Genomic DNA, 55,993 nt, shown 5'->3' on the forward strand with positions numbered 1-55,993 from the left:
GTGCATGTGCTCCTCTCCTTGTTTCTACACACTCCTACCCATGGCAATGCAGATAAAGGCGCCCTATCTGCCTGTTTCCTCGCAGAGGTGCATGGCAGTCACCGTCACCCGTGGGTTTTTTACTGCCTTGTGCCAGACAAGACGGTGCTGGTGTCTCCTCCTGCCAGCCACTTGTTGTATTCGTCCTTCCAGTGACACTTCAGCCCAGCCGCCCCGGTCTGCCCCGGCCCGGGCCGTGCGGTGGCGGGGGGGTGTGTGCGTGGGGGGTGTGCGTGTGTGTGCGCGCAGCCGACAACCGCGGGAGGCGGCGGGGCCGGTGTGCGGGGCGGCGTGCGCGGGTGTGCCATTGCACACTTCCTGCGGTCTGTGTGACCAGGCACCGGTTTCCGGTAGCTGACAGGAGCCGGAGCCCGTCGCTGCCTCCTCCGGCGCGGAGTACCACCGCGCAGGGCAGCGCACACAGACGCACCGGGGGTGAGGGGGAGGAGGGACTGGAGCAGCCCCCCCCCCCCCCCCCCAGCCCCCGAGCAATATCACAGTAATCCCCCCCATGCAATACAGGCGATATTGCACAGTCTCCCCGCCCCACGCTCCCACGGACAGGCACCTGCAGGTACGTGACCCGCCCGGCTGCACCGTGTGTGTGCATGCGTGTGCGTGTGTGTGTGCGTGTGCGCGTGTGTGTGCATCCAGCGCTGCCCGCCGAGGGGGCGGGCGATATTCCCCGTATCTCTCTTTGTGCGCAGCGGAGGGCTCTCCGGGAAGCTTCCCCGGGCAGATGCGCAGCCCGCCCGAGCCGCCCACCCCCGTCCTTTCTGCGGGGCAGTTGTGCAGTGGCAGGGGTAGGTGTGCCCCCTGCGCAGCACAGGAGGTGCCAGTGCAAGGGGAGGGGGGGAGGGCAGGAGTGCCGGGGGGGACGGTTGGGGTTTGGCACAACATAGGGAGCGGGGTGACCCCCCCCCCATTGCATCCTCTTCCAAAATGAAAAGCGACCCTTTATGTCCCGTCCCGTTCGTCCCACCCCCGCCCCACGGGTGGGAGGGGGGCAGCCGGGGGGGCTGCGGTTTGGGGACTCGGGTCTGGGGGCGGCACCGGGCGGGGGGCGGAGGAGCAGTGCCTGGCGGTGTGGTTTGGGCCCCCCCACCCCGAGGGGTTCAGCCCCCCCCCCCCCCCCAGGCATGTCCTGCAGGAGGGCAGGGGAACGCCGAGGGGTCCCCCTTGCCCCCAGCCTGTGCAGGCAGTGGGGCGCACGCTGGGAAAGGCAAACTTGGCTTGTCACTGAGACGAGGCAGGAGCGATAAGGGAAACCAGAAAACTGTGAAACAAGCTTCGAAAAGATGGTGAAGTGCAAAGGAAAATAGTGAAAACGGTGGAGAGATATATTGAGCCTTCTGCAATTTAATTCCGGCTGTCAGAAACTGAGCCACTTTCCAGGCAAAGGAATAACTGTGACACATATGTTAAAACTCACCTTCCATCTAGAGTGTTAATGGCTATAAATATCCCCTGAACACAGCTGGTTGTTCAGTAGTACTCGATCTAGAGTAAGGCTGTTTCCATTCAAGTGAATGAAGATCTGTCACTGAAACAAAACAATACATGGGGTGAAAATGAAGTCCTCGTATATGCCTGACTTTCAACATCTGAATTGTTAATCCATGAAGTTCACTTGCACCTGCCTACTCCACCATTCCCCCACTATCCCTCTCAGAAATACAGTGACAAATAGTGCTGCAGTGCTAAAGCTTGACTGTGGACTGCTGGAGATAGTAATGGTTTTCTTTTTTCTCTGTTGATTTGAAGAGAAATGGGACCAAGCCCTTATTGTGCTTGTTAGCAGCAGTGAGAATTTGCATAAACCAAATTACTTCATCTCTTTCCTACATTCTGGATGACAACTTTTCAGGTTAGGGACTAGGCTTGTTTTTCTTAACTTTTTTTCTTCTTTCAACAGAGTAATCCCAAAAGGTCTTTTCAGGTCAGGAGTGACCAGTTCCTGTTTTCCCCCCCGGGGCTGCTTCTGTTCCCCTCTGTATATCAGAGAGCTCAGACCGACAGGGCTGTACTCATGTGGTACTGCAATTAACCTAACAACCCCGGCCAGCACCACGCTGGGGCTGCACGCCTGCCCCATGGCACATGTGCATCTGTGCAGCCTGCTTCCAACTGCCTGGCATTACCAGGAGCCGAGCAAAATCGCCTTGGGGGTCAGATCTCCCAGTTGTCTCAGGCTGATTTTTCAAACATCATTTCAGGCTTGGCTAAACCTAATTTTGCCCACTTCTAAAACCACACAAAAGTCAAAGTCGGCAGTCACACAGTTGACACACTCGCCTGCTGTCCTGTACTGAGCCTGGCACGCAACCTGGCTAAGCACTACCCACAGCCCCTCTTCCCCCTCCGCCTGCGGCTTTCAGCAAAAAGCTGTTTTTCAGCCTTGTGCTCCAGTTTATCAGCTCTTTGAAATCCTTTACAGGTAAACTAACAAACCAACCTGATAGTTTAGAAACCTTGCATTCAAATGAGTAATAAAGAGATAAGAATTGGCAAAAAGATACTGTGTGAAATAAGTATTAACAGAAAGTGTTCAGGGGATAATACATGGTCTTACATGCAGTGTAAGGCTTGTTGTGAGAGAGATACGCAGTGGAGTTATTCTTTCTGGTGTTGCCAGTAACTCACCTGAAGAGTGTAACACAGGTCGTCTTTGTATTCCACTAAAATAGCTGGGTTTCCTGGAGGTAACATAAAACTTGTGGAAAAACTGTGTCAACTCAAGTACTTCTCCAGCCATTGTTAGCAAGCTGGTGTTTTGTTTTTTAAGCAAATACATATTGATGTTGTTCCTGTACTGATGCATCTATGCATGGGTAGTCTCTGGGCTACATCAGCAAGTTTTCTGTAACTGAACCTACTGAAAGTTTCAAAAGCACAGTGTAATTCTGTTTCTTTCACACAATGATAATGAGTTTATAGTCACCTAGTTCCCAAAGCAGTACCAGTTTGCTTTGTTAGCTGTTCACACCTGGCAGTCACCAGGTACACCTTTGTTAAGTGGCCACCAAACCTCACCTTGGTGCCAGTTTGACTGGGCTGTTGGGCATCCAGCTCAACGGAGACTCTCGGAGTTTCAGCAGTGCCATCTTTCAGTATTTTCAGTCTCCTGACTTTACGCCTCTCTGCCTCCCTTCCCTGTTATAAAATACAGACATAAGAGGTCTGAAGGTCTTAAGTGTGGGCAGACCTGTAATCCCAGCCTTGGGATTTCCTCAGTCCCACTGTTTTTCCACATCTGCACTCGGGGAGTGATAACCCATCCACACGCAGCCCACAGAGGTGGTGTGAAAATTAACTACTGTTTGTAAGGCGCTTCACAGAAACGTATATGGCAATTAGTCCTCTCGAGGATTGTTATGCATCTGGTAATTCAAGAGTAACTAGCTGAACATAAGGCTCCGCTTTCAAAAGTTATTGCTGCACACCTTTCTGGAAAGTAAAACAGGGTGAGTTGAAGGTTAGTGACTTAAAAGTAGTGCAGATTTTTATCAGCTTTTCTGGTTCCTTTTCTGTGAAAAATATTCAAAAAGGAGTGTTAGCTTGAGTCAAATGTTTCTATGATGGATCTGCATAGTAGCTCAAAGGAACTTGAAAGACTTATACCTTAGTGCTATTAATAAGGAAGACGACCTGTGGAGCACAACTGTTTCATCTTCAGTTACTTGACCTTGTCTGTGATTTGTTGATTTATGAACTTTATTTACTGGCAGGGTTGGTGAATTCTCTTGCAAGACAGAAATTACAGCCTGCCAGCCCTCTCGTTTCCGTGGTAACGAGTACCCTGCACAGATTCCCTAATGAGACCCTTGGCTGGCCACTGATTGTCTGCATTTTTTTGGTTTGGTAATTCTGGGCCCTGAAGTAAATAAAAGGGCTTGTTCATATTACTGTCTGAACTCAGGCAGTCAAAATGGAAACAGAAATAAAAGAATAGATGGCTTCAGCATGGTGAGAATGTACTGTAATTTAGCCTCAGTCTAAATCCCCTCTCAGGATGGGATATAAGCAGATAACGTTCAGTATTGTGATTTTTTTTCTGGGAAGGGTATGGTGAAAAGGACCCGTCCTAGATCTTGGGTTTAGTTTGAGCTTTGTGTACATCTTCTGAGGCTGACTGATAAGTGGGCAAAGAAGTAAGTTATTTTGGATCATCTGGGGGTTATTCTCAATTACAGGTATTTTCCACATTTTCTGGTCTGCCAGTTTTTATCACAGTCCTTGTATTGCTGAAGACTTCCTTCATATTACTCCATTCCCTTTTCTTATTTATTGTTTAGCAACAGGCAAGATCTGCAAACTTTTACTCAAGTACTTGACTGATGTTAGCTCAGAGACATCACATGAGTCCTGTTGGACCCAGGCATCTGAGGGTTTTAGTCCTCTGAAAAGTTACAGGAACAAAAGTTTTCCTGTAAGTGCAGAATCACAGGATTAGATTCATGGTATTCACAGAGTAAGCACTGTGACTTTCTGCAAGTTTTTATTTCCACTGCAAGAGTTCAAAGTATTTTCTAAAAACAGTCACTGTACCTAAAATATTTTACATGGTGATTTGTAAATAATACCTAAGATAACTGGAAGAGATAAAGAGAGGGAAGAGATACCTCTCCCTTTTTCTCTCCAGCTTTGTTTATTTCATTAATTTTCCCACCCTTTTTTGTATGGTCTGCCCTATTATTTTCCACTGTGATCTTCAGTAAAGTGAGTGTCTTTGGTCAGCATAGACAATCAGGCAAAAAAACCCCAAAATGTTTTTTAAAAACAGGAACATAAACATATGGCAGTGGGCAAACATCCAAATGCACGTGTTGCTTGGCTTTGGCAACTGGAGTAGATAAGAAGTAGGTTTTTTTTCTTGAATCTCCGGTAGTTTGAAAGCTTTATTGTTTAGTCCCTTCACCTATGAACACCTGCATCTTAACGTAAGAAATAGACAAGAAAGGTATCCATGCTATAATAATCTTCTACAGCACTTTTATTCAAAATATGTGTAAAGCTGTCAGCAACTGAATTTAGTTATTTCGAATTTCAGCAGCTATCCTGTCATGGGTGAAGGCTGGAGGAAAGAAAAACCGCTGATGGTTTAGTAGTTTACATTGAAATTCTTTCTTTGCCCTGCCAGAAGCAGCCTCTAAATGACCTGTGGTACTTAACTGCATATTAACCCATCTTGCCTTAAAAGATTGCTGACTGGTGTGACAAACAGAATAAAACTAACTGGAAAAAGTGGTGGCTTAGAAATCCATCTTAGAGGGGAAGCTCCACTGGAAAGCTGTGAAATGGCTAAAAGCCAGGCACCACGCCGTGTTTAGGCTCCTGATCGCTGAACAACTTCTTTAGTTTTAGAGGTAGCAGCATTTTGAAGCAGTGTTTTCCCCTGTGTGGAGGTGTGCTGGCCTGCAAACAGGGGAGCTGTGGTTGTTAAAAGCTGTTGTTGGGTTCTGCTGTTCCAGCTGCCAGTGTCAAATGCCATCCCCTGCCGTGCCCTGCACGCACACCCCCAGCAAAAAAATCAGAGTTTGTAACATGCCTCTGCTGAACCCAACCATTTATTTTGTGGGTGTAAATTTGCATGTGGTCAAGGGTTGTGGTTTACAAGCTGTTTTGGGAAATCAGTTGGATGCCCAGTAGTGTCCCAGAATAACTGCTGTTACAGTTTATAAATATGTAAAGACATATCAGCTATAAATATGAATAATATGCATATATACAATGATGCTTGTTAATACACATATATTTTTACTAAACATAAATAATATAATTTATTTTGATGTATTAAATATTCTATAGTAATATAATATATTAACATGATATACATTATTCATTATTATACTACATATTCTATTCTGTAGTCAGATGAGAGAGAAAAGATAGGTCTCACAGAGAAGGTGTCTGACTTACGGGGTGAGGGAGCAGTGGTTCTGGTGGGATCTGTCCTGCTCCCAGTCCTATCCAGTGTTTTCCCAAATGATGCAGTGGAAGGAATAATGCACCTCCCTCTGTATTGCACCTGCACGGAGGATGAGGCTGGAAGGTACCGCAAAGATGTGGGAGCACAGAATCAGATTTCAAAATCATCTGGACAGGTTGGAGATCTGGGCTGGAGACAACAGAGTGTGCACTGTAAAACGCAGGGTTCTGCTCTGTGGTAGGATTAGGGAAATGCTGAGATTGCAAGCTAAGTAGCAATTTTTTGGCTGAAATTTAGTAAGTAAACTTAGCTCCATGACCAAGGTGGATAGGACAGGAAACAATAATTTTCAGTAGAAGGGAAGGTCAGGGCTAGGCATCGAAGCATTCTGTCTAAGAAAAAGTCTCACAAAGCTGTGGAATGACCTGCGAGGATGCTGCCATGGGAAGTCCTCGGTCCCAGGTTACATGAGTGTCTGTCCGCAGGCAGAGAGGAGCTCTGAGTCTGCTTGGGAGGAGCCCTGCTTTTTAGTGATTTTTCTTTGATGATTAAACGCTTTGTCTGCAGGAAGTTTTTCTCTAGAACAAGACTATAATGGACATTTCCCAACAGGGAAGAAAGACAACCAGAAACTCAGGTTTTTTAATGGGAAATAGAGTGAGGGGGAAGAAGGGGCAGCTATCTGAAGTTGTGAGTGACTGCAAAGCACATCCTCGTAACGTAGAGCAGTGTCGTGTGAACGGGTCTGTGGAGGGATGTCAATGCCATGAAGAGGAAAACACCATGATGAAATGAAAACACTTTCAATCGGCGTATCTTCAGCTTTGTCCTTGTCACGGTACTAATAGCTCCCTAGAAGCAGTCCTGGTGCAGGAAAGTCCTTGAACAATTATAAACCTCCTCCCTTTCTTGAACAGCACGCTAGAATGGTATTTATACCTAGCTGGGCTGCAGTCACGCGCTTCCGTGTGGTTGTGCACAGAATGACAGGCGAAATTAGGGAAAGGTGAGCTTTTGGTATGCGCTTGGTGTTGCAGTGTTCTCTTAACTTTTCTGTTTGTCTCCTCTCCTTAAACCTGAAGCTACAGACCTTAATTTCTATACTTCTGCTGTCTCTGCAGTCTAAGTACAGAGGGGATGATGTATTTATGTTCTCTGATAAGCGTTCTCCTGAAGCTGTAGAGAAAACCCTCATCGCCCTGTGACAGTTTGTAAAATCCGCTGCAACACACCATAAGGACCCAGCATATTTTAGCTGGTAACACTCCAAATGTCATAGCTTAAAATTTGCAAAATATTGCAGGATGGAACAACATTAATGAACTATTCTCAAAATGTAGAAGCTGATACTTTTTTTTTAATCTTTAAGATTTTGATCCTTGCTTTTGAGCCAGTTTTGCACAGAGGACGCCAATGTACTCATTCAGTGGAACTTTTTCTTTTCTCCATCACGTGGATTGTCCCCCTGCAGCGGTCCGTAGTCATATCAGGTCGTGCCACTTTACTCTGTGAGGTTAAATATCTGCTCAGATTTTATTGTAACTGAAAGCTTTTTATAGGGTCTTTTTTGTGTGTGTGTTTAACTAGGAAAGTGAGTGTTTTCCGTCTGAAATTTAGATTTCATACTGTCTTTTTTAGCTCTGTTAGGGGGGAAGAATCATGTCTGGCTTTTTTTCTTTTTTAGTTAAAGCATATTTTAACCTTCTTATCTGTAGCTATAAAATCAAGGATGCCTTTTTAAAAACTGAGCTCTTACAGACTCAGCATCTGTAAGATGCTCAGACTGATGGACTGATGGACTCAGACTCCAGACTGATGGAGATTTTTTGGCTGGGGAGCGCTGGGTCAGATATTTTGATTTTACAAATCTGCCTTGATTTGAGGAAAAGAAGATATTTATTGTGGGGGTGAGTGAAGGAAGTTAGAAAATTGTATAAGCAATATGTATAAATCCACAGTATGTAGATTTCCCCCCCTTTGTCTTACCATAAATAGTCTAAGGGCTCAGTCCTATAACATATTAGATGTTATGGTGCAATCCAGCAAAACACAGGTGAATGATCCTCCCAGAAACAGAAGTACTTGTCAATATTTGCAAATTTTAGTAGATAATTAAGTTCCGTGCATTTTTTTCCTGTATTTTTCCCACATTGTCTCTGAATATGTTTCCCCTTCAGCTAGCTTTTTTGTCTGGTTAGATAATCTATTCCAAAACAATGAGACTGATTTCAGTATGGAAATGTACAGCAGCCCTTCTTAGTTATGCATTCCCATGTATAAAAAAAAAGGCTGTCTGGCAGAGAAAAAACTTAAAAATTTGTAAATTTGGATCTACAATTTCTTTTGGACTGCAAGGGAATACATTATACCGAGCATCACAAATAAGTCCTGTTTTGGAACAGCTCCACAAGACAGTGGAGAATTACTGGAATACAGCATCAGGCAATTTATATGGAGGGTGGTTATTCACCTGGCCCTTTATTTGCAAAAAACATTACACACTTTAATTGAGCTCTCGTCAATATGCTGCATCTGCTTTAATGTACTGTGTTTGCTGTATGCATATGAACAGTCTCATAAAGATGGTTAAAATTTGTTTTGGTCTAGCCAGGAGTCGAGAAATAGCAGCTTGCAGCCATATAAGAAAGATATGCACTATTAACCATTGCAATTTAATTTTTTGTGCATGTGCGTTAACATTCAATACTTTCTTGTTGGATAGTTAACTCTGTAAAGCTAAGTGACCTCTTTCCAATCAGGCATCTCTAAAACTGTCCTCACCTCTACTGACCTCCTAGATACTGATTAAACTGTTTGGCTGTGTTTGATTAGCTTAGTTTACAGACCATTTAACTGGTGCAGAAGTATTTACATGGGATAATACTGTGAAGATTAAGATGGGGGAAGTAAAAACCTGGAACCACTTTAGCAGGTTTTATGAAACAGAGAGGTATGAATCCAGCATGCATGTGTGGATTTTAAAATCCCAGGACTTGCCCTTTGGGCTCAATGATTGTTTTTTCTTCTGGAGGAGGAGTCGCTCTTGCTCCTTCAGTGGAAGGCAGGGATTTCCCTCATTGCAGTAGTTCCTCTCGTGGCCCTACCCTGATGTCAGTGCCCAGCCCACGGATGAAATTCACACTGGGCATGAGGAATATGCTTTGTAACAAGATAAGAGCAGAGCAAATTGCTCAGTGATTTACTTCATTAGTATCGATGCACTACCACTGTCCTAGCACAATTAAAAAGCGGAAAGTCTGTGAGTGAACACATCTAGGTATCATCTGTTCAATGTCTTTCCTTGGCTGCCTCCACCTGTGGATTTCACTACTTGCCTACAGTATGCAGTGTTGGAAGACAGGTTTTCTTGTTATGGCATAGCTGGGGTAAATTTGGAATATTATGTTATATCCATCCTTTTCATCAAATGCCCTTTTTTCCACTACTGATGGTCACTGGGCAGTGATCTTCATTGACATGTTCCAAGGGAGTTGCCAGTCTTTTTTTTTCCTCTCTTGTCTTTTTTGGCAGACTGTAGCTCTTCAGAAGAAATAGGGATGACCAGTGCATATTCTCTCTCCTACCCAGGTCATTCATCAGGAGGGACTTCATTGTGCCTCTCATTCAGGAGATGGAGGAGCATCTGCCTGTGGCTGTTGAGTCTCCTGTGCGGAGGAGGGAACTGGAGTGTTTTGCTCAAATGCAGCTTTGCCTTGGCCCTCACAGATGTCATTGTGAGGGTTTTGGGACTAGGCTGGCAAGTCTGTAGGAGGGCTTGAAGGACACACCTGGTTGCCTTGACAGTACTACACAAATATTCCTGTGAAATTAATGCAGCCTTTGGTAGCCTTGTGTAGGGACATCCTGGCTGTGCAGAGTGACCAGGGCTTTTGTGTGGATGAACCCACTGTTCCGCTGGGTTATGTGTGGGTTGTCCGTCTTGCACAGTACACAGTTTGGAGGTACAATGAGTGTCCTGCAGTCTTGCATGGACTTCTCGTCCAGGGCTGATGTCCCAGGAGATGTGCTGGGTTAAGCAGAGGTTTGCAGTGCTGTCTGCTGCGGAAGCCTCCTCCCAGCCAACTGGGGACTGGGAGAGTTGGACCCAGGCCGCCGAGACTAACGTCGAGTCCTCTGTCAGCAAAGTCCTTCTCACACGGTGGGAAGGTCCACTGTGCCCATTGCATGCCGTTTTCACGTGAATTTATACCTGCTCTCTAAGGCATGCCCTATCTTGTTGAAGCCTTATTGAAGGTCAAGTAAATTAAGTCGTATAGGCCATTTTCATCTTCTTGATTCACCTTTCCTCTGTATTTAATGACAACTTTGAAAGACTCACAGCCATCAGCAGTCTAGCAGTTTTCCTTCATGACTGTTGTACGAGTGTGATCCTATCTGGTTGCATTTGATTTAAGTGCTGCACTACTTTTAATTATGTTCTGCCTTTGCAAGACACTTTCTCAAAAATAATAGACGTGTATAGGTTTTGCTGTATTTATAATTATACTATGAGGAATTCAGAAGGATGTCAAAGTAAAATTTCTGCTGATATGACATGCTATTTGAGAAACAATGTCTTGTTTTTGTTGTGTGTGTGGGTTTTTTGCTGGTTTCAGGCGACTCACAAAGGAAAACAGCATTATCATTTTTCACATGGTTTGACCCATTAGATTGTTTCTTAGAAAGTATTTGAGTAGGCAGCAAATTGAATTCCTTTTACATTTTCAAGACACTTAAGATAGAAAATAGAAAAGACAGCACTAGATAAACATGCTGCATATATAATAACATTACTGCCAAGGAAATTTAATTCAGTCTTCAGTGATGGGTTTGGGCAGATGTGTTGCATTCAGCTAGAGATAAGGTAATGCATGCAGTGCAGTCTCAAGTAAGTAGGAACAGAATTAAATTGATATTTTGCATTAGTTGTGTATTATTTATTGTATCTGATGTAAGCGTACAACAGACACCTGATAATACCACCATCTGCCTGGTATCGGATGCTGTGTCTGCGGGTGTAAAGGCTAGGGTGGTGCTGTCTGGACTTTCTGTATGAGAGTTGCCTTAGAAAAGCTTTTATTTTGTAAACAACTACTTTGCAAGTGCTTTTCTGGGTAATTCACTTTCTTTGCTAAGGCTGTAGTTATGTCATTAAAAAAAGAAAATTGAGAGTGTGTGATGGTCCCAGTACTTTATCTCAAGACAGTGAAAAGCAGCAGTTATGATCAACTGTTATAAGAAACAAATACTCCTGTGCTCTGAGGGTAGGAGACTGCAGGAAGACAGTTTTGGGGTAGTTCAGTAATCAGAATATTCTGTGAAGGGGAAGAAAGTCTCAAGTGTTCGAAAAGTACTTTGCCTGAGTGCTTTGAGGAGGCAGATGTCAGTAATATCCTTGACGGAGAATGAGAGAAGCAAGAAAGCAGCATAGAAAATTCAGGGAAGTTTCCAGCTGTTTGAGTAAGAAATAAACTGTTGCAAGAAGCGATGTGGTGCACCAGATAACCTGATGGTTACATGCCTCAGTGCTGTTGAGTTGAGAGATGAGGTGGAACTCTCCAACTCGAGTTTGCCTCAAAAGCCACATAACTCAGGACTGGTGCTTCCAGAAAGAGCTTACTCTATTTTGCTATAAAACTCTCAAGGGAAAACCAAGTTTGGAATCAGGTTCTCTAAGCAGGTGACTACAATTTTCTCCAAAATGGTACAGTCAGCAGTGGTCTGCCTTTGTCCTGTACAATCTCCATCCAGCTGCCCCTGAAGACCCTGCTACCCTTTGCACTACAGAAACATGGCTCCCATTTTACCAAAGGAGAAACTTGAGTCAGAGAGACCTGGGCTAAAGGATGTTCTCTTGCTAAAGGACATTATGTGCAGCCAGAGACCACTGAGCTCCTGACTGCACTCCCGGATGAGAAACACCTCTGGAGCAATGAGCTGGGGCTGCCTTGCTCTGCCCAAGAGTGCTGACAGCTACAGTGATTTTCCTTCCTTCCTGTGAAGCGATGAGCTCCAGAGGGTGAAAAAAAGATGTCGCAGCGTTGGGCTTGAGCTGTGCAATCCTGCTGCATGTATCTGCCCCAGAGTTTGGAAAGGTTTGTGTTTGAACAGACTACCTTCCCTCAAGGCTGGATGCAAGGACAAGATCTCTGTTTCTTAGGCTTTTTTCCTAATCATATGGCTGGATTTTTCAGCTTGCCCAGTAGTGTCAGGTTTATAATTAAAGGAAGACAGCCTGTTCGCCACTGCCACTTCACCAATCCAAACCCAGGGTTGTTACCAGAGCACAAAACCACAATCACCCAGTCCTTGAGGAACAGTGACCACAGGTCTGGCGGTCTACAGTCACAGAGGCACAAAATGGGAAGAATAACCTCTGCCCTCCCACCTGCACCACTGAGAGCAGCTAGGTCCTTCTCCAAAGTCACATGAAAATGATTTCTTTGGAGGGGGAGGTGCGTACGAGAGGGTCACTCAGCTGCAGAGCTGGGCAGAAATAACAATATGAGTTGGTAAATGCACAGCTCTGCTGGGGAATGTCATGTGCTGCAACCTGGATGAAATCTGTACTTCTCCAGGTGGAGGGGAAAAGTGCTCAAGAAGGAAGGTGCAGGAATGGTTTGTGATCTTAACGAGTGCCTGAGCCACTGCGGTTGGCGATGCCCACAGTCAGGAGCAGGCTGAGCCCCGCTGGGTTGATGCTCTTGAGCTGTATGGTGGAGGACACACATGCAATAACAAGGATAAAGGAGGGGGAACATGAATGAACAGTTGCAAACCAAACCACACCTGGACAGCACCATGTCCTGTGAGTTTAGCAGTGAACTGCTCCTGTTGCTTTCTTGACTCTCACATCAGCAAGTGTGGAGTGTGGGAGTGTGGTAGAAGTGAGACACAAAATACCCTTCCCCACAGACAGGGTCAAAGCAATAGGTTTTTCTGGTAAGAGAAGGGAACAGTAGTCAACAGTGTCTTTTGGGGGATGATACCTTAGCCAGTGATACCTTGAGGAGAAAGGGACTACAGGTAGGCAGCAAAAAGTTAAAAAATTGGCAATGGAAGAGCTATCCGGCACTGCCTGATGCTCGTCAGGAAATGCAGCTTGCTGTCTGTAGTGCACATGGACATCACGCGCTGCACTACACCTGCAGCGTGCAAGCTACCAGGCCTCACTCTGCAAAGCAATATGCCTGCATTTTGCTGAGAGAAACAGAAAGGTTTTTTGCTGTTCCTTATGGGATGTATTTGCTTGTTATGCTAGGGGAGCACAGAGTAACCTGGGCAGACAGATAGAATGCCTGTGTATACCCTGGGGCAAGACACAGTGTTTGTTCTGACAAAATCCTATCTTATTTTGGTTTGGTTTGTGTTCATAAAGGCCCCTGCAGTGCATGCTGGGGACTGAGTGGGCTGGGAGTAGGAAGTTGCAGACTGCTGGTAGAGCAGTTTTTCAGGAACTTTTGCTGCTGTAAATGAAACCTGTGGCCTGTCTGGTTGCCAGCTTCTTCTTCACAGTTAGCAGAGAAGGTTGTCTAGAAACTGCCATGAAGGGCAATCCTGATTTTCTGTGGTAAGGGTGGTTTAAGAAAATTTACAAGCATTGTGAATTTAATTTTAGAGGTGTCTGTGCATGCACTGCTCGTGGAGAGTGCTCCCAACTGCTCCCTATCTACTGTGTGACACGGAGAGCACACGCTGCCCCAGCTCTTGCACTTGGCCAAAATCCACCCCTAATTTCAAGACTGTGCAATCAGACTAGTGAGATACATCTTGCTTATGTTAACCTCAGTGAGTAAGGAGTATAGCATGGAGTGAATGGGGAGGTGCAAGGAGGATCAAGTGTGCGCCCTCATTGTGCATCACTTGGGATCTAGCATATGACTGGCAACTGGGAATCCCACTCGGCTCTGACAAGCATGGCAGCAGTATGTGCCATGAAGGTGCAGGGCCTGGATGGGGCTGATGAAGTTGAGCCAGGCATGAAACCTTCACCTTACCTCGCACCAGTCCCTCTGGACGAGCCTAGACATCTCACACATTTCTCTTGCCTTTATGCCTCATGGTAGAACTGCTAGCATTGCTGGGGCAGTCAGATGCTGTGAGGAAGCATTGAGAAAGTTACAGGCAGATGTAAGCCTTGCTGAAACTGGCACTAAGTGTTTGGGTTACACAGTTGGGTAAAGAGTGAATTTCTTAATAGTAATTATTATAGTCAATCTTTAACTTTCTGTGGAAGCACTTGTTAAAGCAGAGGCAGGTGACAGCGTTGCTCTGATTCACTGAACAGTTTAGTCCAGTGATAATATTACCACTTGGGTTCTTCATGGAGATTTGTTTAAAATGTATGCGTGTTCTGTTTTTTGGGGGGCTTTTTGCTGACGTTCATTTATTAAGTCAGTCTTTTCCTATGTTAACTGCTGGTGTCACAGACATTGTACATTACTAGCATCAAAATTATTCCATGCATAGCAGAAGTGGGCTGGTTGTTTTTAAAGTGTGAAACTAATAAATACAGAAGGACACCAAAACAGGGAGCCCTGAATGATACTACTCTAGCCGAGCCCGACATTGGCTATTGCACAGCTGTGGCTGTGGTTCAGATGCCCACCGTCTTGCAGTGATAAACACCCTACATGTGCAGCCACCTGCGTGAGCAGGTCAGCCTCACCAAGCACTGCCTGCCCAGCAGCGAGGTAGTCTCTGGTGCTGTCTCCCTTTCCCACTCCTTGCTGCTCGCCTGAATGGTCTCCATGCATTGGAAGGCAATGGGAGAGAGCGTTTCTTCTGCATTTCTTGTATCTTCACAGGATTGGCCCAAGTATTAGTTCTAGTTGCTGGCACAGAACCGATGCTGCCTGCCGAATGATGTATTTGTCCCAGATACTGCTCTCCTACCCACCACCCCACCCCACCTTTCTTGTTCTATCCACTGGACTCCAGATGTGAACAACCAGAACCTTTACCTTTAAATAATGTTTTTTTAATGTCTAGTTACTCAACACAGTGTTGTTAGCTATGAAATGTTTAAGTTGCACAGCTGTGCTGCGGAGAGAGAAATCTTTTGACTGCTCTTTCCCTATCTATCATCTTTCAAAGGTGTACAGCCAAGAGATTTTAATTTCTTGCCTTTTTGTCTTTGGCAGATTTATTCTCGTGCTGCACAGCTATTCTAAACAGAAGCCTTTTAAAATGCTCTGTGAGGCTTTATTTTTGTTCCTATCTGTTTCAGAAGTATTCCTACGTCTGTTTGTTCCAATCTGGCAGACAGTAAGTAAGTTAAATTTAGAATCATAGAATAGTTTGGGTTAGAAGGGACCTTTAAAGGTCATCTAGTCCACCTCCCCTGCAATAAGCAGTGACATCTTCAACTAGATCAGGTTGCTCAGAACCCTGTCCAATTTGACCTTCGATGTTTCTGGGGGTGGAGCATCTCTGGGCAACCTGGTCCAGTGTTTCACCACCCTCATCATAAAAAATTTCTTCCTTATATCTAGTATGAATCTACCCACTTTTAGTTAATACCCATTACCCCTTGTCCTATCACTACAGGCTCTGCTAAAAAGTTTGCATCTTTCTTATAGGTCCTCTTTAGGTACTGGAAGGCTGCTATAAGGTCTCACCAGAGCCTTCTCTTCTCCAGGCTGAACAATCCCAATTCTCTCAGCCTGTCCTCATAGGAGAGGTGCTCCAGCCCTCTGATCAGCTTCGTGGCCTCCTCTGGACTCGCTCCAACAGCTCCATGTCTCTCCTGTACTGGGGCCCCCAGAGCTGGATGCAGTACTGCAGGTGTGGTCTCACAAGAGCAGAGTAGAGGGGCAGAATCCCTTCCCTCAACCTGCTGGTCACACTGCTTTTGATGCAGCCCAGAACATGGTTGGTTTTCTGGGGTGTGAGCGCACAACGCCAGCTCATGTCCAGCTTTTCATCTACCAGCACCCCAAGTCCTTCTCCTCAGGGCTGCTCTCAATCCCTTCATCCCTCAGACTGTATGGATACTGCGGGTTGCCCTGACCCACGTGCAGGCCTTGTTGAACTTCATGACGTTCACATGGGCTCACTTCTCAATCTTGTCCAGGTCCCTCTGGATAGCATCCTGTCCGTCAGGTGGTGTAATCCGCAGACTTGCTGAGGGTGCACTCAATCCCACTGTCTATGTCACTGATGAAGATATTAAACAGTACTGCTCCCAGTACAAACGCCTGAGGGACACCTCTTGTTACCGATCTCCATCCGGACATTGAGCCTCTGGATGTGACCATCCAACCAATTCCTCATCCACCAAACAGTCCATCCATCAAATCCATATGTGTGCAATTTGGAGAGGATGTTGTGGGGACCATGTCAAAGGCCTTTACAGAAGTCCAGGTAGATAACATCCATAGCTGCTCCCTTGTCCACTGACGTAGTCAGTTCATCATAGAAGGCCATTAACGGTCAGGCATGAAGCCATCCTGGCTGTTTTGAATCACTTCCCTGTCCTCCCTGTGCCGTAGCATAGCTTCTAAGAGGATCTGTTCCATGATCTTCCCAGGCACAGAGATGAGGCTGACACTTCATTAGTTCCTACCTGCTGAATCTGCATGAACAGTTACGTGTAAGAGGCCTGACTGGCTTCAAATGTGAATAGACTCCATGACACAGTTGGATGAACAAATATCTAATGTGTGCATGTCCTTGCTGAAAATAGTTACAAAAATTAGATTATGTTATAAAGCTCTGTGTTACCTAGAGTCTGTGAGCTTCAGTTATTCTTGGCATGTTTTCCAGTGTTTGTAAGTAATTGCTAATAAGTTATTCATATCTGAAGAGAGTTACAAGAAATTAGATATCGATATCAATGTCCCTGGAATGACTGTATGGTATGACACTTCAGCTCATATTTATGGGATAAAGGTTTCTTTTTCCTTTTTTTTTTCATTTGTTTTTGAATGAGCAATGATGGTGTATTTTCTACTAACTCTATTCCAAGACCAAAATAAATGCAACCACAAGAAAGAATTGGTTGGAAACCAAGTTGATATAGTAAAATATCTTCTGGTATATTTGAAACTTACTGTGTTTTAAGAAATATTTTGGTTTATTGTCTGTCTTTTAATTGGCAAGAGAAGAGAAAGTCTGGAGTACCACAGATGGAAAGATTTATAATTTTTAAGGTTTTCTTCTGTTATCTTTGGAGAGACTAAGAAGTTTATCTGGATGCATTTCCTGAAGGAGGTTAGTGGTGTGATATTGACATATGTACCTTAAAACACATTACTGTCGTGCTTGCAATTACTTCTATTCAGCTGTTCTTACTAGCATGCATTTTGTCTAGGGCCATTTCTCACTCTCATCATTAAATGAACCGGTATGAGCAGAAATGGGTAATTTTGGAAGGAATTTCCTCATCTATATGGTGCAATAGATCCAGTACTGATGAAGCACAGACTGTAATGAAGAAGTGCAATACACCAATGTAACAATATATGCAACAATATATTCATGTTTTTTCTTATACACCCCCTTCCATTTTACTGGGCGCATGATATATAGTCTTTATTTGCTCTGCCAAACATTCAGCAGTGTAAGTAGCATGTTGTTCTGAACTCCAGTTCTCCAAAGACTACATTTCTGGTTTTGAATCTCCAAGATTCAAATAAGTAAGGGCTCTTGAGAGTCCTCCATGATAGGCAGGGTAGGTAGAGCTCTTATTCCAAAGTCGTCTTTTGTGTACCAGCCACCAGTGCCTCTATATGTAAAACATTAATATTCGGGCCATTCTCTGTTTGTTAATCATGCACCATCCCTAAATCTCCATGTTGTACACGCCAAATCTTGCACTGATGTTAATAAGAACTGTACTTGCTTGAGAACACAAATTTAGCTCTATAAGGCAAGGCTTTGGAACTTGCCTGTCTAAAGCTTTGAAAAGGTTTTTAGACACTCAGGGTCAGATTTTATACATGTTTACAAGCCTGCAGAGACCTCTGGAAATCCCACTCAGTACTGTCTGTCCTTTTGATTGCATAAATGCCTCTAAGAACTGGGACCTGGGTTAACTGAGCCAGCCAAGGTCAAAGGGACCTTTTCCACGTACATACATTTAAGCCCCTGTAGCTCAGACCTGCAGGCTTTCAAAACGCGGTGCAGAACAGCCCACGTGGGCTCTGTCTCCGAGGTCTCCACGTTGTACTGTGGCCTGCTCCCTGCTTTCTCCATCACAAGCAACAGCAGCAGGTCGGGCTGCTCGCACTGTGGAGTTGCCACCAAGTCCTCGCCTGTATGTAGGTACACCATCATGGGTCTTCGATCTCTTTGGGCACTCTCAGGGAACCCATCTCAGTAGTCTTAAAATGTAATCTGTTTTAAACCTTGGTTTAAATTTTAGGAGAGTCTGAATTGACCAATTATATTATGTTAGAGGCACACAGCTGGATATGTTTCCAGGGATAACAGAAAAATTGGAGCATAGTTGGGTGGAGTATTTATAATTTTTTTTATCTACTGGCTGTTGACTACAGGATATTATGCAGTATTTCTGATTGGCTTACATTTGAATGCAAGTCCTCGCTTTCACTGGCTCATTTCTAGGGCAGATTTCATACTACCGCTTTTTCTCCATCACGTCAAATCTTGTCTAGGAAATTTATTAGGGACTCAGCTGCATGTGATCTGATATATACAGTTGGATACAAGCCTGTTCATGGAATAATCTGTTGTCTTTATGTTTCTTGTATTTTTTCAAGTCTGCTCTTTCTTGCAACTCTTTTCTCCAAGTTGATTTGTTTGTGTTTGGGGGTTTTTGTTTTTGTTTGTTTGTTTAAGGTTTTGAAAGGAAAATGCAGGGCAGGACCTCAATCTGATGCCAGTAGTTTAATGGTAAGGGTAATTGTTGATACGTCAAAAAGTGCACTGTAAAGACAGTTTCAGAATGTTTTTCTTGCTGGGAATTAAGTCCTTGGAAATTCATTTAACATCCAAAGCCATCTCTGTGTTAAAAAAAGAAAAAAAAAGAGAAAACCTAACCTGAAATTCTAGCATAGAAAGTATATAGTATAGTATAGAATTTCATCCTCACACAGAAATGCTGAGTTGCTGTGATTGTTCTAATTTACAAAAAACAACCCCTCTGTTTTGTGTAGATGCTTAATAATGTGGTTTCTCTGGCACTATTTAGCCAAAATATGTTGCCATAGTTGCACTATTCCAATTTCTCTTAGTTTAGAAAAGCCCTGAAGGGAGAGGAATCCTACAAATGAAAAATACAAACCAAATCTGGCACAGTAAAATCTTTCATCGACAGAAGCTGCTTGCATTTGCTCCTGAGGAATAGCATGGTATAGTTAAGTTGTCTGGACTGGAACTGAAGGCATGGGTTTTCCACTATGAAAATGGGAGTTTGGTCTTCATAACTTGTGTGCAAGTCAGTGGTAATATTCCTGTTTTTTTAGTGAATTAACATGCAGACTTTCTCTTAATACAATTTCTAGGAAAATGAAAGACCAGGAAAAACATCTTGCCTGCAGGCTGTGTGTGCTTCATTCTTCTCCTTGTAATTCTAAAATTAGAGAGGGTTGCACACACTTCATTGTAAACTCGGGAAATTATATACTTTAAAGATTTTTGAAACCTGTGGTGTGATTAGAGAGTGTGAACTGCAAGCTGAGGCAAATACTGGTGTCTTTGATATAGTGCGGTTTTATATTCAGATAATCTTGAGTAATGGTGTGAAGAAAGATGCAATTTTGGAAGAAATTTTATTGAATAACACAAAATAACCAAGCCATGATACATAAGCCTCCTGGTAGCTAAGTAAAAGCAAGGCTTTTTTTCAAACACTCAGCACTTGAAAATCTTATTGTTGATATACTTTTCAGAAATGCTTTACTAGAAAATATGTTCTTTCTTTAAAAATGTCCTTTGTTGAATACAGAACAAGTAAAATATGAGAGATGGCTAAGATTGACTTGAGGCTACAGTAAATCTCCTCACCACATTTTACTAATCCTAATGCTCAGGCATCTTCTCAAGTACTCCCCTGAGCTGTCCCATTGGTAATGTGGTATCGCAGCGTACATTGGTGTCACCATCGTATTTACCCCAATATTGCTGTTGACAGTCCTATTGACAAAGCTCATGGATGTTCTGTGAATACTGGGTCTTTGCCCCAGCACCATTTCAGCAGAGATGTTTAACCATTCAGATGTTGGCTGGATGCAGAGTTCCCGGTCACTGACGTTTCTGCCTTCTCCCCAGAGCAGCTTTTATCCCAGAGGCTCCACACTGAGTGCTACAGGTACCTAAGCTTGGTTATTGTCCAATAACTTGGGTATTTTTTTGTCTAATAGCTTGGGTATTATCCCTGCTTGGTTCAAGACACAGTTCTGGTAAATGCAAACCAGGGACACATTGCATTCGCTCTGGAAAGCTGTGTTGCTGTTGTCTCCCCCCCATAACTTGCCCCGAGTGAGAACACCAGCTCCTGTATGAAGCACAGCTTGCAGTCATTAAAAGTGGAGGTAAGAGTTTCTAGCACTTACAAGAGATGCTGAATTGAGAGAAATGGAGCAAGAGGTCTTATCTTTGTTTCCTGGAGGCTTGACTCTCTTTGCCAGGCTTCAATCCCACTCTGAGGGCTACAGGGGTGGCTTTGAGTTCTGATGAACAGTTTGAAATTCCTGGGGAAAATCCGAGTGTGGACCAGAAACCAAACAGCTCCAAAGGCTGTTTTCCAGAGCTGTAACACACCTCTGTGTTTCAGCACAGCCTGTATACTTACACATGACTTCCAAAGCCCTGAAAAGAACTTCAGAGAAAAACCCAGGAGCAGTGGGGTTACCCACTCATGCTGAATTCCTCAGCAAATGTTGTTGGAGCCAGAGCATGGTAAATCACTTGTCCTGCTGGTTTTTATTTTGATTTGGTTTTTCTATATTAACTTTTGGTAGACAAAATACGAACTCAAAGCAATCTGTCTTACAGGGATCAAAGGACTGATGACTCAGCTAAAAACGCCATCTATCAAAGATAAAGATGCAAGAATTATCTGAGTGTAGAGGCATATTTGAATCAGTTCTGGCTCCACAAAGAACAGAGATCAAAATTCACCCATCCAGGGAAGTCACTGCAGCAACATTATTCCCTGGGCAAGTCCAAACTCATAAAACAGATGTTTAGGTCTGGTTCAATGACCACTGAGCTCAATGGAGTCTTCACTTCGGTGGGTGTTAGATCAAGGTCTCCTAAGCAAATTTGACAGTGGATAGTTTGGCTGCATCACAACAGCTGTTTCTTTCTGTGCAACAGTGGTCCTGCCTGTATTCAAGTAATGAGCAACAGTACGGTGATAAAAATGTCAGAGCTGGAAACCTTCATTTTGGCTTTGCTGTAGAAAGACACTACGAAAAGGATAGACTGGGTTTGAAGGTGTGGAAGAGTACAGTGTCAGACCCATTACACCCTCAAAGGAAGGTAGAGCCAAATTCAAACAAGTGGTAGTTGCACAGCTCCATGGGCTTATATGATGGATTTTGTTCTGATCTTCATTCTTCCTACATCTTCTCCACTGTTGCTAGTGGAGAAAGCCACAAGTGCAACTGAAAATGTTTGCTCTCTCCACACTTTCACTCTGGAGGACTTTCTACCATTGTAGGAATAAATGCTGAAGTGAACACTGAGTAAATCATTCTTAATAATATTTTTAAAAGGAGGATTTGAGCTGGTCCAGCTGGTGTATTTTTATTTTGGAAGTTCTGTTTTATACAGAAGCATTCCTAACATATGTGTTGGATCATATATATATTTGGTTATTTCTGGCCACTGCAGCAGTCAGCATTCTGAAATGTAAATGTAAATTTGATAGTAGTGCAAAGAGAGCTGAGGCAGGGCTAGATTCATTCTAGCTGCAGGAGGGGTCTGATGCTTTAGCATTTCAGTAATGCAGGACTTGGTTTGTGGGTTCAGTTCAAGGCCATTTAAAACCAACTGTGTTTTCCCTACATCAAAGCTTACATTTTTAAAAGTGCATCGAAAATTATTACATGGGAACAAATTTCTGAAAAGTGCTTGGTGACATGATGAAGACTTAAAAGTTCATTTCTACTCCTTTTCCTTCTCCAGTCTTGGAATTTAAGGTACAGCCAGAAACAAATCCACATATGTGCACTGAGCACACAGTTGTGTTCATTCAGTGGTACTTACATATGCGCACCCCCACACCCCCCCAAAAAAAATCCCAACAAGCCACAAACAGTTTTGTGAGGGGGTGCTTATTCATTAAATTCTGACATGGGGATGCCACTTGAACTAGAGTGCTGAGGCAGAGATAGTGAGGCAGGCAAGCTAGATTTCACCGGTGAAGCGAGTGGGTACAAATGCTGCCCAGCATTGCATGTTGGTGAGATGGAACACCGAATCATTGCAGCTCATGGAGTGTAAGTAGAGAGGGAAATTATTTTGATGTTAGGTCCCTGCAGTTCCCCTCAGCCTGTGTCACTAACCTGGGGGCACACAGTGATCACCGAATATTTCATCTAAAAGTGTGTAAGTCCACAGAACTGTTAGTGCTAAAAATTTGCTTTCATTTGTCAGCCTGAAAAAACACAGCTTTCAAGCCAAGGTACAGAGTCCATCTCATCTCTCAGGTCTTTGCTGCAGACCATAGTAAGAAGTGTCTGCGTTAAGAAAATGAATTATGTTTCATGGAGGCTTTAAGAGAAAGTTTTGGGGATGCACTTGCTAAATAGTGAATTGAACAAGCAGGATTCCTCTGTCTTCCATGTTTACACTATTCAAGCACTGTAACTATGTTTACACTGTTCAGTGCTTTCAGAATCCTAAAATCTTCTCTGGGTTCAGCTGTACACTGCTCAGTTGTAAGCAGTGTGGAGGGTTAATTTCATACAGGTTTGTACCTTAGTGCTACAGAGCTTCTGGGAAGAGCATGGCACAACATGTCCTTTATGGGATATGCAAGGAAAACGCAAGGTAAAAAAAAAGAAGCGTAGCACTGCCAAGTGCTTTGACTTCTCTGGAGCTGGAGATGCTCAGCAACTTTGCAGATACATCTGTGAACTGTAGAAAGCTCACGTTCCTTTCTGACATGTTCCTGGGAAGGAAGATCCTTCCTCAGCAAGACGAAGCAGCCCCATGCATTTCTATACCATTCTTTGATGATCCTGCTTACTGCAAATGAGGAGAACCAAATCAGGCCTATATTCCTGAGGACTGAAGCTCAGGACTGGGAAGCACCAGCACAGGGGTTGGCTTGGAAGGAATTAATGTGTCTGAGCGGTTATCAAGAGAGTCACAGTGAGCTGTGGCAGAATGGATTGAGGAACAGGTCAGTCTGAGGAAGTTTAAACTGAAATGTTGTCATCTGGATGAGAGCAGAGGTTCTTAGGTGACAAGATCCTGCTGAGATCGCTGAGATTCGCTGCACCATCTGTTCTGCTCCCTTTACAGCTGCTTCTCCTCTTGGTGCTCTTTTGGTCCCTTTCTGACCCTTCAGCCATGCTGTGCAGGAACAAGGCTCATGTAGCTCCTGTTCAGTGACTGCTTAGGAAAAATACAAAAATAGAAGCAGTGGTGCTCATAGCATTACATTTGGAGTAAGGATCAAACCCCCAAACTGTTCCTCTGTCCATTCTGCTGTCAATGGATGGATCATTTCATTTTGTGAATGAGGCTCAGAATTCTGTGGTAGTCTTCCATGTGAAAAAGCAAGGAAACCCCCAAACGCTATCCCAGCCAAATCTTTCTCTTAGCCAACTGAAGGAGTTTCACCAGCAAACAGGTTTTGCTGCTTTCCTCAGGCTTGCTGTGATGACAGCTGTAGTTGAAGGCATGCCACATTTGGCAAGGAGAGCATCTTCCCTGAAGACTAACCATCAGCTGAGGAGGAGCTGCGGTCTCGAGGAGCAAGTGTGACAGACAACCATGCAATTATTCTGAATGGAGAACAGCACTGCTTGCCCAGAAAGATGTGTGGGTATTTCTTCTTCTACTTCCCCCTGCACCCCCATCTCAGGAAAGCATTCTTGGTGCTGCTCATTGGTGATAAGAATGGTAATTGTGGTTCATCGTGGGTGAAACCCTGCCCTACTTATTCAATTGCAGAGATCCTACGGACTTCAGAAAGACCAAGATAGAAGCACAGAAGCTGTGAGACACACAAAAGGGAAGGCACTTGCTACACATAAATGACTGAATCAATATAAAATTTGGGATGTGCCTAGAATTGTGAAGGTGGAAAATTAGCGTGATTTGTTTTGTACCTACTGTACATCCCTATTTACTTCTAAATCAGTTCTTACAGAGCTACAAACATGAATAAATAGTATAAGCTCACATAATTTGGACATAGTAATTTTGTTCAAGGTGAGAGTTTGCTTTTCCCTTGAAGACACCAGCTGGAGATTGTACAAAAGTGTTAAGGGAACAGTGAAAAATGAGCATAGCTGGAGGACTTATTCTCTAGTTTAAGGATACGTGACATTGCCAAACTATTTCACAGGCTTGCAGAACTGCCAGAATTTGTGAGCCTTTCCTCTGTAATTGATGCCCTTTTGTTTCCTGGAGAGACATTCAATTAAAACCGTGTTTTCCTAACTAAAGGGAACCATGTGCAATTTGTGTCAGAGATGGAGGTCTGCCCCTCTCCCCCATGGTAAAGTGGGAGACCTAGTTGATTAATACCTTGCCTATAAGATGTCATTATTTTCTGCATGCTTTCTTTCTCTGCATGTCTGCTTCTTCTTGCTTCATAGTCTTTCTTTCAAGCAGAAAGTAATTTCAATAATATTTGAGTTGACATAGAAGTTTTGTACTCTTGAAGTCTAAAATTAGAGAAAATGCACTGACCTATTCCTAGCCCTTCCAGTTTGCTGGCCTGTTTTGAATGAGTGATTGTCCATCCCAGTCCTTTGACAAGTTGATGACATCCTTAGCAATATCAGTGAAGAAATCAAAACAAAGCAAAAGAGGCTGAGCTTTAACTCCACTGTTAGTAGCAGTTCCCTCATAGGGGATAGTGGGGAAGGTAATTAATGGTGCATGATTTTGAGTGCTCTTTTGCATGTCTGGGACCTCATCTGGGGGAGGCAGCAGCTCCTGCTGAGTTTGCTTCAGCCTCTTAATTTGGGAAGGAGAAATATTGCCTGCAATCCTGGCTTGACTGCTAATGGGGCCTATGAGACCGCAGCAGGACACTGGGGACCTCAGTGCTGCTGTGCCTTCTCTGACAAATGGCCACTTGGATTTCTGCTGTTGCTGACTTCAGTCCTTTAGCAATGTTAAGCATTTGGCTTAAGAAGTGCTAATAATAAAAGAAGCCCTAATATTGTCCATTGGCTAAAATCTTGAATGAGATAGATACTTACACCATGGTGGCCAAACCTTTAATTCACAGTGCCCTCAACCTGTTAGCTAGCAATTGTGTTTCCTTACTTCTAAGCATGAAAACAAAGATCTGTCAAAATGAAGCAGTGCTTCCTCTTCAGATGGCGATGGAGTTAACAGCCAGTTTGGCCAGGGCAGAGAGGCTAAAAACAGAGAATTTAAAACATTCTGAGCTTCTTTTGCTAGTATGAAAGAGCAGACCCCAACACACAAATGTTTGGGACCTCTGGATGTAGAAGCTGATAAAACATTACTTCCCCATAAAAAAAAGTCAGGTTTCAGCTGTTATAAGATTGGTTTGAAATCCATGCTATCTAAAATGAGTAAATGCAGGAGTTTTTACACCTTTTAATATTTTAGGATTCAGGTTTCAGAGGTTTTATACACCTGTGAGATTAGAAAGATTATTTTTTATCATTAAAAAAAGTAATTTTTGCATCGTAGTCTTACTTGAGAATCTTGGGCTTTTAGAAAATTCTCAGTATTATCAACCTTGGGATCAAGTCCCAAGAGCTGGTTAATGTGGCCATGGCTATACTGTTCCCTTGAACAAAAATCAGCATGTAATAGAATTTCAAACACACATATGTGTGATGCAAGTTAGTCTGTGTTGATTTGTCTAAAGTTACCCTGGGAAGTAAATCCATTGCTAACTGCCTGTAAGTCTGTGAGAGGACAGGATCCCAACAATTTCTTGCCTTCTTTACAACAAAATGCACCCATCACCCTCCCTGAGCTGTAGGTCCACCAAATACATGTTCCAGTATGCAGATGCTGCTGGAGGACACCTGCTTCCCACTGCACACCTCTGCTTCATCTGATTTTTTTGTATTCAGCTCCTTCACTGCATCCTCACCGCTGCTGCCCCCTTTCCGAGGGAGCTACATCACAGATTTCCCCATTTGTCCTGAAGAACCTCCCATGAGGTCCTAACCAAAACTCCACTGCAACACTCATGTGCAAGGAGGCAAAGGAGGATGGGTAGTTGAGGTAGCCAGGTCTTTGTTTCCCACTGGTGTTCGTTCATTCTCTGCATGGGATGAAGGAAAGCTGGTGGCCACAGCTACAAACTCCTGTTGCTCCTGGGACTTGCCTGGTGTCAGTGCATCTTCTCTGGGTCATAACAGAGGTCCTGTTCCTACTGCTGTGTGTAAAATCAGGAAGAATTTTGTCTGCATTAAACTAGCTAAGCCAAGACCCATCCTAGAACATGCAAGAGAGATGCTTTTTAGAGGTTGCTATTTTTCATTACCCTTTGATCACCAAGTATGTCTCCTATAGCAAAACCCTGGTTCTGGGTACAGAAAATATTCCATTTACCAAATCAAATCATATTCCAGTTAATGCATTAACGGATCTCAAGGAGTGGTTTTGCAACAATAACACTTTCTGGCATAGCACTTATTCTGTACACATTAGTCTCTACAGTGACATGTAAAGGTCATAAAAGCTAAACAAGCCATAAAATCAGATTCTTAATTTAGAGTCCAGATAGCCGCAGCAAATTTCCAGCACCTAGATATGCTTCACTCTGAATTAGATATTGCTAGGCTCTGAACTGCAGAAGAGTGCTGAGGAAGGTTAAGGCTTCGCCATCTGTAATGCAGTTAAAATACCAGTGTTATGCACACTGAAACTATACTTTGTTTTTGCCAGCTACTGTATGATTTCAGAGTATCCATCTTAGCAGGTTATTAAGCATGAGTCATCTTATCTAATCTTGCCAGTCTGAATGAAGGACTTATATAATCTTTGAAATGTGATTTAGCAAACGAGAGCAGACTGTCAGCGTGCTGTCTGACTGAGCAGACAAGGTTCCTCTTCAGGAAACTGGGTAGATAATGATGGATTTGCTGTGCTTTCTACAGGGTGAGTCCCTCCCTGCCAAATGGCCGTTGTCAACTTCTGCTGCAGCTGGCGAACCGAAGACACATTGCTTCTGAATAACTGATGTTTCTGCATTTTCAGCCCTGCACAAGCAATCTAGACCATGACAGTTGACCTGATCTCATTTCCCTATGGGGAAAATGGTTCTTCAGCCAACCTGGGCTTTCTGTCTTCCCAAGATCACCCCTGGTCATGCAGCAACTGAGCAGCTCCATGCTTTCCCACGGGTTTGCACTGATGTAGCTCCTGACTATTGCCCTGACCAAAGCTCTCCCTCCTTTCCCCTCTTTACTTTCCAGATTGTCCTCTTTGGCTTGTGTGAATATGGTGTTACTCCTCCCATCTTTTGGTGTTTCTTCTATTGTAAGTCCATATATTTGAATATACCAGTCAGCAGAAATGTGGATGCTCTGCGGGTTTTGACCCCATGAAGATTGACAGTGTATCTTCAAAAGGTTTAAAACAAATAACAAAATATAACAAACAACTTTTAGATGTTTAAAATTTATATGTTTGAAAAGGGGAGCCTTCTGCAGTGCCTAAAAGGCTTGCAAGGTGGGGACCTACTGCATTTATTATACTGCACAGTGGTCATGCAAGGAGCTTTGTGTTACAGGTGATGCTAGGAGATCTGTACAATTGCTGGGGTTTCATGTGGGCAATAATAGAAGCTGCAATTTGAGTTACTGTAGCAGTTGTTCTCTGTTCATGCACCATGGCTTGAGCTGCTGCAAAATCAAGCTTGAATCTTACACCGGTTTTATGCTATTTCCTAATGATGTGCTTCTTCCTCTTCATACATTATCCAGGACTTCCCTCCATGTCATGCTTAATTTCAAAGATGTTGGAAAAATACCTAGAACTTTGCAAAATACCTAGAAATTCCCATGCTGGCTCCATTCTTGACCCCACCAGTGAGGCACAGCACCTGGGTGGGGAGGAAAGACCCATGGTGAGCCTCATGGAGGGAATCGTAGGCAGTCCTTGTCCATTCTGTTTCCAGTTTTGGTTTGCACAGGCCACGCTTTGCCTGGTGAATGAGAGTGGGTGGGCAGGGATATGCGGGCTGCAAAACCAATGAAACACAGCCGCCTCACCTCTCTTGGCAGAGAGCAAACACAGTTATCTGCAGCTAGCCAGCAGGTGACTTTGTGAAGAACAGGTGAGTAGGCAGCTAGTAATTTGTGTTGATTTTAGGGAAAGCATTCTCCAGAGGCATTTAGTCACCGTATAGCTGTCTTTTCAAGCCATGACACAGTTCATTTTGCATCTAAAAATTTTGTGTAGAAGAGGATGGGGAACAAAATGAGGTGTAACATTGGCATGAATGCTGCATTTCAGTTGGGAAAAATGTAAAGGCCTTTTCTGCCTATATGAAAATATAAGTGAGATGAGAACAACAGGAGCTCTTGCAGGTCTTGCTCACAAGGCACAGGAGGGAAAAAGTTAGGGAGAGTCCCCAAACAGGCTTGCAGAAATGAGCAGAACTTCCCAGTTACTTTTAGCTGACTGAGAAAGTCACCGGAGGTGAATGCTCTGTCATCAGGCGTATACAAAGAGAGACACTCAGACTTTGCTATCATCTGACAGTGCTGCAGTTTCTTTGGTATCCCTTGATTACTTTAATGAAAAAAGTTCCACTTAGGTGATTAATAATTTTAAATATATATTTACCAAATTGAAATTGTATTGAGATGTGATCCCTTGTTTGAAAAAGTGACCTCTAGTAGGAAACAGCTGGCGAGATAGGAAACATGGATATCGTTAGAGGAATATAAACGTACTTTTAATCTCTATTAATTTAGCTGAGCAGTAACCTCAAAACATTCTCACCCCAGCCTGTGCCCAGCAACCATGAAATTTTTAATTGTTTGAGCTCTTTTACTACTGATCTTCTCCAGCAACACAAATAACCTTCATTTTTAAAAGAAAGACAACAGTGTAAAGAAAGAGAGACTGTCCAGTTCTGAATTAACAACAGTGAGAACCCTGGGTGAGGGCTGTGTGTTGGGGTCCATCTGTGAAGTGCTGACTTTCTTACAGACCTCTGGAGTCTGAGCTACCTGGACCTGTTGAAGTCAGCTAGAGATTCACCATTGACTTTGATCTATTTCAGCCACGGTTCTTGAGGAACTTTACAGTAGGAGGTAATAAATTCCCAACTCAGAAATGGACTACTGAGGGGTCCTGTATCCCAGTAGTGGGATCTGTGTGAAAACTGGTTTGTGCCATCTTTCTCAATGTGAGTATCGCTCTAGAATTGTACAGATAGTTGACTAACTGTATCTCATTTGGTTGTGGTAAAAAAAAAAAAAAAGATTGTTGTTGCAGTAATTAAGTATTAAAATACCTGGATAACAGGAAAATGGGCAATGACTGCAGCTTAAATCTGGAAGTGTGTGGAATACAGAATGCTATAAGCAAAATAAAAGTTAAAAGATAATTATTAACAGCAAATGTTGCTGTGAACAACCTCCTACAGTTGATTTAAACAGATGGTTTAGAGCAGATGCAAGAAGCCAACAGATATATACAAACTGAGCATTCTCACTGCACCTTAATTTTTTGTCAGGGCCCTGAGGGTACCCATGGGCCTTAATAGCTCTACCCATCCTGCCCTGGGACCCCCACCTACCCCCTGCCCGTGGCCCAGGAGTCCCATTTCAGCTCAGCCTGGGTCTGTCAGCCCAGTGCCCAGGCCTGGGGCTGTCCCAGCTGCCTGGCCCCCAGCCACCAGTGCCCTGGTGTTCGTCAAGCAGTGACCAAGCCCTGTGCCATTAATTCTAGACATACCTTATAGCCATGCTTATATACTATCAGAAGCTTACTACTCAGATTGTTGACTTTTGATACCAGATACCTTGGTAAACTACTCGGGGGAAAAAAAAGCTACAGACCAGGAAGTTACCTGCAAACAATTTCAGTATTTTTAGCTGAGTTATGTTATAGTTCCTTGCTCTTCTTTGTTTACTGAAAGAGCTTCTCTTAAGCCTTTGCACAACAGATGACTCTCAGTATAGCACAGCAAAGGGTTTTCCTTGTATCGAAAACTAAATTTTCTTGCCTTCATTTTGAATGCCTCTCCAATTCAGTTGAAAAGGAAATATTTGATACATTTGAGAAATGTGCATAAATTTTTGGAAAATATCATGAAGTTTCATCAGGTGCAGAGGAGTGTCTATGTTGGTGCTTGATTGCTGCCCTGATGTTCAAGATTAATTGTATCTTTTAAGATTTTATTTATTTTTCATTTCCCAAGTGTGAAGACACAGTCACCATCTTTTGGGCTGCATTTGCATTTTGTCAGAGGTTTAGGCTTCAAATCATATTGCCACCGATACTGAACTGGCTTGTTTAAAAAGCCATTTTATCTTATTTTAGTTGTGTATTGCAGGGATATTTCTTCCCTTGGATTTTAAGGCAGATTTTTTGCAGGCAGAATGAGGAATGAGTGCTGTTTTGAGAAACGTGCCTTGGAGCGCATGCAATGAGAGTGAAATGGCTTTAGCTGAGCTCACAAATGTTTCACTTGCCCATGCAAACATGGTCTTGCTTTGGGAGTGCTGAAGAGCGGGGTTTTGCTCTCTGTTTGCAGGTGAGCAGCAAGCATGAGCTTGGCAACCTGTGACCGTGAGTGTCAGGACCCTGTGATCTGAACTGCATCTCCAGCTGACTTCCCAGTGGCAAAGTGCTGTTGATCCTGTACCATGGAGGATTGCCTTCACACCTCCTCTGAAAACCTCTCCAAGCTGGTGAGCTGGGCCCACAGCCACGGGACCATCTGCAGCCTCATCCCCAACCTCAAGCACTTGCTCTCCGAGGGGTCCCATGGCAACCTGACAGCCATGTGGGGCTGTAGCGCCGGCCATGCCTACCACTGGCCCCTGGCTGCCACTTGCCGAGCCGGCTCCCAGGAGCGCGTCTGCTTCCAGGACAGCCGCAGCTTCAACTCGGACAGCCCCAGCATGCTGGGGGTGCCCTCGGAGGCACAGGCCAGCCCCCTGGAGCGTTACCCGGGTCGCACAGGGAAGGCCAAGCTGGACTGCACCCGCACCCGTGACTCCTGTGACTTCTCCTACTGCAGTGAGCCATCAGAGCTGGGCGAGCCCGTGGAGGAGTACGAGGATGAGGCCACCCTCTTTGACATGGTCTGTGAGTCCTCTGTCACCGATGAGGACAGCGACTTTGAGCCGCACTCCCACCGGGGCCCCACTGGCCCCCGCAAGCGGCCGGCTGCCAGCCTGCCCACCGCTGCCCAGGCCCAGCCTGCTGACGAGGGCGGCGGTGAGGTGCTCCTCAAAAAGATCAAGCAGGAGCTCCCTGAGGACTACTACATAGTGGCCAACGCTGAGCTGACGGCCGGTGCCGACGGGCCGGCCCTGGCCCTGATGCAGATGTCCAAGCCCAAACCTCCGGCCCAGGCCGGGCCCTCCGGCCTGGGCCCTTCCAGGGCCCTGCCCCAGCCAGCTGTGGGCCCCGATGCTGACCCACAGCGCCTCTCTGCCTCCCCCCCTGGCCCGCTCCGGCTGGCCACACAGAGGCCACCCCGGGGCCCCCTGGCCTCCCCAGCACGGGGGGCAGGTGGTGGCCCTGTGGCTGCCCTGCAAGTGCCAGCCACCAGCTCCAACGCCACTGTTGCCGCTGGGAAACCCATTAGCATCCCCCTGTCAGCCCTGCAGCTGCCTGGTCAGGAGGAGCCGCCGACCGCTGAGGAGACCCTCCCACCCCCGCCACAGCTGGCCCTGAGCAGTGAGGCAGCTGGCTCGCCTTCGGTGAGCACCGAGCCCGAGGTCAGCTCCAGCCAGCAGCAGCCCCCCGCTGTCCCTGCCGCCACGCCCGAGGTGACGGCGCAGTCAGTGCCAGGTAGGACGCTGGGTGGGAGTCAAAGGGTGGCAGCGTTTTGGGGGTGGCCCCCCAGGCATGGCTTGGTGAGGGGGCAGCCAGGGAGGAGGTGCTGCATTGCGCCAGGGTGCCCTGGTCCCACCAGCTTGTAAGTCAGTAGATAGGGAAACCCTCCCCACTTGGAAGAGGATTTGGGAGACCTCAATTAGGCAAAGGCCAGGAGCACACCCTGTGAGAAAGTGTACCACTGCCATAGGGAAAGAGCTTTTTTAGGACAGATTTATAGGTCTGTTTTGGGTGCAGTTGTGTCACAGGAGAGGGTATGCAGCCACCTTGCTGTGTGCACAGGGTGGAGAGGACATGAAACCTGGCTGTGCACTCTTTTAGTGAACCAGAAAGAAGTCTTAGTGGAGCCTAGAGCTGGGGATCAGGTGTTGCCTTCACCCTGTCAGAAGAGTGATGTCTGACATGGAGGGGCAAAGGAGGGCACAAGGAGAGTACCTGGAGAGGGGTTTGCACTTCTATAAATCTTTATTAAATGGTTTCCCTGACCATAAATCAGAGCAGCCTGCAAAGTCAAGAAGGACGACCACAACCTTAACTGTGAAACTCATAACAAACTTTAAAACAAGAGAAAAAATTATTTTTTTCCCTGTTCTCAGTGGAAGTTCTCATATCCTTTGTCCTTCATTTTTTTCATCTGCTGCTGCTGCCAAAGCACTGAGAATTGGCACAAACAGATCAACATTATCGGATAAAGAGCATGTTGAAACAGCATACTTCTCCTGAATGATTATCCCATGTGCAGAATGCCTACAGTGTTGGCTGTAGGTCTTCTGGAGGGGGAGGAAATCTGTTTCTTGAGCAAACTCACCACTTCCCTTAGGACCAGAGAGTAGACAGTGCTGACTTTGCTCTTCCAGCTGCTGAGTGGTGCCATCCCGGGAGGAGGCGAGTGCAGGAGTGAGTCCTCCATCTGCTCACTCGCTGGTTCAGCCTAGGAGCCTGGTGAGACAGAGCAGAGCCAAACAGCAGAGGGGGAAAAATTGCCTGTATGCAGTCCATGTGGCAGCTTCTGTAAGCACTAAAAACAATGACTTTAACAACCTGGATGATACTTTAACCTGGACACCCTGAAACCTGATTTAACACTAGGAAATCTGTTAATTGGCAAGAGCCTGCAGATCTTGTTGCCAAATAAAAGAATGGGCAAAGTTAAATACTCAGTTTTGCTGTGTAAAACCCCACTAAGCATTAGAAATTAGAAAGGATGATAGTTGTCTTAGTTACAGCAAAGAAAATTCTTCTTTGGAACCCATTTCTGCCTGGCTGCATCTTTGAGATGTTATTTTGTAGCAGTCCTGTGATGTAACATCCCTCCTGGAAATTCCCTGACAAACTCCATCTGGTTTAGAACTGACTCTGCTCAGTTAAATATAAGAGATATGGGATGCCTGATGTTAATCCAAATTGTGTGGTTTGCATTCCTCAGTTTATAGCATATCACTGCTGTATATACTAGAGCTGGTTTCTACCAACCTGCACCTGCAACTTGCTCAGTCTCAAACTTGCAAGCTGAGACAATGGAATAGAAACCTAGGCAGAATTTCTGCATGTAGGTGTGTCTTATCTGGGAGAGTGATTTGCTTTCAACAGATTCATGAAAAAGACCAAAATGTTTCAAACTGCTTTTGCCAGGTCCTCAGAAGCCAAACAAGGTCAGCAGTTGATACTGCTTAGGGTTAAACCTTACAAGAATGAACACAGTGCCACATTTTCACTTTTATATAGTTTCCAGAGCAGGGTTGGTCCCTGCCTAGTGTCTCACTGTGAGGACAAAGTGTGATTGCATATGAATTTACACCCACTGCGTAAATCAACCCTCAAAACATCCTAGTGTTTCTTGAATAGACAGCAGTGTTATCTCAGAGTGCTGTCCAAATTCCAGTTCAGTCAGTCAGTTCTCAATACTTCAGTTTCTTGTGATGTTATCAAAAGTGTTATGCAGTTCCTCTCCTCAGTGTTGTTCCTTAGGGTTGTTGTAGTATGCTGTTACTGTACTCAGAGGTAGCTGCATTTTAACTAGGGCAAAATGATTGACATACAACTAAAACTTGATACTCACGTCAGTTAAGTCTCCAATTTCCGTAGAGCCTGCTCCTTTGGGAAAGAAGTGCTGGCATTAATAAATCTTCAAGTTGCAGAGAAATGGGCAATGTTGGCAAGTGAATTTATTACAGATGTGTAGTTCTGCGCAGCAGATTCTTGCAGATAGAATGTGGAGGTCTGATTAAAGACTAGACTAGGGTGATTGCTCACGTACAGTGATTTCATTAGGTTGTCTCTTAACAACGAGCGATGTACTGGAAGTGGTGCATGATATATAAAATTTAAACAGTATTGAACTACAAGAGGATGTTTATCTATCCTATGTAAAAATGTTTCTCTCCTAAACAGACAGAAACAAGAATGAGTATAATCCTTATGTGAAAAAAAGGCAGGAAATCATTATACCAAGGAGCCAAGAGCTTTTGTTAGTTTATAGACTCAGTGGATGCTTCACAAACAAAGGTACAGTTCCAAGTGAGCAGGGAATTTAAATTCTGCCTTGTCCCCTACAAAATGTTGCTTAATTTTAAAATAATATATGAAACCCTGCTCCTGGTCCCATTTGAACTGGTTGTATGTTTATGAGGTCTTTGCAGGACTAAGGCCTTAAATGCTAAGGGTACGATCCAACCAGCAAGAAATATTACTTTGAGTTTTAGCTTAAGTCACATATCCTTCCATTTGTATCAGAAGACACAGCTGATAGTTTCCATGCATGGTAATCTCATAGGTCATGAAAGTTTGAGTGAGATTCTCCATGAAATCAAAAATATTGATTATATATGTGAGCTTAGGCCAGTTTAAGCCACATTATACTTTTGAATTAGTTTCTCTTCCAAACATTTTTTTTTTCTCTTTTACCCTCTTAAATTAAACCATGGCAACTAAATGTGTAAGCTGGGACTTCTCAAAGGTATTTTTGTGTCTTAAAAGTGAAGTGACATCCCAATGAAGATTCAGTAGGGTTAGACACCGATTTCTCTTGGGTTCAGGTCTCCATCTAAGCATTGTGGAATTTACGGAATTATTTTTGTTAAACTTCAGCCCTAATAAGTGGACATTCATCTGTGAATTTTCAGATTGTTCTTTACCACTTTATTAACAAAGCTTTCAAGAATACATGTGGATATTATTTAGTCCTTTTTTTCTTCTGGAAAAAATTAGAGGACATAGATCTGATAGGAGAGAGATTTTTGCAATACTGAAGAGCAGGGAATTTATGCAATTTCTACTTCCCAAAAAGCCTCTTTTGTGTTTTCCTTTTGCTAATACTTGGTCTACTTTTTATGTCCAAGACCCAGCAAGGGCAAGGTAGGTCACAGCAGTGAAGATGGGAGGTGAGTAAGAAACATGATGCTTTAGGTTGCAGTACATGCAGCCTAGAGAAATTAGTGGCATTTGGATATCTGAAACAATGAGTGGAAAAGATTTGGTGGTATTGCAGAGGGATATGGAGGAAGACTATGGTTCAGAGGAGGATAGAGTTTATTGTGTACGAAGGCAAGTTTTGATCCTCAGCGAGGTAGGACTTACTTCATAAGCAGAATTACTGAAGTATTTATGAAGAATATTCACTTTCCACCTGAAGACTGAGGGTGAAGTTGTGCTTTGGATTAACAAGGCAGTGCAGCAAGACTTCTCTGGTCGAACACTAGTCCAACACTACGAATACAGGAGCAAAGAGTTCCATGAGGATACACTAAAAAGACGTCAAATACTTATGTACAAGATGTGCAGAACGCAAAGAGTAGTGAGTAGACGTGCAGAATAAAAGATCCTGTAAATGAAGTGACTAGGGTTGTTGCTTCTGTCAGAGACGTGGCAAATCATATTCTGTGGGTACCATCACAATGCCATCATGCATATGCATTGCTGAACTCGCCAGGCTGCCAACTAATGTTTTACATGTACAGGTGTTTGCAGAGTTTGGAAGGGAAACAGGTTGTCCACAAGCACCACTGCTTTCTTAGCATGCTGCACACTGTCCCTCTGCCGTGGTTATTGAACGGTATCGACAGTTGAATGTGTGCCATGATCAGTGGTGCCCTGGTCTGAACTGAGGGCATACTTAGCCTTGCTGACTCTGAAGTCTCCACTCTGAACTCCTCCCCGTCCTTTTCTTTTCCGTAGCTGTCATGTCAGGATCCCAGATCAGTGCCTGGTGATCAACTTATCCTGGTGACTTGGGCAAGGATCTAGTTCTGGTCCTGTGCTCTCATCACGGGAAAGTGCAAGCAGGGATTGCAGCCTTTCATGACTGACACCTAACGTGGGTTGATTCTCGCTCTGCTCTCAGTGTGGACATCCCTGTCAGGTCCAGGTGTTCATGTAATGTTTCTGTCTGAACGTGATCATTATAAAATGCAGTGCATCTGGGCATTGTCTGATATTGATGTAGAGCTTTTAAGTGGAATATTTTAAAGTATTTTTCTGCAATCAAAAGAATTAGAACCTCTCCCTTTCCCTCTTTGCAATTGTGTGGGTTTAAATTAAGTGGGAGCTGAGATCTTCATGTGTTTGTAAGACTTATGGATTATGAGCTGTTAGATGAGCACCTAAATGTTACAAGACTTAGGACAAAGAAGTCCCCCACACCTCATGAATTGCCAATTTTGACTAGGTTTAGCTTAAACTCCTAAATCACTGTTTACAATGCAAAGAAAAAAAAGTGTGTCAGCTGACACATTCCAAAGCAGTGCAAACAGAAAAAAAAAATGCCTTTTTTTACAGGTATGTAAAGCATCAGCCATACATACAGAAAGGCCAAATTAATCCCTGCTGTAATTCTTCCAAGTCCAGTGGAACTGTGCCAAGAATTAATGTCACACAAGGCAAATTATAACATCAAAGAAAATTACAAAACTTTATTTAAGCTCTTCCAAGAACACTCAAATAATTGCTGATCGGTCTCTGTATTTGCAGTTTCCATACAAAGATTGATGACTTTCGGCTAAAGTGACTGCTGAAGCCTCCCTCCAGGGAAATACGCTGCTGAATGTGGTCAAGCGAACAATTAAACATATGTAGGAGTGAGACAGTCTCTTCCTCTTTGTGTTGGACTAAAGAGTTCAAAGTACACTGGTGACTCTTTAGGTCCTGTAATTGATATCCATTCTTGCTCTAGTCACTGATCTAAAGATAGTAAGTGCTGAGATACATAATCACAAAAAACATAGGACTTTAAGTTAGAAGAATAAAATTAGATTATTATGGTTTTAATCATCAGAAAAAGGAAACTAGTGAGTTGATTAATCCTGCACTGCCACTGCCTTCTGATGGATTTGCCAGCCCGGTCCCACCCTTAATTATCTGTGTCCAAATGCGGTTAAATTAGAAACTAATGTTTTGGGGGCTGTATTCTAGAAGTTCTGCTAATGAGGCTTATATTATTTATATTTATAATAACTGTAAGGGAGTTCTGTTTAAAAGCAGGACAGTATCATAGAAAGGACAAATTCAACCCTGGCAAAGTAGTCATCTATTTGCTTTTATCATCTAGTTACACAGCATGACAAATTAAAAAAAATGAAACCATAGTACTGATAATTCTAATACAAGATTATGTTTTATGAAGCTGCTCCTACAAGAAGCATTTATCCAGTTATTAATTCTTGCAGAAGAACACTGAAATGAAGACTCATCAAGTATTACAGCATCTTTAGATTTTCACTGTACTTAAGAAATATATTTATCACCATTTGAGGATCCCACATGTATTTTCTTTAGTGGAAATTCCTTCCAGACACAGAAGGCTCCTGCCAGCTTCTTTGCAGACTTGAAGACCAGCTGTGGATTTGTCATGTAGAAGGTGATCTTCTTGCTGTCCTAAATATTATTTATCAAAGCAGCTATGCACACAAGAGATTAGGCTGCTGCTTTTCTTCGTGTCAGGGCTTGTTTCCCCTGTTCACCATGGACTTCTTGTGCATGGAACTGCCTGCAGCACACAGAGACATCTCCTGGAAGTGACGTTGCTGGATATATATGTACATTTTGGAGGAAACCATTCATGAGTAGTCATGCTGAATGTAGGTTGGTGTGGGAGACATTTGGGGATGGGCTTTGCATTGTATTCCTGCAATAAAAGCTGCATAGACCTGTTGATCTTCTGTAACAGGTGAGGAATGGTAGTTTCCATGTGCTCTGTGGAAGTTGCTTGCCTGTAGCTAGGAGGGAATTGAATCTGTACCCTCGAAAGATACATTGCAGCCAGGCCTCAGCAGTTTTTAAGGATTAAATCTGTAAAGCATGCCAAGTTCAGCTGCCAGTCGGGAGTATGCTCTGGGTTTCTGAATAGAATATGTATTCTTAGTTCAAAATACCATAGCACAAACAGTATTAAGTAATATGGTGTGTCATACCAGGAGAGAAACTGCCCACTTCAATAAGTGGTTGTGTTCCAGAGCATCACTACTTATTTCAGACTTAGAAATATACCCTCTCCCCCATTACCCCAACATGAAAGGCAGAAAAGCAGAAAATAAAAAGCACAAGTGAGAAGTAGAAAACAATCATTTTTGCAAGACCAACATGATCTAGGTGCTATGCTTTCCTTTTCACTAAAGGTGTATTAAACAGTCTATTGTGCAAAGTGCTGTGTTTTGTGATATTGGTATAGAAAGGAAGAAAATAAGCCCTCTGCTAGTTCCAGCTGTGCTGAAAACATATGGAAACAACAAAGGAAACTGCACATCACTTTATTTTTAGGAAATAGATTATTATTTAACATGGTGGTTTTGATCAGAGATGTGTTTTCTTTGTGTGGTCTTTGCAATTGCTGTTTAATTTTGAAGCTATTTTCATCTTATGATTTGTGAGTCTCCGAGTAAGAAAAGGGAGGCAAGGCAAGATCAGATTGGGATCTACAGAGGAGATGCAGCACAGCCGCCAAGAGAGACACTGACCCTGGAAATGCTTCAGACATGCACGTTCCTTTTGCACTTTGAATGGGGGGCTGGAATGGAAAGGGGGCACAAGACTGGCATTTTAGGTCAGGATAATTTCTGAGAGTGTTTTTCCACTTTGGATGAGGCTGGTACTTCAGTAAATATACCTATAGAAGAACTATTTCACATATGTATTCAAGGTTTAAGCTTTTAATAGCAGCAGTAAACCTTGAGAAGAACTGTTTTCACCTGTCTCCATGACAGGAACATACCATTTGTGCATAAGCCGTTCTGTGAAGCCAGCACACAGTGACTTCTCATTTCTCCCATTTTTCTCATACCTAAATTATTTCCCTCCTACTGAGTCTTGTTCTGTCATGTCATCTTCTTTTTGTGCTTGCAGCGAACCTAGAACCTGCTTGAGTGTGAAACAGATCAGTAAAAATTTCTGAGTGTATTTTCTATTTATCTAAGCAAGATAACAATTTTCAATATAGAAATACTTGTTTGAATTTTTCTAGAAAAGAAAACAGAAGCATGACAGTAGGTATTTTATCATGGCTGGCACAGCAAGAGCAGTGCTTACTAAAATATCCAGATCCTGGAAGCACAGATTCGTGCTGAAATCCATCTCTCTTTGATAAAGGATGCTCAAATGAAGCATATGCCCATGCTGTTTGCAGGAAGTGTTGAGCCAGGCTATTAAATCAGAGCTGAGAGAGAGAGAACCCGAAACACCTACTTTCCCTGATGAATCTTTCTTGCTGGGGCACATGGACTGGTCACACAAAAGCTGCTTTTGACATTGGTCTGAACAGCTTAGGTGTGGCTTGTGGCCACTGTGGGATGGGTGGGCAGAGCTGTATTTTCGTTTCCCAAATAAGCCCACATTTGTCTGGAGCCAAGCAAAAAGGCAGGATGCTGCTGATCACATGAACATGGTATTAGAGGCAGCAGTTCCTGTCCCTGGTGGGAGCTGGGAACAGGGCTTCCTACAAGCATATCGTGTAAAAAGTGGTGCTGAGGACCTTACTCAGTCTGATGAAAGCTTCACATTATATGCTTAATTATACATTGACAATTAAGTGCATTGGCTGCATCTAACAGGTAAGCTCCCGTTAATTTTAATTAAACAGTAAGTGCACACGCGCACGCAGAAATACTGTACATGTTCCTGTTGGTTAAACTCAGGATATCTTTAGACTGGCAGTGACACTGCAGTCTGTTGTTGCTTTTCATTAACTAGGTCTTCATGATGAAAACATCACTTGAAACCATACAACTATGGATAATAATATTTAATCGCTTGCTGCTTTGCCCTTGGTGAAAAAAGAAAAAAGAAAGAAAAAAGCTGGCCTTCTGTTTTGTTCAGAGAAGGAAAAAATTGACATTGAGCTGTTCTGACCCAGGTCACATCACCCCAGTGGAAAAGCTGAATGTGCTACATTACAGAATTATTTCAAGCAGGACATACCTGTACCCAAAAATCAAGCCTGTGAAACAAGACTTTCATCTCTGGTCTTTGAATAGCTTGTTTCAACTTTCTCTTTACACTTACCTCTCTCTTAACTGGGTATCTGCCTAATCTCGACTTCACTGCTGTGGCTGGTCAAGGATAGCAGTATGAATGAGCCACAGAAGCATGGATGTTTTTGCATGGGAATAATTTAATTTTGTCCACAACTTGGAGCACTCTTCAGATTGTGGTTAGCTCTGTCCTTCAGTTGTGTGGATGTGCGAGGTTATGGGGATATTTTTCTGTCATTGACTCTTGGGAAATGGAGCTCTGCCGGTTGTTTGGGACTTGCTCTCTCTTACTGATTATACATCCAAGAAAACAAATTAACAGATAGGAAAACTCTTCTTGGCATTACAACGCAGTACTCATGCCTGTATGCTGATATATGGTTTGCTTTTTGCTCACAGATTTACATTTCTTTTTTCTTTCTGTATAAAGAAGTGTCTTTTTGCCTCTATTTCCTCTCCCCTTATTTCAGATAGCCCTTAGAAAACTTACAGTTTGACAAATAGCTTGTCTCATTTACCGTTCACTGGTACAGTTCTTAAATACATCTGACTGTTTACTGTGCATAATAAAATAGCCATATATATGTATAACATACATCGATGATTATAGCCATTAAACTATACCCCGTGTCACCTCTTACATGAATTAGTTGGTGTCAGTTTTGGTATGAACTCATTCAGCAGCAGGGGAACTGATTGTTCATATCCTATATAGAAGAACAAATTATTTTTATGGAAATAACAATACAATCCCGACAGGAAAATTTTGACAACATAATTACGGAAGAGAAATAATAGCAATATTCTGAGCAGCAAAGAGGTGTGTATGTGTGTGTATGCTCTGTGTGTGTGTACATAGCAAGAAAAAATTTTAAACTCCTAAATTCATTTAAAGAGACTTTACTCAAGTAGAGATGCAAAATGTGACTAAATATCTATTCAATTAAACTATGATAAAGTAAGTTTAAGCATGTGTTCGAGGACAGAGATAAGTGAACTGTGCCATGAACAACAGCCTGATTCCTGACGAATGCGGATTCCTTACCTCTTTGTCTGCTCTCTGTGCAGAATTTCCACCTGCTCCTGTGCCTCTTGAGACTCTTTGTCCTGGTAAATGCCTGGACATGCCATGGCTAGTCTGAAGGAAAATGTGTGCACTTTGGGCAGCCTTGGTGTGTGAGCACCTGCCTAGCAGAGGATCTAACACCTGAGGTCTGTGGCCTTTCCCCAAGTTGGGATGTATTCATGTCTCTGCACTCTGCCCAACTGCTGAGTCTCCCCCAACCTTGTAGGACCTTTATATCTTTGAACTTCCACCTGTTCCTAATATGGTGAAAATTGTGTTTGCAAAGGTTAAAGTGAAGTTCAAAGTTGTCATTTTTTCTTGAGTGCGAGGAGGCGAGGACTTTCAGCATGGGCTCAAAGTAGAAAAGCAGGCTAAAAAATTCAGCTTAGGAAGTGTATCACTTCAAGTGCTGTACTTCATCCTCTCTGTAAAATTGTGTAAAGAGCTGGTCCTTAAATTCTGCTCTCTGACCCAGTTAAAGACAAAGGAAATATGTGTGTTAAAAGTATGCACCGAAACTAGTTAGGCAAGGTTGTAAATTGTGAGCTCTTCATAGAGTTTGTGCCCTTCATAGCTTGCTTCACTCATAGAATCATAGAATCATAGAATGGTTTGGGTTGGAAGGGACCTTAAAGACCATCTAGTTCCAACCCCCTGCCATGGGCAGGGACACCCTCCACTAGACCGGGTTGCCCAAAGCCCCATCCAACCTGGTCTTAAACACTTCCAGGGATGGGGCATCCACAACCTCTCTGGGCAACCTGTGCCAGTGCCTCACCACCCTCACAGTGAAGAATTTCTCCTAACATCTAATCTAAATCGACCCTCCTTCAGCTTAAACCCATTACCCCTTGTCCTGTCACTACACTCCCTGATAAACAGTCCCTCTCCATCTTTCCTGTAGGCCCCTTTAGGTTCTGGAAGGCTCCCTGGGGCCTTCTCTTCTCCAGGCTGAACAACCCCAACTCTCTCAGCCTGTCCTCATAGGAGAGGTCTCCAGCCCTCTGATCATCTTTGTGGCCTCCTCTGGGCTCGCTCCAACAGCTCCATGTCTCTCCTGTACTGGGGCCCCCAGAGCTGGATGCAGTACTCTGGGTAGGGTTTCACAAGAGCAGAGTAGAGGGGCAGGATCACCTCCCTCAACCTGCTGGTCACGCTGCTTTTGATGCAGCCCAGGACACGGTTGGCTTTCTGGGCTGCAAGCGCACACTGCCGGCTCATGTTGAGCTTCTCATCAATCAATACCCCCAAGTCCTTCTCCTCAGGGCTACTTTCCATTCTATGCCTGGCCTGTATTTGTGGCTGGGATTGACCCATGTGCAGGACCTTGCACTTGTTGAACTTCATGCAGTTTGCACAGGCCCACCTCTCCAGCCTGTCCAGGTCCCTCTGGATGGCATCCCTTCCCTCCAGCGTGTTGACTACACCACACAGCTGGGTGTCATCGGCAAACTTGCTGAGGGTGCATTCGATCCCACTGTCCATGTCGCCAACAAAGATGTTAAACAGTCATACTGGAGAATACACAGCGCAGAAAGGTAAAAGCAAATTGGTCTGGTTGGGCAAAGTTACCAACAGAGAAGTGCAGGTATAAAACTGCAAACTCAATAACAAGGTAATTTGAGTACTTTGCTAAATTAAAGATAGGGGTGGGAGAAAAGGTACTGAAACACAGTTCTTTGGGATGCATGTGCAGTGATTATGTTATCAGAAATCAACAGCATGAGCTCCCAACACGTTTCCTATTACACTCGCAATAGATAGTTCAGCCAGAACAGAAAAGGGTATCTTTTGATTCAGTACCAATGGCACTTTAATAAAATAGAGGAAGAAATGTCTGCAGTCTCTAAGAAGCAATATATCAACTAAGCACAGTCAGGCTGTTGTAGAGAGCTCCACAGCATGATTTATTATGTTAATTACAGTGATGTGGGTCTCATGCTCTTAAGTCTGAAACTGCTCACATTCTCAGCTTGATTTAAGAATATGCTTTGGCCAAGACTTAAAATGCAGCTTATTATGATTAATGTAATAAAATATTTATTGCATACTCCTTTTCTTTGTTTCATTGTTTGTTACCCCAGTTAGACTGCTTCATTCTGAAACAGTGACATAAATTAGATTTCAGATTATAAGAATCCTCATCTGTTTTTAATCTCTCTCTTCAGTGGTGTTCTTTTTTTTCACCTCCCTTTGTTCTGATTCTCCTTTCTCCCCCCCTCGTCTTTATTTCCCTTCCATATTTCCCAACTCTGCTTCTCAGCTGCTGTCTGGAGTGAATCAAAAGCAGGCAAACTTCATAGCCGTGGCTTATCCCTTTGAGACCTCTTGCATTGCTTTCTCAACTATGCTTATTAAAGTTAGCTCTTAAATGCAATGACATTAAAACTGGTGGTAGGCTGTAGCTGAGAACATGCTAAGTCTCTGGTGATGTGGGGTGGCATGTAAAGAGAAGACTAAACTGTAAGGAGATACTTGTTTGTGTCCCCTTTCTCATTCTTCTTCCACAGGGCTTGTGACTGCCCACAGGCACAAAATTCCACTGCACCAAATTTTCCAGAATGCCGTATAAATTTGTACCTGTGATTTTGTGCAAACCAGCCCACTAGTTAAATTGCTGGCTGAGCAATTGGTGCTTGTGAGATCTGTTTACACATGTAAATCTAGCTTTCTCTGTATGAGCACGTCAAGGTGGAAACCCTAGGGAAAATGTAGCTTCTTGTTTTTCTTATACAAGAAATGGGGTTTTGCTGTGAGAATTTGTTTTTCCCCTAATGCTTCATTATTTTTTAAATTATAAGCTTAACTCAACAAAAAAGGAGGTGTTTTTCAGATCTTTATGTTTTTTTCTCTCATTTTGTTTTTTTTTCTTCTTGTTTTTTTCTTAGCAACTTTTGAATTGAGTTATCTTATATACATATATGTTATTCAGTTGTGCCCCTCTTCCACCTTCTAAACAGAAACATGGAAACTGGACTTAGTCCAGTTGATTTCTGCATAAGCATATACTTAAATGCAGGGATTCCAATCCAAAATGCTCTTAAAATATGCTTTGTTGAATTGGAAACTTATTTGGGAGAAAACCAGATATTCTGCTGAGGATGTGTGTGCAAGACTTTCTAGACTACTGTCAAGCCAGCCAAGTCCTCTTGGAAAATAGGTGCATTGGTTCTGCCATGCCTCATCCAGCTTCCAGTTCTCAGGGTAGATTAGACAATCACTGACATACTCCTCTAATTCCTTCTGCCACAGATCATAAGTAAATAACAGTCTTCTAAAGGGCAACATTTCACTGTGTTGTTAAAAAGTACTGGGTAGAAAAGAATTCTATTTTCCAGAGTTGAATGTTTAACCTGAAGAAAATAATCGGTAAAAAATGTCTCTTGTGTTTACCCTTAAGCTGAAATCAGTACTTTGAGTTTTCTAAGTGGGTTTAGCTGTAAATTGGTTGGAAATTATTAAAGGTTATATGGCTGAATAGAAAGATGCATGCTCAACATAAAGCTGAACATTCACTTCACATTCTGGGTAGTATTTTGCCACTTATCAACTCCATCAGCACTCCAATTTCACCAGTCTACCTGATTTTTTTTTAACCTGAGCTCTGAAAGAGGAGTAATTATGTGTTAGAGGTGAACATAGTTGAAGAAAGTGTAGTCAGTTATTTTGAAAGGAAAGGGCTTTCACTATTTTTTAAAAGGTTTTTAATGTTTTTAGGTTTGCAGTACAGAAAATTACAAGCATGGCTTTTATGTCCTCCATCTCTATGAAGAGTTCGGTCCCTAAACCTCAAGTCAATTATATAAAGGTCCAAAGAATTTGTTTTTGTAAACCTCCTGTAAAGGTAATACCTAGTATGGAAATAAGAGAGGGATGAGGCAGGGCAGGTAGACCTGGAGCTGGTTCCAGGCTTGGTTACCAGGTGACTGACTTGGAACAGGGCAGCTAAAATGGCAGACTCCAGTCCAGCTTGTAAGCTGAGTGCATTTTGCCTGAACATCACCTAAGAACCAGATATATGGGTTTCTCCAGTGCTCTTGTGAAATATCTCCTGCTTCTGCTGTTCTCCACGCTGTGACCCAGGAGGAGCTGTAGCATCCTGTGCAGTGCTGCTGTGTTGGGCAGTCCTGGGAGAGCTGGAGTTGATATATTGATTCCTGCCAAATGGAGGTGGGATCTGGGTAAACATGAACCAAGTAGCCCCACTGTCAGAATACAGAGGAAATGCATCCCATTTTGCATTGCAGCAATTCACACCAGCGCATCACAGAACAGCTTCAAAAGGAGATAGGAAACAATACGCTCTCATACCCCAGAAATACCACTGTAAGTGTTCAGTGGAAGAAGTGAAATGCAAGGTAAAACTAACATGCAACACTTCTCTTTTCCACTAGCCCTGACAAAACCAAAACAAGACAACTAGATGAAGTGGAGATCATACTTGAAAAACTTAAAACATTTTTGATTTAGAAAATGCATTTTTAGAACCTGTGTGTTGAAATATCTCGGATGTTATGTACAGTCAGGTGGAGAAGGAAGGGAGACTTGTAGAAATCAAAGTCCCCAAAGCACTGCTGTTTTGCACCATTCATTAGTGATTGCTACTATCCACTGCATAAAGGGTTGGTCCCGTCAGTCATGGGAGGACATAAATTCTTAATCCCTTGTCATGGCTACAAATTTTCTGTCACTTGAGGTTCATGCCATAGTCCTGTTAATATTGATGTGAATTTTATTGTTGACTTTGCCAGCAGCCAAATTGCATCTCATTTCTTTTCAGGCTGTTGTGGTGAGACAGTAGTGAAAGTAGACACAAACTGAAAATAAGAACTAGTATCTGAGCAAGCATCCATTTATCCGACCATCCTGTACCTTGCAAAAAATGTACAGATGACTGAAGTTTATTTTAGTAGCTCTGACTTTATGGAGATACCAATGTATAAATATTCCCATGCTCATTTGCTTGGAATCTGTATCCTTTTTTCTTTGACAGAATCTAAAGCTTTTAAATTTTAAAATCATAAAATATTTCACTGATAATTTTGTTGGAGGAGGTTAACTGAATAGAAGCATAATTTGTTTTGGCCAGAAAACATAACATCTTTCATAAATGGATTTTAATTAATACATTTCTATCATACTACAGATTTTACATGCTAATGAAAGCCTTTTCTGAAAATATTAAGCAGCATAGAGTTTGATTTAATGTAGTGGAAGGAGGGATCTTTGTTAAACAGAATTTAGTAGCAACGTTAAATGGGTAAGGCAGAAATTCAAGAAAAAGTGCAGGAGCTCTTTCTTCTTCTTCAGTAATCTGCAGCTAACAAGTTAATCCTTTGATCCTGCAGATTTCAGAATCTGTTAGATGTCAACCTGATGAAAGTCTCCAGGCAGTCACAGGGTTTTCCCCCCTCTTTTGACTCTGACTCACCAAGTCTAAACTTAAGTAAGAATTATTATTATGGCACAGGAAGCGCACTTTATTTGGCCTTAGGATGTCCTAAAGAAATATTGTTGGATATGAAATAATTACATTAAAACATATGTATTTTTGACTTAAGCCTTTGACTACTGCGTATGTGTAGGAGTTGCCCCAAGGAAGTTAGTCTGTACCAGACAGCAAAAGTGCCAAAAATATAATTCTCCAAGTGTTTAGCACTCCCTGTCTCTTAATCTCAGGGTGTTTTCTGCCAATGCCTAGAGGCACTTCTGCCAGGGCAACCTCCTGCTCTTACCCTCGCCCTCGCTCCTCAGCGGCAAGACGGGAGAACGGCTTTCACTTGCTTACTCCTGTGATACAGTGAAAAACAGCTGTCAGCTTTCTAAATTTTGCATGCGGGAAGAGGACTGATATTTGCGGATGCCATGGTACGACAGTGGCGTTCAGCCACTCCTGACAGGGGAGTTGTAGCACTGCTTCCAGGAGGGCACGTTTGTCAGGGGGTTCCCCAGCCTTTCCACGCCATGACTTGCCCATGACAAACGCGGCCTCTGCCCACTGTGGTTATTGGCTTGAGAATGTTGTTTGCCTGCAGATGCCTTCTTGAAACAGGAGGGGACAGGAGAAAAGAAAGGAGCAGGCTGTGGTTTACATTAACTGTTTTAATTATCTCTATAGGTTGGATATTGCTGCTTTTCAATAATAAATTGCAGAGCAGGGGCAAGAGCCGATCTGCAAAGCGCTGGGGCGTGGAGAGAGAGCACTTAGCTCCAGCATGGAGATATGTGGTGTCTTGTGCGTGGTTAACTAGGCTTTTTCACTTAAATAAAAGCATTTCAGTGGAAGCAGGTCTGCTGCAGAAGCATTTTCCCAGTCAGAACACCAACTGACCAGAGAAGACTTTGACTGATGGTGTGATTACTACTATAAAAACCCACCTTACTTTTAATGTACTTCTTCTGAGATCTCACTGCCTGCCTTAAGCAGAGTTTAAGACTGTCTGCAGTAATAGCTCAGGTTCATGACTCCCACTAATATTACAAACCCTCTCTGAACATTAACAATCTGCATCTGTCTCTCATGAAAGCAAGTGCCATTCCTCCCCCATACATTATTACAGATGTTATGTCCTTTTCAGGCAGTCTGAGTGTGTGTATGTGTGTGAGCTGAAATAAAAAGAACCGTAAGTTTGATAACTCCACTGATAATGTTAAGTCTTGGCTGCATTAAGATCAGATTATGAAAAGATCAGAAGACAGCTGTTGCTTTGTGGGAGGGATCATCCCATGGTTGCAGGCTAGCCTGGGACACTGGTCTCCCACTAGGTTGTCTCTTTAATCTCTGCCAGGTCACTTTATGTCTTTGGCTACATTTAAACTGGGGCATCTAGACTACTCGGCACTTTTTCAAATTCTTGGGAGTTCACCCTGGATCCCACAGTACAGTGGGTTTTACTGGCTTTTTCTGCCACACTCTGGTTTTCTTGGAAATGAAACTCTGATGTGGAATCAGATAGGAAATACAAGAGCTCCAACCAGGTCCTTTGTGCAGTGATGCAGCTGGTGGGGGCAGGACCTCAGGAGATTTATCTCCAAGTCAATTTATTTTTAATGTTTCTGCTCCTAGTCTGTAAAACAGGAGTAACAGCACTACCAAATCCAAAGGTTGTGTTATGACAAGGAAAAGGCATTAAGGATAGCTTGGCTTGGTAGATCAATGATGACAATATGTCATGGGTTAGCCCCAGCCCGCAGCTGAGCACCATGTGGCCCCTCGCTCACCCTTCCTTCCCCCAGCAGGATGGTGAGGAGAATTGGAAGACAAAGGTAAAGCTTGTGGGTTGGGATAAGGACAGTTCACTGGGACAGCAAAGGGAGAGAAAAATAGCAATAACAGTACTTAGAATATACAAAGCGGGTGATACACAATGCCATTTGCTCACCCCCAGAACCCATGCCCAGCCTGTCCTGATATGGAACACCACTTCGGCTAGTTTGGGTCAGCTGTCCTGGCTGTGTCCCCTCCCAGCTTCTGGTGAAAATTAACTCTATCCCAGCCGAAAACCAAGACAAGTGGGCATTGCTCAGAGACTCTCTGGGCATTGGTCTGCTTGTGGGAGGTGGTGAGTGGTTGCCTTTGCATCACTTGTCAGTTGGGTTTCTTTTTCCTATTTCCTTCAGTTATTAAACTTTCTCTTAATTCATGGGTTTTCTTGCTTTTGCTCTTCCTATTCTCTTCCCTGTACCTCTGGGGTAGAGAGTGAGCAAGTGGCTGTGAGGTGCTTAGGTACTGACCAGGGTCAACCACCTCAATAATAAAGAATAAGATTATGAAATTAGCAGAAAACACAAAGTTTGGCAATATTAAAAACGTGCCTGGATACAATTTATGTCTCCATGGTAGGTGGAGATGGATTATACTGTTTATTTTGGCACTAAGAAATCTTGTTGGTTAAATGAAGAAGTCAGACTTTAATGACATGAAGAATTAGGTCTCCTTCCACAGTTATCCTAGGGTATGAAGAGCTGTCTTAGTTGAGTTAGGCCTAGCTGCATCATCAGCTTTTGCTGTGGATGAAGAGTGTATGCAGATGGTAACAGTGGCTCAGCTGACATCTGATGACTTTGGCTGTCTCAGACTCTGTTGTGTCTCACTGCCTCCCTGCATTCGTCCCATGCTATGAGATATCCTTGGTATTTGGGCAGTCTCATAGCAAGAGAATAATCAACTACCACTGCAGGCTGGATTCACAGTGAAAATTGACATAGCTCTCCTGATGTGGCTGGATGAGAAGCTGACCCATTAGCTTTAACATTTCCCACCTGCATTGTGGAGTAACACACCAGAGCACTGCAGGAATGCAGTGTTTCTGGGGTACTGCTTCACTCATGCAACTTCAGGGGATCTTTAATTCAGCATGGGTTTTATAACTGTTAGCTGCAGATATGGCAATTTCCTTTGCAGAGTAAGGAAAGATGCTGTAACATAAATGACTGACTGGGCGTCACTGCTGTGTTGTGACAGGCTATCCTCTAAAAAGTAGTGATTGATGACATGTGTAAAACTGAGACATTATATATGCTGTTTATATTGAAACAGTACTTAAAATGTAGGCTGTCAGTCAAAGCACTGATTACTTACACAGTGCTGTAATAAGTGGTGGTGGGTGCAGTGAACAAGGTATCAGAGTAAATGTTTGTTTCGGAGTTTTAAACAGCGTTGTCTTTTTATTTCCAGCCTGCATCTAAGCCATAATAAAAGGGTCTATACTACACATTGCCTAAAGCATGAGACTTCACTGCAGGCTGCTAGGAGCTCTTTGATACTGACATCAATATTAAAACCAGTTTCTGAAACAGGCTGGTGACCTTTTCTTTTTCCCCTTGAGCACAGTTAGAGCCAACCTCAGTGCTCTGTGTCAGCATTCTTCATAGCTGCAGAAGCCTCCACAGGTCTCCACTGCATACCCCTGCTTTGTGCTTTGCAGAGTGTTTGAGGACTCCTCTCAATAGGTTTCACTAAGTGCTGTGGATGCAGAGGATGCCTTGCAGTAGAGACAGAGGACCTGGTCCTGCGGGATATAAACTCAGCCTGTTTCTGTCCTGCTGGCAAGTCCTGGGGCAAGTCACTCCCAGTGCCTCTGTCTGCAGCTGAGGTATGGAGGTGATGGGATAACTCTCTTCAGAGTCACCCTGTAGATGGGTGGAAGAGAAAGCTGCCCAGCTGTGCATGGACATTTCTGCACCACATGAAACATTGTGGATGGGCTAGGGCAGGAGATAGGGCCACCTTCCTTTCCCTGCTATCTCCCGTTACAGGTTTGCAGGGCAGAGTGGGCACAAGGAGCAAGCCTCTGAGCACTGCTGCAAAGTACGGGTGTGGTACATGGCCTGACATGAGTTGGCCTGAATGACAGAGAGGCAGTGGGAACTTCACCTGCTCTCATACCACTTTGTGATGTGTATGTTGGGTGGGAAACACCTGGCAAGTGTTACTATGGCAGTGCTGAAAGGACACCAAAATGTATGGGATTTGCAATGAGGTAAAACAAAAAAGAACTTGCTTTTTTCCCCTCTTCTGCTTAGTAAGTAAGAATGTTTCATTCACAATTACAGAGAATAGTCAAATAATTTTTCCTTCTTTGCATTTGCTGTTCATTTTCTAAAACCATTAAGGTTTGTTACATTCATAATGACAGTTCTACCTATGCGCTTGTAAGCTGCATCCTTGTACAGACGGATAGTTTGCATACGCCAAGAAAACAGTCCTTAAGTACACACATCACTTACATGTAAAAAGCTTTTCCTTTTTATGCTTATCTTATGATCAGCCCAAAAATCAGCTGTCAGTAACAACCATCACAGTGGTAGCATCTGAGTATTGTGGTTTGCTGTGTCACTGATTGTAAGGATCTTTGAGTATAGCCTTATAGAGCAATACAAAGTTGTTTCCAGAATTTTATTTTTCTACGAAATGAAAAGAAACGGTCACAATTGTACTTCCACTGTCAAGATACAGCTTGATTATGTGGAGAGACTGTATAATCATGTATTTCTTCCATATCTTCTGATGTGAACGTAGTAATTTTTTCTTTTTTTTTTCTTGTACATTTGTAAATTACACATTGCTCTGTAGTACTTCTATCTGCCAACTCCTTTGTTAGGATGTGCTACATTGTTTTGTACTGTACATTTCTGTCTATATTTATTTAGCTCTTTAAAAATGTGCCTGATTAAAGATAATTTTTACTGTCATAAATATAATGCTTTAGTCATTTTTTATAGAAAAAAATTGGAACCAGTACAACCTCTGGTTTCACAAATGAAGCAATTCAGAATGGGCTGATTACTTGGATTGGGCCCTGCACACAGCATTGGGACCCACAGAAAAACCTTCTGCCTTGCATTTGTTCTAAAAAGCAGATTGCCTTTAATCCCACTGTTTTCCACAAATCTCCATGCACAAAACTGTGCCCCAGTGTCATGAGGACCTCACTTTGGTTTTGTGCCATACTCTAGTACATAATTTGTGAAACTGAAGTTGGTTTTTCAGTCATGTGACAGGTATGTAATGTTGTTTTCCAGTGCTCTTTGTGAAATTGATTTTAATTTTTTTCTTTTTTTTTTTTCCATTTTAAGGAAATTTGTTTTGGGGAGAAGCGCATCACACAAACTCACTGCTTCTTCTTTCTTTTGTCTTTCCCCTTCTCCCTGTTCCAGACCAGGATGAGAGAGCGGCTGAGCTCAGCAGGGAGCAGAATGAGAAGACCATTCGCAGCACACAAACGGCTCTCCGCAATTTCCGAGAGTTCCTCATCTCCAAGTACCCCTCCGAGACCCGGGAGATCTATGTCATCCCCTGCAAAGAGCTTGATGCCTACCTTGCTTCCTTCTTTGTGGATGCCAGACAAAAGGATGGGTCTGAATACGAGCCGAACAGTCTGGCAAACTATCAGTGTGGGCTGGAGCGGTACCTCAAAGAGCACAGGTATGGATACAGTATTACGAGGGATAAGGAGTTCAAGAGGTCCCAGGAAGCTCTAAAACAAAAGCAGATAGAGCTGAGGTGTAAAGGGAAAGGAAACAAGCCACACAAATCCATGAAGCTCACCTTTGCTGATGAACTTATTCTGCGCAAAAGAGGCTTGTTGAGCCGGTACAATCCCGAAGGACTGCTGAACCTTGTCTGGCTAAACAACACTAAGGCATTTGGACACTGCACAGGTTTCCATGGGTCCACCCTCAAGTGGGGAGACATCCGTCTGCGGGTGACAGAGACTGGGTTGGAGTACCTGGAGTGGATGGGGCCGGACAATGGAGATGTCAATGCCAAGAGCAAGAGAGGCGGGACGGACTCCCGGGTGTATGCCACCCAGCACTCCCCACAGACCTGCCCTGTGCAAGACTACAAGGAATATGCCCAGAGGCGGCCTCCAGCCATGCGCTACGAGGATGCGCCTTTTTACCTGTCCATCAAACCCGTCGTAAACTTGGCCGCGCTTCACTGGTACAATTGCCAAGCCCTGGGGAAAAACAAGCTTGCCAAGATGGTAAAGACAATGTGTGAGAAAGGCAACATCCCTGGTAGGAAGACTAACTTTAGTGTCTACCAGAGCTGTAGCACCCTCTCAGAAGCGCAGAGCAACCAGCTGGTGCTGATCTGCAATAACTTGAGCCAGCAGGCTGCCCAGTCCATGGCAAGCCACTCCAATTCTGGCAACTTCATAGTGTCAGCATCCTACGACTCTTCCTCTGACACAACTTGAAAGAAGGATATCACTTGAACACTTTTTTCTTTTGCTTTTTGTTTCAAGCATTGAATTTGTGCCCAATAATACACATCAACTGTGATTGTACACTATTCCCCCATAGCCCTCTCTCCAGTGTTAACTCACTTTATAAAAATATATAAATATATAATATATTTTTCTTTTTACAGATAAGTCAATAGAAATAGTTTAGTATTACTAACATAGTATTTATAGTGTTAATACAAAAATGAAAAGTACTTAGGGGTTATAATATAAATGCAGATTTTAAAAGGTCAAAAATGGTTCTCAGGCAACACAAGATAAACTGGAAATACCGTTTTTAACATGCACACATCAGTGAGTGCAAATCCCCAGGGAGGATTACGTAGCAATTCTATTTTAAAGCATTTTTCAGCTTCTTTTTTTAACATGACCTCCCAGAGCGGACGAGACACACTTATCACTGGCTGCTGCTTCTTACCTGCTGGCTTATTCTTGATCAGCACAACCAAGAAATAAGAGATACATCAATGTAAGTTCATGAAACCATTTACAACAATTTTTGTCTGCTTTGTTTCCTGAGGCTCATTTATGCCAGATGGGAAAAAGTCCTGAAGTCAGCTAAAGACTATTTTTAACTTTTGTTTTTGTTGATGATTTTCTGTGATCAAAATGTTGCTGGTCTTTAGACTAAAAAGTATTGTTTTCAACAACATGGATAAGTGTAATGGCAAAAACACTGTCATACACCTAATTTTAACTGTTTAAGCACGGGTTGTTAGTATTTTGTCACTGTGTATACTTAATGTAAAATCTACTGACTTAGATCCACTCTTTCAGTATTCTGGGAAATGCAACAATGCAGAAAAATCCACAGTCTTATCCCAAACAGTACAGAAAAGATGCATCAAATATGTCTTAAGCCATCATTAGAAATCCACAAAAAAATAGCATAGACAGTGTAATGATAATTTCATATTTACTACAGAAAATGAAAAAGCTGAGTAGTTTTAAGTGCTGGAAAACAAATTTAAGTCAGCTACACGTAACCTATTTCCGTTGCAGACAATGGAAAATGTGCATGTGAATCTGAAGGCAGAATTTGATCCTTAAAGCCTTGAAATAATGAGTGCTACTATTCCAACATTTAACTTTCCAACATAATTGTTGTTCTTCTTTAAGTATGGGGAGAACACTAACAAATTCAGTATTTCAGTGAATGATTATAACTCTTGACCTTTAAAATGATGTACAGTACTTCTCAAATAATTCAGCTTAGTTTATGTTCCATTAGGATATCCTAGGGCCGTGATGAAGCTTTAGACAAGTCTGCTGGGGTGATCCAATGCCCACTGAAGTCGGTGAAAGAGTTAAGCTCAGCTGACTTGCCATGGATATTGGATCAAACTGTTACTGTGGGGCTTTTTTGTTTTTTTGGGGGGGGTTTAAATTGTGTTTCTTTATGCTTGTTTTTTTTTTATTCCTTCACATTCCTCCATATCCATCATATTCTTTAGATCTGCAACTGTGCAGTGACGTTAATCATCACTAACTCCAAAGAAAGGGTGAAACAAAGGTAGCAGACAGAACTAAACCCACCTGGCGCCATTTAAAACCTGCTTTCTGTGTTGCTAGGATGAAATACTCCTGTGTGCGAGGGAGGTGGCAGAAAGCCTGCACCTCACTTAAGCCTTATTGAAGGTCTGTTTTGGGGATGAGGTAGGTAGCAGGTATGCCACAGGAAGGTCTAAGAGCAGAGATTTCCACTATCATAAACATCTGTCCTCCCAGGAAGCTTCCTGCAGGTGACACAGCCTGGCTCTGACCTCTTTGTGTTCCGCACATAGCAACGCTGGTACGAAGTCTGTGTTTCAGGGTCTTGCGTGATGTGGCAGGGTAACCTCCACATCTGCAACCTCTGGGTTACTTGCTGCTGTCTCTTGGGGCTGTAGGGCAGGCAGTGGGTTGGTGGGCATAGGCAGTTATTCATACTGCAGAGCTATGCTTTTGTGACTTGGTCTTGGGACTTGAGACCAAATCATGATACTACTGAAGTGAGCCCAAGTTGTGTCCATGACTTTCAGTGCGATGGCAAATCTGACGTGTACGTGAATGAAAAGCTCAAAAAGGCTGGGTGCAGCCAGCAAGACAGCTGCCCAGCTTCCACATGAGGGTAGCCATCTAATTGCTGTTAGGACAGCCTTGCCTTTTCACAGTGGTGCTTTTAATGTGATACAGTTAAAAATAGTTTTGCAAGGCCGGTGCTACTCTCCGTGGGATTTCTTTGCTGTTTCCCACTGAGGACTCATGCAGCTGCCTTTAGTATGTGCTGGAGTGTAGAGGGTCCCATGCCAAGGAGCTCCCTACGGGTGCCAGGTGAGAACTCAACCATGGAGTGCACCTCTAGGAAAGTTTTTCATCTCTGTTTCTCCCTTGTTGGCACTCATCTTAGCACTTCCTGGTGGCAGCTATTGCAGGATCTGACCTACTTCCCCCCCTTGCCTTTCCTGTGCTGCAACACAAGGCTGGGTATCAGCTGGCCTTTGTGGGGCAGCAGATCTCCACTTTCCACCTCTCCTCCCCTGCCCAACCACTCCTCATTGCTGGGAAGAACTGCCTTGAGCTTGTAGGGGAAAGAAGC

At 43.4% G+C, this 55,993-nt stretch overlaps 1 protein-coding gene across 1 annotated transcript; it reads left to right on the top strand.

Annotated features, from left to right (window-relative positions):
• The first annotated feature begins 488 nt into the window (after positions 1 to 488).
• KIAA1958 (KIAA1958 ortholog) lies at positions 489 to 53,465 on the top strand. Its single transcript, XM_054810618.1, has 3 exons — positions 489 to 613; positions 30,828 to 32,095; positions 52,322 to 53,465. The coding sequence occupies exons 2-3, from the start codon at positions 30,940 to 30,942 to the stop codon at positions 53,365 to 53,367; spliced, it is 2,202 nt and encodes a 733-aa protein (XP_054666593.1). The 5' UTR covers positions 489 to 613; positions 30,828 to 30,939; the 3' UTR covers positions 53,368 to 53,465.
• The last annotated feature ends 2,528 nt before the right edge of the window (positions 53,466 to 55,993 follow it).

Source organism: Grus americana, chromosome Z, assembly GCF_028858705.1.
Source record: "Grus americana isolate bGruAme1 chromosome Z, bGruAme1.mat, whole genome shotgun sequence".
NCBI lineage: Eukaryota > Metazoa > Chordata > Aves > Gruiformes > Gruidae > Grus > Grus americana.

What these genes read in the sequence shown, in the direction of transcription:
- KIAA1958 (XM_054810618.1), top strand. Translation starts at nt 30,940, where the DNA reads ATGGAGGATTGCCTTCACACCTCCTCTGAAAACCTCTCCAAGCTGGTG. An exon ending in GACGGCGCAGTCAGTGCCAG is followed by an intron (nt 32,096 to 52,321) that starts GTAGGACGCTGG and finishes TCCCTGTTCCAG; the next exon opens with ACCAGGATGAGAGAGCGGCT.